This window comes from Pteropus medius, unplaced genomic scaffold, assembly GCF_902729225.1.
Source record: "Pteropus medius unplaced genomic scaffold, Ma_sr-lr_union100, whole genome shotgun sequence".
Lineage (NCBI taxonomy): Eukaryota > Metazoa > Chordata > Mammalia > Chiroptera > Pteropodidae > Pteropus > Pteropus medius.
In genome coordinates, this window is record NW_024351648.1 from 2,061,107 (window position 1) to 2,133,195 (window position 72,089).

The 72,089-nt window shown below is 43.0% G+C and overlaps 1 long non-coding RNA gene and 1 pseudogene across 1 annotated transcript; one reads left to right on the forward strand and one right to left on the reverse strand.

Moving 5' to 3' along the window:
- The first annotated feature begins 12,519 nt into the window (after positions 1–12,519).
- Positions 12,520–12,635, forward strand: LOC120587378 (uncharacterized; annotated as a pseudogene).
- A 704-nt stretch (positions 12,636–13,339) lies between these two features.
- Positions 13,340–44,604, reverse strand: LOC120587330 (uncharacterized). The gene is made up of 6 exons (XR_005648925.1): positions 44,356–44,604; positions 43,365–43,951; positions 42,273–42,427; positions 41,329–41,587; positions 24,451–24,573; positions 13,340–13,669 (listed from the first exon to the last, which is right to left on the reverse strand). It is a non-coding gene; the product is annotated as an uncharacterized LOC120587330 (long non-coding RNA).
- Between the last annotated feature and the right edge of the window lie 27,485 nt (positions 44,605–72,089).

The window sequence follows — 72,089 nt, forward strand, 5'->3', positions numbered from 1 at the left end:
TGCCACAAATGAAAGAACTTCCTCTGCCCCCTCAAACATCTGGACGCTGCCTGCCGGGCCTCAGATGCGAGTGGAAACATCTGGGAGTCGGTGCCGAGGCAGAGCTGGGTGGCATCTACGTATGATTTATGAAAAGTTGCTCAAGCCGAAGCATTTTCCAGAAACGTTTCGCCCGGCGTTATGTACGTCTACGGTAGACGTGAGATGTGCTCGTTTATTCGTTCTGACCCCCGTCATCTGTGAGCGCTGCGGACGACATGGGGAAAAGACAGTTTGGTGGCGAAGAGACGTGGCCGTGTCGCCAACCCAGCACGCCTTTCCCGGCCGATCGACGGCTGACTACTGAACTACAGCCTTTTTTCTGTTCTCTCCACGTGGGATAGCGACGGTCCCCACTCCGATTCTGGAAATCTGCACCCCATGGGTGCTGCCGGCCCCCACCAGGCCGGCCTCCCACTCCGTGTGACTGGCTTCCACTCGGGAGGCCAGGGAGGAAGATGGAAGCCGTGTGTAGGAGGCGGCCAAGCGCGGGCATTAGTCATTTTACCCAACGCTTATACTACGTTGTCTCCGCCGTCCCACATACTAAGAGTCCGCTGATCGGGCCGCCCCCTCATCCCCTGCAGAGAACTTGGAGCCACAGCCTTCGCCCCTCTGCCCAACCCCAGCCTGAGCGCAGAGGGGAGCGAGCTTCCTGTAACTGTTTATTTTGGAAACAGTTGAGGAAGATTCTGACCTCCAACTTTCCCATTATTCAGCGATTGCCGTAGGATCCTTCGTATGAACTGAAATATCTTGAATCGTGATTAGTAGGTTTATTATGATCTTTGTTGTCGTGAACATAGGACTTGGGGTAATGAGTATTTTTTTTTTCTTTTTCACACCATAGCTTTTCAGCCTTATTACCGATTATCAGAATGAGAATCCCCATATAGTGAAAGCTCACTGCATTATGAAGAACTGTACTGAGGGTTTTACACACATGCTTGGTAAAATTCTTGTCACAGACCTCTGAGGAACGCGGTATGATGTGTGTTTTATAGATAAGAAAGCACAGATGGAAAGAAAGGGAGAGAAAATGACTAGCCTATAGTCACTCAGAGACAAAGAGTGACAAATCCACATCTGACCAATTCTGAAGGCCAGGTTCTCAGCCACTTTGCTGGGCTGCAAGTTTATGTCTAGAATTGGGAGGACATCTTCCAGCTGAATTAATGCTTACGTTAGAAGGCAAAGCTGGGGGGTCTGCAGTGTGACCCCTCGACCCTAATGTAGAAATCGGGACTCAAATTCCCAGCCTCTTTTGCATTTCCCATGGTGCCGCCCGCATGAGGCACAGCCACCTGAGAATTTGGCTCAGACGCCTGTCGAGCATCCATTTTGTTGGCGCGAGTGGTGACGTAAGCCTCTGGCTTTGAGTGGCCACGTTGTGTCCTCAGTGCAGGCTTTGGCAGCTACCGGCAGGGGCGACAGAAGAGTCCTGAGACTCTTCACCTCATGCCAGTGACAACTGTCTGCTTACGCCACAGCTTTGTGGCCCTGGGTGGAGTATATAGTTTACACACACACACACACACACACACACACACACACACACACATATTTTTTTTTACAGAAATTAATAAGCATAGCAAGAAAATTTGCAAATACTTCAACTTTTTGATCTTTTCCTATCCCATTCAAACTCACTCATTTTATTCGTGTTCATATTCCTGATATAATGGTAAAAACTCTTTTCGATCCAATAACTTCATTTCCAAGGACTATATCTAAGGGGGAATAAGTTATACAGGCAGCCAAAATATATGCGCAAGGTTATTTATAATAGCAACAATTAGGCATAACCTACATGTCCAGGAATAGGGGAATTATTCATCTGTATTATGTAAAACTATAATAAATAATTATAATGACTATTATATAATTATTAAAATGAAAACTCTATATTTGATAGTGGGAAACATTTATGCAGTGAAAAAGCAGCATTCAAAACTGCGTGACAGTGATCCTGATCGTGTGTGCTTTTCATAACAAAATTCATATGTGTTAGTTAAAAAGACTGGAAAAAACAATGTCAAAATATTTGCAGTAGGAGAATTTTCAGTGACTTTTTTTCTTCCTCGTTTTCCCAGTTTTCTTTATTATTATATAATATATATATATATATTTTTTTAGATAATCGGAAAATCAGTAGATGTGACTTATAAACACTAAGACAAAACCAAACACTGTCCAGGCAACACCTCTTCATTTCTTAATCTGCTTTGAAGTCCGAGAGAATAGTTTGATCTCATGACCCAAAGTCCATTCAACTGAGGGACAGGGAAGAGGACCACGCTTACAGCAGTGGGACAAAACGGGGGGCTGGGGGTCACAGTGGAGTGTAGTCTAAGAAAAAAAAATTATTGCGAAGGAATTTGCTTCCTATTCTGAGAGAAGCTTCCAGAAGGTACCAGATTTCTCTTTGTCCTAAAGAAGGGCTATTTTAGGGTCAGCCAGAAATTACCTCTTGCGTTCATTCCCGACAGCCCCAGTCCTCAGCCATTCTTCCCTCCAGCAATTTCTACTCCCATCTCTGTGCAAAACCCCCTTGTTCTGTAAAGATGTTCATTTTTTTCTGGGCCTGTGTCGTTTGCTGTGTGTTCCCTCGTGACAGCCTTACATTTCCAAATGAAAAGTCTGGGAATTCGGGCTTACGGATATTTGCAGAGGATAGTTGAAATTTTTACCGTCCTAGAAAATTTGATACCCCTAAGTATCGTCCAGATTTAGTTTCAATAAGTTTATTTAATCTGATGGAGATGAAGTTGATGATGCCGATGGTGATGACAAACAATCCAGTTTCGTTATCTGTAAAATGAGGAAATAACATTTATCTCATGTGGTTTGGAGAGAGAAGATAGTGAAGTGATTGTATATAAAATCCATAACGATATCTGGCAAGGAGTAATTTTTACACACACAGGTTCTGTGGGACGGCGAGTGCGTAAAACAGTATTGGAAAGGAAGAAAGTCACGTGTGGCAAAGTGAACACAAGGCCCACGGACCCCGACGGGGCCAGCGTCACGCCTGGCAAACGGCATCACCGTTAGGAGCTAAGGTCAATCAATATCTCCCTGTTCTGACTCGTTTCACAAGAAGACAGATGAAATTGCCTAGGGCGTGGCACCGTCAAGTTCACTTGGCTGTCCAGACTTATGGGGCCCCGACCTCTGCTCTCGTCACCCACAAGGATTTTCTGTGTACCTATTCATTTTCTCGATCCTTAACTAACCAAGTTTCTGATTGTGCCTTATCCATCATCATGTCCCCAAAACCTAGTGTATGTCCACACTGTTTCACATGATTAAAAACAGGCTTCGACACTTAGTATAAATGATGGATTTTATTAATGTTACGTTTTTTAATTCCGCCGCCGCCCCCCAGGTCACCCACACAAAATATAACCTTTAGGGAAATTTTGGAAGAAAGGACACGTGTTACCCCATGCATTGAAAAGTATTAATACATCTGTGTTCGGACTTCTTTTTAATAAAAAAAATATATATATATAAAATCGTTGGGAACTAGCAATTAAAATTGCATCACTTACTGGAATTTTTACTCTGCCTTTTTGAAGAGACATTTTCATCTGTGCTCCTTAAGGAGAAGCTATAGAATCAGTTACTTTGACCTGCTAATAAAAACGGACTGCCAGCAATTTAAAGTCACTGATCCTTTTTGGGAGACAACATCGGACTTCCGGGCGACACCGAGGAAGTCGCAGCATCTCTCCGGGTCTGATTTCCTTTTTAACAAAGGGATGGGACAGACAAAGGTCCAGAATTCAAGCTAACCGAGCCCAGCAGACTCCTGAATATAGTCCTGCCCCATTCAGGAGGTGGCAGATGGCAGAGGGGTGAGGTGACACGTTAAGTAAAATGAGTCGACTGAGGTTCATTTTGCTGGATGCTTCTAGGTAAATTTCTAGATGCTTCCAAAACGGTGCCATCGATCTGAATTTTCCTGAACAACTCCGAGCCGAGCTTGAACTGCCTGTGGGGCGGACTTTTCCCAAGCAAAGTGGTTTCCAGCCCGTTCAGCTCAGCCCCGCAGATCACTGACTTCTCATATCAAACGGGGCTTCCCGCTGAGCCTCTTTACACCATTAAATTTCCTCAAACGCAAAGCCGGGCGAGTTCCTCCAGGTGTTCACATTCCTGCAGGGTGGGGGGAGTGTCGAGGCTTGTATTAGATCAATGCCACACTAGAGCGACACACAAAGAACCTTTTTCACGGTGTTGGACCCCTCTGGAGATCACTGTTTTGGAGGCAGCCTTGGCAGGGCCCACAAGGCCGGCTGTCACTTCGCTGTGACTGTGACCGCCCAACCGGGGAGGTCCCGGAGCTCTTGTGCTGGCAGTGGCCGCGCAGGCCCTGGGCGTGACCTTGATCCGCCCTGTGCAGCACAGGGAGCAAGGTCGTGGGTCGGGCTCACCCGCCGGGCGGACCCAGAACTTCTGTGGGTTCGGTCACCCCGTCAGGAGTCACAGCGTGAGGGATCGGCCACTCCCTCCAAGAGCCTTATTTAAAGGAAGAGAAAAGGACGGTCTGGCCAGAGCTACAGGTTGGAATGAGAGCGAGAGCCTGGGCTTCCCAGGGCCGGGCGAGGAAAGCCGGCAAGGTCACCCATCCAGTCACAGGTGGTGCATTTAATTTAAAAGGAGTGTTAACCTTGTTTATACAAAATAACGCCAATATGCAGAGACGCAGTAAATCCATTGTCGTTAAACAGCGGGGAGCCGCTGGCGCTGGCAGCCTGCCCACCGGGCGCCGGGGACTCGGCTGGCACAGAGCTGGCCGGCCAGGCCTGCGATCCTGCCCGCCTCGCAGGGGAGGCCCCGAGCTGTGCCCTCTGTGCCCTCCGCGTGACTCTTTGCATTCTTGTCAAATATATTTAGAACAAGAGGTGTCCACTTAAAGGGAAACGTTTGTTAATCACTTAAACGCAGGCGCTCGGCAGCCTTTATGAATCTGTGCGATGGCTTCCCGGCTAAGCGGCCACCGCCTACTGCAAGTCCCCTCGAACTGACCTGCGGTGAATGTCCCTAGCACCTTATTAATTTTCTATCCCAGCGGGCTTTCCTGAGTCAAAGCCAGCCTATCTGAACGCCGATGGAGATAAATAAATGATCCAGGCAGAGAGAGAAAGAGAGTGGTGTTTCTTTAAGCAAGGGACAGATTAAAGTTAAATTCCTGTTGACTGAGGCTCTGGTGTCGACAGCCTCCTTGTTTACCAGCAGCTGTCCCCGTTAACGACACTCTGATAAGCTGGAGGCTGCCCTGCCGCGGAGCGTGAAGCAGATAAAGGAGCCTCTGTTTACAGAATCCAGGCCTGGACTCGGGTCCTGGGAACTCCCCACTTTTAATAACCGGTGAGACTGAGCAGAAGAGGCAAACCTGGGCTGCAGAAGTTTTTACTGTCCACCTTTCACGTTCGCAGCATAGAAACGGCGGGCGTGCCAGCCAGCCCTCTGCCAGCTGAGTCGGGGACAGGGAAAGGCAGCTGGGGGGGCCAGGTGAGAAGGTCAGCGGTAGGTGACTTGAAGAATTCTCCCTTTTGTTTGAAAACCACTGATACTTCCCTGTGCCTGACAAGTCTCAATAAGTAATGACAGGGACACAGTTGTAACCGATTCAGCATTAGGGTTAACCATGTGACGATCGCTTTTAATGCTTGGGACAATCTCCCTCATGAGATTGTAACGTTGCAGGGGACCTCGTGTGGCTAACATTCCGACCTTACAGCCGAGAAGGCAGATCGATGCCCAGGAGGTTAAGGGTGTCACTTCAAGTCACTCAGCAAGTTCCCTGGCAGATGGGGGCTGGAACCAGCTCCCTGTCCACCGTTCTTTTCAAACGGAGAGAGATAAAAAATATCATGCATATTTTATAATATACCTATATAATGTATACACACATCAGGATAGGAAAAGGAAATTTAGAGACATGTATCGTTGTATATCTCTTTGTATGTATTTAAAGATATGTATCTTTTAAATTTCCTCTTCCTAGCCTAGTCTAGTTGTCACACAGCAGCCTTCTAGTGTGTTCCAAGCTGAGAGGAAGCCAAAGCCCTCTCTGGCTCAGGTCCCAGGCAGGTAGGTCCTTGGGCTTCCCTGAGGCCCACCTCCGCCCTGATTAGTTCATGAATAGGATCCATTTAAACATCAACAAACCTGGAATCCCATAATCCTTTTCATGCTCTAAACAGTCAAGCAGACAGGCATCCGATAAAGCGAAGGCAGACAACAAATTTATTTCTGCTTTTAGAAAGAGCAGACGGTGTGAAACAAATGATCTCACGTTCATTCATTCACATGGTCACCTAGAGGATGTCCCATATCTGACTCAAGAGATTTCAGAGAGGATGGATAAATAAATAAATAAATAAATGGCAATAGCGTAAGATGCTCATTTGACCCATGGGATTTCCTCAGGAAAGCACTATAAAGTACTATAAAGCATTTCCCAGTGGCTTACAATAACCCAAGGCTCCTCACTCACATTTCCAAACTGTAGGGGCTCCAGAATTTTCTCTCTATAGCAAGGTATTACAAAAATATTCTTTCTACAAAATTTAAATTTAGCTTATAATCTCTCTATGGCGTTTCGTTAACGGGTTGAATCGTCTTCCCCCAAACGCATGTGTTGAAGTCCTAACGGCCGGCACCTCAGGAGGGGACCTTATTCGAAGAATGGGTCTTCACAGAGATGATCGAGCTGGGGTGGGCCCTAATCCACCACGACTGGTGTCCTTAAGCAAAGAGAAAATTCAGACACAGAGGTATAGAGAGAAGAAAGAGATGTGAAGAGACGTGGGGAGTCGGGGGGCTTTTTCCCAAGGGCCAAGAAGAAAGGCCTCGAACAGATCCTTCTCTCAGAAGGAACCAGAGTGGCCAACACCTTGATTTTGGACTTCTCGCCTCCAGACCTGTGAGACAATTCATTTCTGTGGTCTGTGCCACCATTCGCGGTGCTGTGTGACAAAGGCCTAGAAAAGTAGTACACAGACTTGAAATATTCCCTAGAGTCGGTGCTTCAGAAACTTATAGAATCAACTTAAATGGCTTAAAATTATTCTTAAAGTGTTATATGCAGTCCGAAGGCAAACAGAACTAATATTTTTTAAACAGCTACTATGTCTTGGGCGGGGGAACTAGTGTATTTTAACCGATTTTACAGGTATCAACCGTGCCTTAAATAATGCAATTTCATCTAACTCAATAGAAGTGCATTTTGTGCCCTAAGAATATTTACGGTAAACCCGAGTAATTTAAACGAGTGCCCATAAAGAGGATTGAGCCTCGCTTCGCGCATTTCGTTAAATTACACGTCGCGTGAGATATTCTTCTCTGCTCCATGAGCTATGATACGTGGTGAATTTGTCTCCATCATTTTGCCCACATTTTTGGTATGCGATATAATCGGTAGTCGAAGGGTTTGTAGTACGTTTCGTCAAGGACAAAGATTATGAACAGATTATAAATAAGCAGAGAAGGTTTGTCAAGTAGGCGCTTCGTATAAGGTTCTAGAAGGCGAGGTGAGGAAGAGTTTAACTGACGAAAAAGGCCGTGAGCGAGTCAAGAAAGCGAACTGACATGACGCTTACGAACAACATCTCATCAGCCCAAAAGAAAACGAACTCGAGATGAGAGACCGTGATCCCTTGTGGCTGCGGTACCGGTCCCAGTTTACCTGCTGTCTCAGCTTAATTGTTAAGAGCGCTTTCACTCCCCGAATGTCCTGATTTAATTGAAAAAGTCCGCAGTCACTCTGCCTCCGAGCTTGTCAGCTTCAGCGCTGTGAGCATCTTAAGCCGGGAGCTGTCCCGTGCATCTCAGGGTATCTGGCCGTATCCCGGGCCTCTACTCACCAGATGCCATTGACGACGCCTTCATCCAGTCCTGACGACCCATAAGGGTCTCAGACATTTTTCCCCCAGTTGAGAACCACTGTTCCAGCCCAAGTAGACATAACATTTAGGAGAGAGTTTATACAGGAGTGATGATTAAACCGTGGCAAAGTGCCTCGAGAAGGTTAGCTGTCCACATCTGCGGATAAGGAACCTGAATCGGTTGACAAGAAGGGAGACGGTCTACATATAAAAGGATGAGAATGGTCAAGGGCAAGTTGAAAGGCACAGGCAGAGGAGAAGGCAGTAACCAGAAATAAATACCTGTGCATCGAACAAGTTCACCGGCCTGTTTACCAATCTGCCGCTATACGGACGCACCCTCAGGAATGTTTACACAATAATAAACTGCGAAAATGTCTTAATTCATGCGACCCTCAGTCCCTGACCTAGCGCACGAGAATTAGGCTGGTCCCACGGCTTAGCTTCTTTAGTATAAATAGAGAGGCAGAGGGTGACAGACAGACCCCTCGGTCTTCTCCTGAGAGGAGAAAGCTTGAGAACACAACGATGACCATATTAAGAGCCACACTTTATTCAGCGCCTCCTGCATCCCAGACCTTTTGCAGACATGATCGGTTTCACCCTGTCAAGACCTTGGCAAGGGTGGGGTTAATTCGCCTGGGGCTCAGTTTCCCAAACTCCAGAGTGAAGGGAGGTGGTGTCCCGCATCTGTTCAGTGTCGAGATTTAGCTACAACGAGACCCCGTCTCTTCTTGTCCCACAGCCCTGGGTGGCGAGACGGCAGTCAGAGAGACTCCCCCGTGAACCGAGAACACGGTCAACGTACGCATGTGGGAAAAAATGGTCATTCTTCACACCGGGACGCCGACGAAATGGAAGAGGCAGGTAAGGCTTGCTCTTCTTTACTTCAAATCAGCCTTTAATCGTCGTGGGGCTGCTTATTTATCAAAGCGAGGTGATCGTCACGTGGTTTCTTTCTTGGAGTTGTTGGGCGATTGTTTTGGATTAAGAGTTTCTAGACTGCTCGATGTTCGATTGATAGAAGCAGATAACGCTGTGGCTCTGAATATAACTGGCTGTGGCGGAATCCCTCAAAATGAAGACTTTGGCTCTGAACTTTTGTTTAAGACTGTCCCAGGTTGAGGGGGTGCCGTACCCAGAGGCAGGCCTTCTTCCCGTCAGATTTCATTCTGAGTTCTTTATCGATTCAGTACGTTCGGCTCACACATGAGGCAGGAAGGAAATTCCCTGCTTACGAGGAGACACCCATGAAGGTATGAGTGGTATCGGTTATCGCCATCACTGGCTTTTCTTGACTTTCTCCCTCACTCGGCCAGTCGGGGAAAGGCAAAGCCTCATAGCTGCAGGCTCGTGGCAAAGAACTTTCGTGTAAATGTAGCCACATGTGATTTGTGCTGAGGAGGATTAAGACCGTGGTGGAGAGAGACAGTTTGTATGCTTTTTGTCCGTCCACGTTGGACCCACGTGTTGTCTTCCATCTGTTTCATTGTATCAACCCCCAAAACCCGAAGGGAGGAGGTGTTTTCTAACCCCATCACCTAGGTGAAGAAAGGGAAAATCACGAGACATTAAACGACTCACCTGAGGTCACATGGCCAGGAAGGAAGGTTGAGACCAAGTCTACCTGGTCCCAGAGCCCACGTGCTTCCCACTAACACAAGTAACTCAAGGAAAACTCAGCTGTTTAACTTAGGAAAATGAGGAGCCCGCATTTCCAGCCTACCCCAGAGATGGCAGGGGAATCAAGGCTTTCAGGTTCCCAGGATGTGGCCGGCATCGGCACCCTGCAGCATCCTAAATGACACCCGCTCCCGGAAGAGCAGGACTTGAACATGACCTTGTTGTCTGTAAGGCTTAATGACCCTCCATTTTCATCCCTCGGGATGTAAGCACGACGCTAGACTGTGCCCTTAAACGATCACTCCCAGCATAGATGACACCGCGGAAAGTTCAGAGAGAAGCAGACGCGCTCACGGGGCTGTGACCACGGGCTTTTTCCTTTCGCCGACGCTCCCGTGTGTGCCATCTGCCTCAGAGGAGAGACATCCAGCTCTCCCAACGGGACACGGTCCCATTCCTGGGTGGGTCGCTTGTCCACGTGCAGCGCAGGAAGGACGCAGGAGGGCGAGCAGTGGGGGGACAGGAGGTGGACGGGTTTCATGGGCTGCCCTCCCGCTCCTCACCCTCTGTTCCTCTAGGGGCCCGGGCTCTGCCGTAGGTGGCCATAACGCAGACATCATCCATGGCGGCTGATCATTAGACCTCGCTAGGAGTAAAAACATTTCTGATAACGTCTTGTTATTTGTATACTTTCTAGAAGTTGTATATTTATTTTTTTCTTTTCTTAGTTGCTTAAGTTCACTTGTTGCCATTTATCTTGAAGCAAGACAAAATATTTTAAGATTTGGAATGACAAGCTGATATGGCCCAAATTCTTTTGCCTCGCCAAATCCTAATTTTTTATAAGGATGCTATTTGCAAATTTATTTTGGAAAGGCCAGTTGCCTCAGAAAGTCATTCTCAAGCTAAGTGGATTTATAGAGCCTATATTATTTTTAGGCTTTCTAATCTTTTCTCCAATTCCCTGTTGGTCATAACATACAAAAAAAAAAAAATAGGCGTGTCAAAGATATGCCAAAAATAAAAACTTAAGATTTCAAGCCTTTATAGATTGTTTCCCTGCTTGTTGATATTTTGAAAAAGTTTTAATTTGAGAAAGAAAAATAATTTTATCAGCACTGATATTTTAAGTTCATCGGGGACATTTTTTCATAAAGTGCTCAAATAACTTTTCATTTAGTCCCAAAATAAGTAAGTAAAATAAATAGATGATAACAATATTAGCATGTTTCTCAAGCATTCCCGATGTGTCAGACACTTGACGTATACTATCTCATTTATTCTCCTCAAAAAGGCAATTTTAATCGCCTACTTACACATTTTGAGAGCTGGAGTAACGAGTTAAAATTACACAGAGATGGTCGAGATTCGAATCCGGATCGTATGTCTCAAATCTTAAGTGCTGAGCTGTGGTCTTATGATCGGGGCTGCTGTGGGCGGTGCAGCCTGGAGCAAACCATCACAGGGTCAAGGTCACCGGACTGCTGCTTGTCTGGTTCACGTCCATCCGGGATAGAATTAGAATTGTGTTGTTTTTCGAGTAAATCTTTCTTGGAATATTAGATACACCGGCGATAAAATCGTATTCATTTCATTCTAGGTGGTTAGAATTAGAATTTCTTTTTTGAGACATGAATTGCAATGAAACATCGTATCGTAAGGCCAAAACTGATTCATTCATAACAAGGATTACACCACTCATCCACATCCAATTTAACATTTTTTTTTTAAATTTGGTCTACATAGAATCACAGAATTTGGAGTTTGTTTTTTTTTAAAAAAAAAAAAAGCTAGTGGATTCGTTCTGTTCATTCCAGTAGAATTGATCCAACCGATTAAGAATTTACTATTCTCTTTAGGAGATCTTCACCCACCAGATTTAAATTGGGCGATTTGTATCGTGATCTATATAGCCGGTTATTCTTCAAATACACACAAACTTACCATCTGCGATCGGATTTTCTCCATGTACATATCCACTCAACAGCTGTTTATTTCTACCCCAGAGAAAAATGATACCATTCATTAGGTACACGGTGTGTATGTCACGAGGTTCTCCAAGTTGTACCTTTCTATGGCTTCTGGCATGAGGCAAGCTCAGGTGAGATCTTTCCTAAGTGCAATCTTGTAAACGACTAGGAGAATTATCGGTTCCATCTCTAAACACCAGCTTGATAGTTTAGGCTTGCAGACACCAGCTGCTCCCTAAATACACGTTTGTTGAAATGGTGGGAGCCACCAGTAAATATTAGAATCTACTGTTTCCAAAATAGCTTCGGAATGTAACCCGTTTTTAGTCTAATAATAATTAAGTAGACTCTTGGACTCAATATCATGTTTGAAGAAATACTTAAGTAGTGATAACAGGTATCATAGACCCACAGCACAGCCCCACACTCTGATGTGCTCGTCTTTGATGGTACCATTTTTAAAGCCATTTAATCACTGAGGGCTCAGAAGTGTGCGTCGCTGGTCACCGACACTTCCCGAGCAGATCTAATTTCTGGCCCCAGGCCCCCTGCACACCTGGGAGTTCCTCCAGGACTTCCCAGGGCCCTCCTGCCGGCCCACCCCCAGGGGACGAGGAGGGACTATGCGCTTCCAAGTGGAAGGATGCTCTGGGAGGCTAGGGGACCGAAGGCCACGTGACAGAGAGGTGTCTACCCACTTGTCCCTGAGGACTTAGATCCAGGAGAGGTGAAAGCGCGGGCCTAAGAGAAGCCATGGACTGCAACTGCCCCCGTACTTACAGATGAGGAACTAAGGGCTCTGGGGACAGAGTCCATATCTATCTCTGGGCTTCTCATTCAGTACCTTCATTTATTACAGTGGCCCCCACATCGGGGTCCTCCTAGCTCTTAAGGATTCCCAGGACATGGTTCCACAGTGTAGCGGTCAGCACGTCTGCTTTACACGCAGAAGGTCCTGGGTTCGCACCCCAGTGGAACCACGGTCCATGGTCTACGGCCACGCCACCCTGAACACGCCCGGTGTCTCATCTCGGAAGCTAAGCAGGGTCGGGCCTGGTTAGTACTTGGACGGGAGACCACTTAGGAAGACCAGGTGCTGTAGTCATAAATAATAATAAATTTTTTTTTTTAATTTTAAAAAACAAGAATTCCCAGAGGGAGAAACGGAAGCCCTATAACCATTTCCTACATTTTGAAAAGCCTAAGAAACCCCACGTCTGTCATCAACTAAGCCACACGGTGTTCCTAGTGAATGCAGTGGGGTCTTTTTCAATTCATGAGATTCGTTGGGAGTCAGAAGCAGATCATGAAAGGGGTCCTTGATTTAAAAAAAAAAGTTGGAGACCCTCTCACCGGAGCATGCGGCATGCTCTGGCGAGCTGTGGGGGAGCACAGGCCTGCGTGCCCGTCATTTCCATCCTCACGCATGTGTGCCCGCTTCACAGCGTCAGCAGCCACTCAGCCGCCCCCTTCCAGAAGAAGGCACGCGTGCGACTGAGCCAGGAGCTCTCAGGTCTCATAACTGACCTTGTCAAAAATAAAAAGAAAGGGAGAGTCAACGAGAGAAAAAGCAGAGGGTCTAAGAATCATTCCGACACCCACTTGCTTCTCAAAGCTTTAGGACAGCTGCCCTAACCTGGTAATGCGCCGAGGTTCAGCTGTAAAGTAAGGAGATTTGTATGGGGCTGAGGAAAGGGGTCTCCCTACCTGGCAAAAGGGACGGGAAGAAGAAACAAGTGGTTCTTTTTCAAGAAGGCTGGATGTAAAGAGGAAGTCTCAGGACCTCCTCGTCAGCCAGGCTTCTATATTTCAGTGTGCTGATCCCCATCAGAGAGATGAATTGGGAAATGAGCACAGGGTCTGGCTGTTTGCTGATGGTTCTTCATCTACAGCATCAACAAATGTAGTCCCTTGTCATCAGCATGTGCTCTGAGCCAGGGACATAGCGGGGGCTGGGACCTCGCTCCCAGGGCCACCGGCTGTCCCGTGAAGCCTGCATTCGGTTGGCGTGGCGCTTCCCCTCGCAGATGGGCACAAACCGTCCTGCCAGGAAACACGATGTGCATCGTGTCAGCGGTTCGGGGGGTGGCTTCCTATTCCAGAATTCCAGCCGAGAATTGTGGATCCTCTAGTCCTATGCTGGAAAACAAAGAAAAAGCAGGACTATGCCAACTCTGCCTCCTTTTTTTTTTTAGGATTTATTCATGAGTAGGAAAAAAAGCACAACTTAGGCAGAAAATTGAGATTGAAAATAATTGATGCTTAGAACTTTAGTGTTGGAATTTAATTTTTTCGGATAACTTTTCTCAGTGCCAAAGAAATCCTTTTTTCAAAGGAAATATTCATAGCCTCAATATATAGCAAAAATTAACAGTCTGGGAGGCTTATGGAGGGGTGGCTGGTGGAAGGAACAGGATGCGTCCTCGCTCTCCCTCTAACAGGCTCAGAAGGACTCATTTTTAAGACCCTGCTTCCTGTGAAACTGAAAATGTCCCCTCAAGGACACCTATTTGTATTCTTACCAAGCATTTAATCCTGGCGTGAATAAAGGCATAGATAGGGAAACCTGTGGATATTCCATAGAAAGTTTGTTCTTGAGCCGAGTCAGGTGTCCCCGTGTGTGGTCCGTCTCCCCGTGAGCAGGCCCAGCTTATTGTTCCGTTTTAATGACCTAAATCAGGACCCTGATGTTGCCACGAACCCTAGGGATGCACAGCTGAAGCCCAGAAGCGGGTTGTGACCCAGAGGAGGGTCAACGCAGGACCTCATGGGATAAGGACCTGAACAGCCAGATGCCCGGTCACATGGCATGTCCCCCAACTCTGGGCTGTTCTTATCGCCCTGGACCAGTCTGTAGACCTTATGCCCCAAAGGTTGCCCAGTGAGCCCAGGGGCTGCAAGCAGCCCACAAATGTGCGTGGCTCGGCTCTCACAGTGTGTGACAGTGATGTGGTATGCTCGATATGTAAATAAACATACATACCAAATGGTATATGGTACCATATGATGTCTAAATAAAGCGTACATACCAAATGATATGTATATATAAAGCCGCGCATTTATAACGGATAAAAGAATGCCCTTTCTTAAGCTGGGACTTGAATATACCCCACTGCTTCAAAAATCATGTAATTTCGGTCTTTCAAACTGAACAAAGCCAAGAATGAGTCAGTCCCAAAGGAACTAGAACATTTGCAAGCTATAAAATCAGCATCAGCATCAGCATCAGCATCACCATCCTACGTAGATATATGTGTGTGCATATATATATATATATATATATATATGTACATTTTATAGTATATTATGTCCTTTTTGCTGTATATACCTATACGTATGACATATACATATGTATTCACATACACACACATACATATAGGTGTATATAACATACACATCTCTTACATATGATATAGGATACATGCATATATTATAAACACAAACAGGATTGACAGTTTGGCTATTTTTTAGAGTCACGATAATACATAATTTTCTAAGTCAACATGAAAGGCATATGTATTCTTAGTATAGCTTTGCCGTTAGACTTTCGATGGAAGTCCTTTGACCTACCTTCATCTGTGCTCCAGGTGTTGCTAATTTAATTGCCAGAAATGTAAATACAAATCAATGAAGTTTTCCAATTGTCATTTTATGAATTAGAGATACAATAAGCATTTCTTTCGCACATCTGTAATTATTTAATGATATCTACATAGAGGCTTTTAATTATATGGGAATAGAGATAATAATTTTAAAGGCCTATACTTAGCTGATAAAATATATATTGCTCCAGAAAAAAATTAGGATGTCTATTAAAAATGAATCATTTCTGCCAGTGAATGGCTCACATGACTTCTTTCAACAATTAAAACATAGACAGCCTTCAGTTTTTACATTTATCTGGGGGGGAAATTGCTGGTTTGTGGACTCGAAAAGATTTTTTCCCCTCTTGATTCATCCCCGCTAGAACTTATATTTCTTTTCTTATTCTTTTGGCACCAAATCTGTGCCTACTGAATCTGAAAAGACTAGTAGAAAGAAAAGTTGGAGCTGATATTGCATATGATGAAACTGAGCTTAGAAATTGGCGTCGTAGAATAGCGGAACCAATAACCTTAATATCCTTGTGTGTTTGTCGCATGTGTTTACCAGAAACCAAACTGCATCATTCTGCCGAAGGAGTCTTGTCACGTCTGGTCATCTCTTAACTATGTTGACATCCACGTCATTTTCAGGTGTATTCGCCAAAATTCGTAAAATCGAGACGAAACAGAAATCTAGTACTGAGGCATGCGATAACTTTTAACACAGCATTTCCTTCTGATATAACTTGTACTAAAATCACAATAAATAATTCAATAGAGGAGACCATTGTTTTTTAAAAGAAAAATGACTGAAAATTAAGAATTTAGTGTCCTCAGGTGAAGCTGGCAGCTCACTAAACTGCATTCAAGACATAATTGCAATGTCAATACCATAGTCTTACTATTTCTTTTTTTCTGAAAATTTAAAAAGGAAGCATTTATTTTTACAAAACCATTTACCCTTTTTTTGAGTTAATACAAAGAAATAATACTGAAATAACCTCATGAAACGGGAATATTTCTAGATTTGGGTTCATGGAATGGGGAATGGAGAAATTAAGGCTGGTCAATGAGATTAGTGTTTCAAAAATAAAGAGAAAGAGAGAGAGAGTCCAATTAGAAGTATCCTGGGGTTATTAGTGATAACAGTGCTCATATCCAATTAAGAAGAAAACCATTTTACCAGCTTAATGTGCCACCTCTGGCAGTATGAGTTTATTAGTTTTATCAGACTTGAGAACTGAAACTTGAAATGATACGTATGCTGGGTACCAAAGAGACACTGCTAAGACCGAGAGATAATTGGTGTAAAATGAGATGCCTCAAAAGTTGTTGATTAACAAGTACTGTGGATTGGGGGGAGGGGAAGAAATTGGTCATTTCAGACAGTGCTTGAAAGGAAGAGGCTCGCTGGACTGTGCGATGACATTCTGAAGGCAAGAAGTTACCATGACCTTCTTTGGTGTCCAAAAATGTAGTAATATGACACATTCATGGGAGATAAGACAGCCTTCCAGATCCATGATGCACCTTCTCTACGAAAACTCAAATGAATGAAAGCAATCGTTGCGCCATATGTCAGGTTCCTTGTCTTCCCTCACAGATTAAGGGATATAATAAGTAATGACTGGTATTAGTAATAAATAAGAAAACTTCTAGTGTTATGCCCAAGCTCTTCAAGATAGGCTCTATAACAGGTAAAACTTATTTTCGTTAATTAAATTTTATTCCTTTATGTTTCTAAGCAGTCACTTGAAGTTTTCAAAAAAAAAAATTATCTTTGCATTTCTATACCACCCATCTGAGCACCACGGAATGATTTAAGCGAACGAGCACCTGCAGGATGAAGCCTCCCACTTTGGCGGCGACGACATCGCTGTTGCTTTGCTTTGGTGGGCATCTCCCTGACTCATGAAGTTCTTGTCACACATTTCTGAAGCTGGCGAGGGAAGTCCTTCTTCGTGCAGACGTAGTGTTCCGGGTGCTTGTCCTTGGCAAAATATTCAGTGCATGGCCAGGAGTGCGTAATGGAAGCTGTGGGTGTGATGACCCCACGCGGAGCCCGGTGGCCCGATACGGTGTTTGAGGCCACATGTGAAAGCCTTCATGATACTAAGGAATGAACACAAGAGGCCAGGGACAAGGGCAGCCCATTCAGGGGGCCGGGGGATGGCATGCTCAGGTAAAGAAACACGGGCCACCTCAGCTAGATCGCGAGATCAAGGCAACGTTCTTCTTCATAGAAAAAGGTTAGGCTCATAAAGGAGAACTTGGTTTTGGTAGATACCTTATGAGGAAATTCGTAATCATGTCTGTTTCGTGTGAGTCTTTCAATTTCATAAAGGAGTGAATGTGCACGTGTTGGCGACATGGGTGTTTGTTTCCGCCGAGCAGAAAGCCAAGAGTTCTGGATAAAACTTAAGTTGGCACAGATCTCACGTGACTCTTCAAGAAAACTAAGTAAAAAATAAGATTAAAAAAACCATGAGGTTTTTAAAAGAGTGTATGCGTGTGTGTGTGTGTGTGTGTGCCCGTATTTCCCTATTGCTGCATAATAAATTCCCAAAAACTTAGTAGCTTAAAAAACACATTTCATAATCTCACAGTCTTTGAATAGAGAATCAGGGCACAGCTTAGCTGAGTCCTCTGCACCAGGATCTCTTACAGGCTGCAATCGAGGTGCCTGCTTGGGTTAAGATCTCATCTAAAGGTTCAGCTGGGGAAGGAGTTACCTCCAAGCTTTCTTACGTGGTTGTTAGTTGTCATCATTTGGTTTCTTGTAGGTTTTTGCACTGAAAGATTTTGTTCTTTAACTGGCTGTTGGCCAAAGGTTCTTTGCCATGCGGGTCTCATAAAGCGCCTTGCTTTCTGAAAGCCAGCAAGGAAGTGAGTCAGCTTGCAAGATGCAATCTGTAATCTTCGGTGATATAATCACAGAAGTGGTGCCCTGTCACCTTTGCTGCATTCTGATTGGTTAGAAGTGAGTCACAGGCCCACAGTCAAGAGCAGAGGTCTACCCAAGAGCGGATCATTTAGGGAAGTCACTGTATATAGTCTGCCTGCCACAGTGAGTCTGTGCTTGGAGGTGTTCAGATAATCTCAGTTATGCTGGCAAAGTTGTGGGGAAAAAATAATTTGTATTTTAACATCCCTCAGTTTTAAAGCATTTAATCTCTTTAGTTATAAAAATTGATCTGATTTGGTTATTCCCGTAATTATCAAAAAAACATTTAAATTGGTTAGGTGTTAAAAAGAATCCTCACACTGCCCCTTGTGGCTTGTATAATTAAATATTTAATTGAATTTAAAACATCTTAATAGGTAGCAGCCGATGTGTATATACTTCGAGTAACCACATTATTTACTTTTTTAGAATATAAAAATTATCTATTAAAACATGGCCTTCACTGCATTTCAACTTTTGCCTCATGATATAGATGTGAGCAATAGTAATTATGGGATATAAATGTTCTATCATTGGTAATAAATGGCAGTCACTCGAAAAATATCTGTCAACCTTTTCTAAGAACACGTTTGCAAGGCATGTGTATAATGAATCACAAGGAAGAGAACGCGATGACGAGAGACAAATTAGGCGGCAAACTTTTCGATGACTATCAATGTCCCATTTTACTAATATCTACAATATTTTCCCCATTTCGCCAATGATTTCGGGTTCCCACAGTGAAAGTCCATCCACACGAGGCCGTAATCTGTGGTTGGATGGCACATGACAACCAGAACTGTCCGCCTTCCCAGAATTGGCCTTTAACTGCCGTAATCGGCAGCTCAAAGTATTGGTTCAACTGACGGAAATACTCTTTTCTGGCCAGTTCAATTCTTCTCATTGAATTTTCCTCTCTTTTAGAAGATAAGAAAAGGGGGCAATAAATGAATGGCTTTTTAAAAGGGCTAAGCAGAAACCAAAACACCTGTGAATAAAATGAAATTTAATGGTAAAGCACAGACTGCCCAGCTTCATTCTCATTAAAGAAGAAACTATTTATGTACCTAGTAAAGTTTAAAAATAACTTAGCAGCCAGCAGCACCGACTTAAAGTTGGGGAGGGTAATGAATCTGCAAATCATTATTGATTAAGCTGTGAATCCAAGATCGTTTCTTAACCTAAGATTCCTTGACCCATATTTTTTTTTTCTTCTATTTTGTCCAAGGAATTCAATTAGTAGTCCTTGAACACTTATCTGATGCTTGGTACTCGAGGAAGGTGAAAAATACTCAGCTTCCATCTTTAGCCTGCTTGCCAGAGAACAGAGTTTCCTAAGCAACATCAAGGCACTCTGCCAACCAACACGCACACTTCCTCCTCAAGGTAGAGGTCAAGGTCATTCACTGACAGAACATCCCATCCTATGGCGTACGCACCTATAGTACGCGTAGGCCCTTAGCAGAATGGCTTGGCAAGTCTCCACGTGGAGAACAGCCTGCCTCCAGAAGGTGAAGGAGTAGGTATCATTTCCAGCTAAAGAGTATGTGTAGAATAAGTCAAATAGGACAGTGGCCACCTCTCCAAGTATAAAGAGGTTCACGTATAAAGAGATCCACGTCCACAAGCACCTCCTAGGACCTCTGGCGTCAGGAACGACGTGAAGACACGCCCCAGGGCCGCCTCAGCGTCTCGTGGACAACACATCCGGAGCGGGCCTGGAGTTTAAACTCTGGCCTCCTCACTGGGTCCCCAGCTCTGTGCCCTTGAACATGTTTTTAATCTGTTTCTTCGTCTATTAAAATAAAAGCTGGGACTAATATTTTACATGAATGTTGAGAAGAGTAAATGAGGTAACAATAGATAAAGAGCAAATCATACAGAAATCCTGCTTCACATTCATGATAAATGTCATGATAAATTCATGGCAGCTCAGTAAACATACTGAGAGTCCACATTAATTATTTCTTAAATCTTTTAGATAAAATTCAGCTGCAGGTATATGGGCTAGGAAAAATATTTTGGTTCTATGATCAAAATATTTCGTAATTTCATTCCCTGAATTAACTTTGTACACGTTACTTTCCTTTAAAATAAGGAAGCATAACAAGGGAGAGAGTCTGATTTTTCTTGTGCATTTTCGATATGTCTGACATTTTGGCTAAACTTACTTGTGGGCCAGGCACTGAGTCGTTTGTGGACCACATTATTTTATCTTTCAAGCAGCTGTCCATTGTCACTTCACAGATGAACAAAGTTCATCTGATTTAGAAAGACAAGGGACCTTACCCAAAGTCGCACAGTAAGTACATAATGGGTCTGCTAAACTCAGGCCTCATTCATTACCACCAGTAATAAATGTATTTACACTTAATAAAAGGGGGAAAAAGGAAAAGAAAACATTTCCTATAGCCCAGGATGGCCGCTTTTGTCACCCTGATAGACCTAAGTTATAGGCTTAATTAAAGATTTTTATAGGCATTTCTCTGAGAAATTTCATACTGACCTATACAGTTCAGGTGGCGTTATTCTCCCACGACATAAATAGGAAACAGAATCAAGTCATATCACTGACAAGAGCTGAAATTCAGACCTCAAAAGTTCTTTCCTTTCCATGATGTTTCTCATGGAAATAAAATATTAATAAAATTCTGTTTAAAGGACTGGCTTCTAATATGTCTCCATATAGTATTAAGTCTTCGACCATGTTTCAAGGGCTTCTATTTATATATTATATTCTTTCCCCACTTCAAATTCTTTGACTTTTTTCTAGCCCAACAAAATCCAAAGGACAGAGGCCTTCGCCTCCTTCTCTTCTGAATAGTCCTTTTAGTTCTAATGACTACTGCCATCCGACACATGCCCAGCCGCTCCCCCTGCCCAGTCATGCTTGTCCAGCTCCAGCTCCCCGAGGGCTCTGCAGCCACACTTGGGGGGTCCACAGAGCCCAGCCCCCTGGGACACCGAGGGACCACTAGAGACATCCTGCGAGGCCAACCAAGCACACTGACACATCTTCAGGAGTCACGGTCCACTTGATACACACCTTTAAAAATGCTTTCCCTGCCTTGTTTCAATTTCGGTTAAAATGAATTTCCTCAAAAACAAATCTTTCTTTCAAAAATGTATTTACACTTAATAAAGAGGGATGAAAGGAAAAGGAAACATTTCCTATATCCTGGGATGGCCGATTTTGTCACTCTCATAGACCTAAGGTATGGGCTTACATTAAAGATTTTTATAGGAATCTTTTTTCTAAATTACCTTCTTATACAATATTTTGAAAGCAATAACAGACAGTAAATCGAATCACCAGTACTATCAAATGCTCTAAAATGGAGAAAACAAGATTTTAAATCAGGTATTTCAGATTCAATTGCTTATTAACACTAAATACTTTTCTTGTTACTTATGGAAAATGATTAAGATTCTTTTAAGAAAAAAAAAGTGACCATAAATTTAAAACATAATACCTTACAGGATCAAATTTTGACCAAATAACAACTTTAGCATGCAGCCTTGGCAAAAGTGTATGGTGAGTTTTATGTCCGTTGAGTATATTATGGTTGGGATCGAGGGGGTTGGTAGTTGAGTACCATTTAATCAAAAATTCACTTTTTGAAGAAAATCAAAAGCGCTTCCAAACTCTGTCACCATTGAGTTCTTTCTAGAGCTTTACCTCTCGTGACAGTACAAACTTTTTTTTTTTAATCAGAAAGATTATTCACCAGGAAAACCTATCCAGTGAGGGATATAGTTAATGTGGTAGCCCCCTCCCCCCCCCTTTCCTGGCATCTATCTAAACATTTCACAGAGGAGGAAAGTCCTGCTCTATTTTTCAGCTGGACTCACAGCAATTCTGTCTCTAACCTGGGAAGAATGTGGTGGGGACCGAAAAGCCCCCCGTCCTATTGTTAGACTCCCCGGCACTGATCCTTGCTTTTAACATCATAATGAAGGATGCTCTTTAGTGGATTATCTTGAGAAGGGATTAACTCCTTCAAGTCTTCTAGGGGGCAAGGTGTTTTGAGCCCTAAATACACACCAATTGCCTGCTTAACTTTTCATCTTATTTTGAAAACTGCCCAGCTGGAATTCAAATTCTTTTCCATAGAGCTGAATTTTATTAGTAGCAAAGTTGGGGTTGGGGGCAGCAGATGCTTAAATATAAACGCTGTTCTTTTAATCTCGTGGGGCCAAATGTTTCAGATATTTTACTGTGACAGGCCCGTCAGGATAAGACTCAATCTCAACTTTGCTGTAAACTCTGCAAACGCTCGAATCCTTGCCGCGTCTCTCAGGCCCACGACCTCAGCCTTCGAGAGAGCCATATTTTTTTACCAGGACTCTACCTGTAAACTCCGTTTGTCTATGTGACCGTGGCGCTGTGGCTTTTCACATTATTATCCACCTTTTTTCAAGTCATACTCAAAGCAGAATTCGAACGCCTAGTAAACACACAAACACCTTGAAAAGAGGGCTAATTGCTCTATAATTTATAATCAAGCAGTTTCCTTAGCCTTTGCTTCTCTATCCTAATAACCATTTATTTCTCTCTGCCAATTACATTAACACTGAAGCTTTAACGTTTTTTTTCATATTCGTCTCACCCTTTCTCTAACCCCGTTTCTGTTATTAACTACCTCATTGTATGATCATACGACTCACTAGGAAAGGAGATAGTTCTAAATTTGTTCTTCTACTTTTCTGTTCATTTAAACTTTTTTCCTCAATAACTCTTCCTTTGTTCAACCCAAAGAATATTTTCACCACGGAAAACACTCATTTTATAGGCGTCCGTTAAATGTAGAAAATTCCTTTTAAATACATAGAGAGTAAATTTTTTTTTTTTCTTGGGACTTTGTCTTTCAGGCTGATTTATTTTTTTTAATCAAATAGCAAGACCACTCACCGGCAGCTTAAAAAAAGTAACATAAGTAAATTGTACAATGTCCTATTAAACGTGCAAAAACTTTAAACATGTACACAACAACAACAAAAAAGCAACAAAGGGATCTTGAGAAAATGAAGTTTCATCATCTTTTTTTGAAACCCAAAGAATCCAGGTGCACTTTCTTGAGAACAAAATGCAATGAACTCTTATTCTTTGTTTAATATATATAATAACTGTATTCTAGAGGCTACGCTTTAATTGTAAATAATCCTCCACATTCTTTCAATGTAAACTCTTTAAAGAGTCATGAATTTTATTTATACTCTCTCTGTCTTTGAGAGTCTTTTGTTTATTTGCTGTTTCGTTCTTTGTGAAATAACACTCCCAGAGGAAAATCCCCCCTCTCTGCTTGAGGAATTAGGCCAGAGACAAAAGCGGGGAATTCTTTAAGCCTTGTTTTGTGCTAAGAGAAATGTTTGACATTTCTGTGGAGAGGTGTTTAGTTTGGATTCATTAGGTCTCAGAGACTCTTTTCTGTCTCCTGGCCTTTCAGATTCTGTCACTGTTTTTTTCTCTGTTTGGTAGACTGCAGAGAATTCACCAGGCTATAATTAGGTTTCCTACATTGGACTAGCAAAAATCTAGTCGTTTTAAATGGGGAGATCAAGTACTCCCCTCGCTCAGCGGGCCCAGACCCAAACCCCACTTTCTGATACCCAACCGGGCAGCAAAAGCAAAGAGGAAAAAAGGCTTCCTCAGAACCTTCTGTCCTGACAGAGACAAACACCTCCAGAAGCATCTTTAAACAGTTACTTGACCATCGCGCTCACGTTCCCACCCAGGAAGGCCAGGCCGTTTGCTCATCTGGGCTTCATCTAGAAACACTAAAGAATTTTAACCTAACTTTTTAATACAAAAAGGAGCTTTTATAAAATAATTTTTATTTGACAACACCCTGGCTAGCCTCCATTCCCTCCCAAGATCATTTAAAAGACGGCTCTTCTCCGGCCTATAAACGGGACGTTCTTGACAGGGTGTCACAGCCTTCATCATTTGTCTTCTGATAAACAACAGAGGTAGACGTCGCTAGATTCTTAGTTTCGGCGTCTGAATGAGTCGAAGGTCAACTATGTGGTAATTCCCCGAATCCTAAAGCCAGAAGCGGAGGCTGGTTGTATTTTCGTCGTCTTCCTAGATGTGACAGTATAGACTAAACCACAGCGCTTTGCTCTCCACTTTCCACGGTCGTAGCAAAGCACGGAACACGTGGAGGCTTCACTCAAAAAACACTTCTGAGATCAGCGAGCACTAACCGTGCGGACTATATGGATCCATTTCCAACAAAACTCCAACCGATGTCCCAAACCTCCCAGTCTTCGCCCGAAGGCCTCTGGTTCTCCGCTTAAGAAACATGCCCAACGACGGGGCCCTGCGTTCCCCACTCACCACCCCTTGGACAGGGACAAAGTCCACAGGGTGCTCGTGGCCAAGCCCTCACCAGTGACACCTTTCCTGGGGCACAGGCTTTCTCTGGCGGGCTGACAACCACCCTGTGGCAGATCTGGCTGGAAAAGCGTGAACCAAAAACAAACGGCAAAAACACTGAAGAAAGTCCCAGCACCTGTGATTAAATAGAGGGAAAAAACAGATAAGAACATCTTTAACTAGTGGAGGGCGCCATTGTGAAGCCTGCTTCCCAACCCTCCTACCCACCCCCCAAAAAGTACCAATTTGTCTTCATTGAAATTGTGGAGAACCTGTCAGCCTTGTCCATTCGGCCCCAGTAACAGACGCATATAAAGCACTAACCCCTTCAGCTGACGATGTTCGGGAAAACTTACAGTGTGCACCACAATTGAATGTTCAATTCCCCACGTTTAAAATTAGTTCTAATCTTAATATCATTTAATGGAGGGAAAAAAAGACTATTTTCCCCCTTCTTTTTGAAACCCTGGATTGTAAATTGAACTGCTGTGAAGACCTAGAAGTGTCGTTTGTGCATCGAAATCCATTTTGTAGTTTCACGTAATTTAGAAAGCTTCAAGAGTAAATGTAAAGAAAAAGTCATGGTGAAAATCACTGATTCTTTAAAAATGGTAAAAGATAAGTCCATTAGTCTTTGATCACTGAAGAATAAGTAGGAAGGGGTAACAAGATAAGTATTTGTGAAAGGATATGACTATCAATAAATATAAGTAATTGTTTAGGACATTAGAAGAAATATTTAATAATCCAAGGATGAACCATGGGTTAAAATCGATGTTTCCTTTTCTAAAAGAAAGAACAAAATCATCTCTAAGCAGGAAGTGGGGTTGGAAGAAAAAGAAAAAAATGCCCAGGAATATAGCACATTCACGCATACGTGCTACAGTCACCCAAAAGCCTTTTTTTTTGAGTGGAGTACAGAAAAACTTGTCAGGCATGGGTTTTGCAAGAATGGAAAACATCGCCAGTCTCTATATCGGTAACAGTTGCGTGTTACCGATCAGTCCCTTCAGATAAAAATTGTCACCCTCAACAAGGAGTCCATGCTTTAGAGAAGGGCACCCATCTTTATCCACTGCACTGACCCCACGGTGTCAGGAGGGGCAGGCGAGGGGGCTGGTCTCAACTTCTCCGTGAGAGGGCGGGGGGAAAATATAGCAATGCTACTTTGAGCAGTAACATTGATGAATGAACTCGTGACAGGAAAACTCAACTTGTTGTTTTATTATATAGAATAAACTCGAGTTGACCAAATATTTAAATAATTGTACTCATCGTTGTCTCTCCTGTTAACCGTCTCAAAGGCAGGAAAGAGAAGTTAAGCTCTTCTTGAGTACCAAAAGAAGCAGAGTTCGCTTAAGATATATTTTGACATATTAATTATTCAACAGCGACTGGATTGGGTTATTCACTATTAAAACGCTCTTAAGCAGAAGACCAATGATAAGGATATGACGATGATGAAATTTTCTTTGCGAGTCTACATCCATTCATACCATATCAAATCAATTACTACAATTCCCATAGGACTTTTTCTCCCCTAAATCTCCCCAAATATAATATGTCCTAACGTGCAAAGAAAGCAATAGAGAACAATCTTCATCTTAACCCTGGAGCCGTTGACTCTCAGCATCTCAGAGTGAAGGTTCCGGGTCTTCATTAATTGTCATTCATTAGAACGAAATGTGTTTCTATATTTTAAATCTCGGGGTGAATATACTTCCTACGTCCTAAGCAAAAATAGCTACTATCCCTGTATAGCATTCTTGTTATTTATTCGTTACTGTGCAGATAATAACTTTAAACGAACACGATCCTACAACTTCTTAATAAAGACCAATTGCCTTCTTTGGCCATTTTAAAAAGTGGCAAATTTTTGTCGTCAGATGTGGGTTTGTAGTTTCGAAAAACTATAAAACAGCATTTCTTCAAAGAAACACACTCATGGACACAAACAGTATGGTGGTTACTGGAGGGAAGAGGTGAGGGGCTGAGGGGGAGAAAGGGGGTCAGGAGGAGACTAAACTTTGGGCGGCGAGCACACGATGCGATATACAGATGATGTATTATAATATTGTACGTGCACTGGAAACATATAATCTTATTAACCGATGTCGCCCCAATGAATTTAATTAAAAAAAAAATAAATACAAGATCATACCACGTAGAGTGTATTTTTCAGCGGTGGCTTTCCTTTCTCCCTTACTTGCAGATAAGGCAGGATGACTTCAGGCATTAAAGATGTAGTTATATCTCATGGATATTTGGTTCCCAAATTTTCTCCTCTCTGGGTGAGGCCTAAAATGCTCAGTCAGCTCCATACTGTAAGAAAATACAAAGATTTCCAAAAGGACTAGTGGAAGCAATAGGAGATGCATCTTTGGAGATGGCATTTTGTTGAACCGTTTCTAGAAACGCAAAGTTTCCCAGAAAATTAATAGAAGTACATACCGCTTTTTGACCGAACGAATTACATTTAGACCTTTCGCTGTTTTCTGTCTTACCATTCCCCGGGGTAGCAAGCATCAAAGCTAACGGCACCTTGCTAACAACTGCAAAACTACTTGTTTCTCACCATAAGAGCACGTTATTCTTCAAGATTTAAAACGCTTTTTAAAGACATTTTTTTTTTCTCCCACGTTTGCGTTAAATATAAAAATCGAGTGTTTTGCTTACAGCCGCTAACTGGGAGCTGTGGTACAGCCTTAACCAAATGAATTCCCAAAATAACGAGACAATTTTCTATATTTGATGTGAATTATAAAGGTTCCTCTGCAGATATTATTTTAAATGCGATTATCTCGCCTCCTCTTTTTTATTGTTACAAAATAAAGACTTTTTTTTTTCCCTTAGGTCGCCTGTCACTTTTGAAATGGGAAACATGATGAATTATGGCACATTTGCTTTGCTATGCTTTATCAAGCTCATTAGAGATGATGCATGATTTGAACTTTACAGAAAGAAAAAACGTACATGGCCACTCTCTTTCTTATCTTCTCTGTTTACTTCTGAAATCGTGCTGTTTTACTTGTTGCACAAACTGACCACCTATTAAGAAGAAAGAAATCATTTCAGTAAAACTCAGTTTTCCCCTTAGAATAGCTCGAAACCTGAGCTGTGAACTCTTGGAGTGACATTTCCAAACTTCTAGCTCAGAATTCTTCCTTTTTCCAGTATCATGCAGTACAAACAAACAGTGTCTTGCAAGTATATAGATTTGATGGAAAAGAGGTATTTTTAACTCAATTTCCCAGTGATAGAGCCTTATAATAAAAGCCTTCAATGAAAAAGCTTCAGTTTAATAAAATCTACTTTCATCCATAAATTTAAACAAATCGTATTCTCTTTTAGAATCATACGGTTTGTTGAATATTCATTTTTAAAGAAAAATTTAAGACTGAGTTTTAAACTGATTTATGCCAAATAAGTTTTAAATAAGTCTTGAAAGTGCAAAAAAATTATTACACAGATAAAAAGCCCCATCTTCTTACCTCTCTCTACAGTGCTTTGAAAATTTGATTTGCGCTAAAACCTAGCCAGATTCATCATGATGAAAGTCCTCTGGTAGAAAAATATTTCTCCAAGTTGAATTTAATACTTATCAGCCAGAACAATTCCTCTCTAATCCTTTAGATGTTAACTGCTATTGAGATGTAAAACACAAATGAATATTATTTTTAAAAGTCCAATACAAAGTCAGAATCAAAATCAGAAAGGTGACTACTTTGAAAGCAAATATACATGTAATTTGCATTTCATTTTCATTAATATATTTTCATTTCCGGCCCTTGTGATCAATGAGTTTCCTGGGCGATAGAAGGAACATGGAGGCCCTTAGATTAAAAATGATAGCAGTTTCCCAAATCGTGGAAAACTACCTGTTGTCCCTTTACGTTCTGCTTAGAAGAGTCTTCTAAGTGGCCCATGTGTCAGTCTTTACTTGCAAGGATGTCTTTATAAAGAATATCCTTACTTTCTTAGCATGGCCCGATGGAGATGACAGTAATGGAGGAAAGGTCGATCCTAACCCGATTACCATTTAATCAGTTAAAGAACCGAGGTACTCACAACGGAGGCGAGTCACGTGAAGGAGGGTGCAGGGGTCTCTGAATGCGCACGTCAGGGGCCCCCGACTCAGCACAGGATGTCAGGGGTGTCCCCAACCTGGTGCTAGATGGCGAGGCGTAGACCTCGCTCAGGGCGTCAGGGGGAACATCACGGAGGCCATATCTAGTGCATGATGTGGGGAGGGGACAGGGGTCTAGCTCAGGAGGTCAGGGGTCCTTCCTGAGGAAGGAATGTTAAGGTATCCTGAGGCCCCAGTCCAAACACCATCACAGAGGAGATGAGGTTTTCAGTGTATGAACAGGAGGGGGGACATATTCGGCTCATAACAGACTGGTTTGCATACACCAAGGCCGAGTTGCCCCTGAGAGTGTGCTAAGTCCTGTCTCACAGCGCAGAGTAAAAGAGAAAGACCTTCCACCAGCTTCGAGCCCTCTTGTCATCCTGGGTTGTCAGGCGCCACTGTTCAGCAGGCAGTGGGATAAAAGAATATGGAGGTCAAGGGAAAGGACTCTAGACAAATATGCAAGTTGAGAAGCCAGCGACGAGTATGTAAGAAGAGCCGAGGGCCGAAGGCGAGGCCCCTCTTTGTTTTCCATAATTTAGCATCGACCTGTACATCGTCTCAGATGGTTCTAACTCCTCTTACAGACAACTCTTACTCTGCCAGCTAAACCGTTAGATCCTCGAGGTCAGGAGAGTGTAACATAACGCTCTTCTCTCCAGTCGTTTAGCCAAAATAGAAGCCACCAATGAAGGGAACTGTCTAAAACCCAGCACCAAAACCCAAGGAGCCACGCAGCGTCGATTTAAGTATTCTCTTACACAAGTCCGTCGCTGGTGTCATTTTGTTGGATGAACTGCGTGAATTACTGTTCACTTCTTAAAATCGATGAGATCAGTGATTCCTTGTGGGGTATGCGGAGGGCAACGAGGGGGCTGCGGGTGACGTGAGAACTTCTCTCGGGTGTTGTGAGAACTTCTCTCGGGTGTTCTGGAATCCAGGTTCCCAAACGCCATGAGCTAATAAGTAGGTGCAAACTGTCCTTCCAAGACATGATGCGATCACCACGTTTTAGAAATTCCCTTTGGAAGTGTGAACTCTCACGAGTATAGAGCCTCTTCCTGTCCTCACCTCCCAGAGGGATGCAGCCTTCTGGCGTCGATGCTGAAAGGCACGTTTATTTGTGCTCATGAATAAAAAAAAAAAAAAAAAAAATTGTATTTATAAGGCCAGTTTCAAGTCCTAGTTATGTCTGGTTTTGTCAGTCATCCTGTTTGAATCTAAAGAAGTACTTTAACAGGTGCTATTGAACTGAAAGTGTCCCCCCACCCAAATTTATATGTTGAAATCTTGGAGATGAGGCCTTTGGGAGATAATTAGGTTTAGATGAGGTCAGGCGGGTGGGTCCTCATCATGAGATTGGTGCCTTTATAAGGAGAGACACCATAAAGGGGGCATTCTCTCTCTCTCTCTCTCTCTCTCTCTCTCTCTCTCTCTCTCTTTCTCTTCTCTCCTCTCTCTCTCCCCTCTCTCTCTCCCTCTCTCTCTCTCCTCCCTCCCCTCTTTCTCTCTTTCTTCTCTTTCTCTCTCTCTTTCCTCCCCTCCCTCTCTCTTCCTCTCTCTTTCCTCCTCCCTCCTGTCTCTCTCTCTGTGTCTCTCTCGAGACTAATGAAATATGTACGCCCTAGGCGAGACCAAAATCTCTGCGAAGCTCAGAAAATTTACATTAAGGTATAACTAGAGAAGTTGAATAGAATGTCTAAAAGAATGAAACTTTTAAAATATCCGATCATTCGGAGTGACTTAGAAAGCTTTAGGGCGCTGTGTATAAAGACTATATTTCATTTAACCACTTTCTATTTCTTTGTGTAGGAATTTTGGCTCACTTGGTAATGCGATGTAATTTTTTAAGATATTCTTCTACATCTTATTTGAGGAACTTTCGCATCTGATATAAATAGATAGATTTCTCCGGTTAAAACCAAATATGATGAGGGAGAATTCTGTTTTGTGCCAAGAACATCACAAGGTATTATACCTTCTCCGTTAAGAAAAGACACGTTTCCAAATTGGAAGCACTCGTGGTAAATTTTTGAAATCCGAAAGCCGATTTAACTTCTGGGTTCTCAGCGGGGCACCTGGTACATATCCTCGAAGCCTGTCTACATTGGTGTATCGGTATAACCGCGTCTTTAATAAATCTGCTTTGAAACACAGAGGAGGCATGCTGTTTAAAAGCTGGTGAAAGATGATTGCTAGCTTTGAAATAAAAAAGCCGAGTTTCATTTTAAAAAACAAGACCCTTCTCAGTTTGACTGAAACGCATTAAACAGGATAGAGAGACCATCTCTTGTAATTGTCAGCAGATTGGCAATCTGACATATAATTCTGGCAAACCTGTCCTTAATTGCTAAAATATGACTTCCTAGCAACTACAAGTATGTTCTGGCAATGTCAAGTTATCCCAAACCACATGACTTGACTTCTGCTTTAGAATTAAAATTGAAGATTTATCCCAGGTTGAAACTGTGCCTCGTGCATTCTGCGAGAACTCTGTAGACTGCAGACAGGAAAACGGGATATCGTTAAAGCATAGGAGTGCCCCAGGGGTCAATGTCAGATACGATCTAATTTAACATCTTTATTAAGGATCTCGAAGAGGGACTAAGGCACATATTAATGAAATGTGCAAATGATATTAAACTGGGAGCTGGTGTAACCACCAGTAAGGACAAAGAAATAATAGAAATGCACCAAAAGAGGTTAAAACTATGAGCAGAAAATTATTACATGAAAATCACCTTCCTGGGATTGATAGCTTTGGAGATGAGCACTGGGAGTCAGAAATCTCAAAGTTTGGGGGCCGCATCCAACAGGGACTCAGAGGAAGAAAAGGAGAGCAGCCTTCAGCCAGTATCTAATTTAGACACCACTGTAAACACTTTGCATTACATTATGTAAATTTATACAGTCTTTAAAATCTGAAAGATCACCAACTCTAAAATTTAGATACAAGCCAACTCAAATGTGGTAGCTGAGCTAAATACGACACACGCGGCTATTAGAAATGACTAGTGCATGGACAGTATGCAGAATCCATGAAATATCATTAAGTGAAAAAGGCAGAACGTAAGACATGTGCACGATAATAAAATATGACACGACACAACATAAAATAGGTGTTTGCTCACTAAACGATCTCCAGAGGTCTCCCCCCAGAAACCGCTTTTCAAGTATACGCTCATTTGGAAAAACAAATCAACGTGTCTTTTTTTAAAAAAAAGAAAAACAACAACAACAACAAAAAACACGGCGCAACAATTTAGAAGCCTCGAACTTTTCGTACGTATTTCCCCGTCCTTTCTCATTCCCCACCTAAGCAACAGTTGCATCAACTCTAAAAACGACATCGCCAAAGCTGGCACCAGAATGAGATGTCCTTGAGACAGCGTTTGACAGCCTCTTCGTCTTCAGGGAGGTGTCCCCTGACTGCCTGTGACTTCTCGTCACCGTGCTCTGTCTTTTTCATCTTCCACCATACGACAATCTTAGCCACCTAGTCATTGCGACGAAAAAATTTTCAACACGCAAATACCCCGAAAGGATGGTTTGCATTTTAGGGCTTCTGCCCTTTGCTTCATCCCTTAGAATTCCTCAGGGGACCGGCCTCCGCCGAGGGACCCAAAGTGTCGGCATGCGCGCAGTGTGGAACTGGCAAGGGGCCCCTTACATAACCAAATTTGACTTCTCTCCTCTTCCAGGAGGGGAAGCAGAGAAGGAAAAGTCACCGGTGCCCCAGACACACCGAAATGGAAACCACTGACCTAGCTAGGCGCTCACGGCATCGGCTCCTTCTAAACAGCAAGACGTTAGTAGCAAACCATCCAAAATGCAGATCTGAGCGCATCCAAATAATCGACGATGCTGAGGCTCTGAAGCAGTAGGAAAAATAGTTCTATTCGTGACTCGCACGGAGAACCTAGCCCACACCGCACAACCGTGGGGTTCACCGCCTCCGTATCAGAATGCCCCAGGCAGATTAGTGGGTGTCCACACAGTCACAGGAACGATACAGTGGCACACGAGGGAACATTATAAACACCAAATAAGGATTGCAGCCAACAGGGGAGAGACGCTGAAAACCCTCCCAGGACATCCTCGCCAGTGAGGAAGAGTTATTCTAAATATACTAGAAGCCATTACCGGGAAGATGGGAACAATATTTGAGGAGAAAACAAGTAGGCTAAATCTTACAAATTTCATTAGAATTTAGCCTGTTCACGGACCCGAGGTGCCTAAAGGTGAATTTAATAAAGATGAAAGATCCTTACTGAAAGGCAGTTTCATTAATGATTTCGAAATTACAACGAATTAGAAAAAGCTTCTCTCCGTGAGAGTAAGATTTCTTTTAGTTCCTTACCTAAGTTCATTTACAAAGGAAGGTTTCCATGTAACCTCCCAACTATATTAAGGCACAAATGACCTCCGCCCCACCCCAACTGGTTAGAAAAATGTTTTCAAAAAGTCATTTAGTTTCCTTAGACCTTTTAGCTTTACTTAATGCATAATTAGAATACACATCAGAAGATCAACTATAGAAATTTTTGGAAGACTTTCCATTTTGATAACATAGGACATTTTTTTCTCCTTAGAGAAAAATAAATTCAGCTTATCTGTGCCTTCTTCCACATGTATATGAAGTACAGATTGTTCATGTCCCAATATATGGGAAGATGTTTAGTGCCTGCCCTGTGCCAGCCCATCTTCTGGGCCGTAGAAATGCAGAAAAACAATCGGACTTACTCCCTACTCTTAAAAATTTCACCTTCAGATGAGAGAACTTAACCAATGAAGAGTTTTATACTGTAGGCTATATGCAAAGCAATAACATCAGTAGGTCTCCCAGGAATGCCACAAATAATAAAGTACTTGGTTTTCAAATATTAAGTTATAGGTTTATTAAGTGGAACGATGTGATTTTTTCCAAAGAACAAAATATTAACTCTCAAAGATTATCAGAAAAGCCTGTGTCAGATGTTATATTATTCACTGATATTTAGTTCTTTCTTCTGGGCACGTGGAAGGATTGTAATTCCTTGTCCCCTTGAACTTGGATGTGGCCGCGTGACCTGGCTTGGCCAATGACATGTGAGTGACAAGTGGAACCGCCCGGTGGCAGCTTGGAATCGCCAGCGCCCGGATTCTCTCCTGCCCTGGTCTGGCAGTGACCGAAGTACATGTTGAGAAGAAGATGCAATTCAGAGCTATCAGCTGGAGGATAGCACTCTGGAAGGTCACTCAGATCTGCCATAAACGTCGCAGGAGTCAGAATTAAACCTTCGTGTGAAAGTCACTGATACTTAGGGATGTTTATGACTGCAGCCTAACTTCGCCTGTCCTAACCGATGTACTCATTAAACTTAAGGACAGATAGGATGTCTTCATTATAAAGCCAGTGTTGCTCAAAAAGATAGATTAATTCTAAACGAGCTAATTGTTGGCCAATCCAGAAGCAGTTATTGCAAGGCCACAGGTGCTGAATAGTTTAACCAGCCATGTGTCAGGGTTTTCATTTTGTAGAATATCTCGAATTTATGACTTTCCCAGCTCACGACTATTCGTGACTAGTGACAGTAAAGGAATCTGCATAGAGCAGCTGGGTTTTGAGTGGACCTTCCTCGCCCCACCTCAAAGGGAGCCTGGAGGTCTGCAGTCGGACAAACCTGAAAAACACTTTTTAAGATGCTCTCATGAAGGCAAATCGGTTTTACTATCTTCACTGTCAGACACGTAAAAGAGATTTTGACAAGGAAAAAAAAATACAAGTGATCGGGAAACTGTTGTTAAAATTGACTATATAGTTATAATGATGGGTAAAATACAAATAAATATGTCTAATCACGGAATAGCTTATCATGGGAAATAAAAACGAACAGTCTTTTGCTTTGAAGATCATTCTCTTGTGTCTAATTTGGAGAGATACTTAACAAATAGTATAACAAAGGCTTTCTTTCTATTATAATAAGTAATTGATGTAGACTTAACCATTTTGCCTGACGGGTTTCAGAGCCAAAGAGTGACAGTCACTCACAGTGCCGTTATTGAAAAGCCGCAGTCTAGATGATTTGGTTCCCTTTAAAGACATTCGTGTGCTGCTTTAAATGAGGAAACACGCCGGCCATGGAAGAGCATTGTTACAGCTGTTTTCTTGAAGTACTTTGTGCAGAATTTCAAAACAACACTGGAGGTCTAGCATCTAAAACAGTTGAGAATGACCTTGAACTTGGATCAGGGAACTATTTTGCTGGTCTCGGGACTCGGTTCTCTTTTGCATCCAAAGTTCCTACCACTCAGGCACAAGAGCCAGTTTTCTCGATATAAAGCCAACTCGTTTCTTCCACTTGACAACCCCCAACGCTTCTCAATGGCCTGGTATATAAAGTCCAAATTTATTAGCCACTCTCCTGTCCAAACTATGCTCTGCTCTGATCATGTCAAGTGAGTCTCACTCCCCAGATTTATCAGGCTCTCTCGTTCTGTTATCTGAGACATTTTTCTTCTACTTCTCTCTCTCCGCTGGTGAACTCATCACTCCAAGCTTGCTCATATGACATCTCTTTGGTAAAGACGATGTCACTCATTTCTGTTGTGATACATGCTCTGAGTGCGTGTTTGTTTACACGACTACATCGTATGATATGTTTGCTGTATTTTATTGCAATTTTTTAATTACTTCTCCAAGTGGACCAACCTGACCTTTTCAGTGGCAAAGAATGTATTTTTCTTAACTTGACATCACATCCTCCCCTATCGAATAGCTCAAATGTCCGACATATAATTGTGGGGAAATATTTGTTGAATGAGCGAATGAATGAATGAATGAATGAGACCTGAACTGCACTGAGGATTTTACCGAGAACCCGCTGTGTGACCTTGGCCAGGTCATTTACCCTCTCTGTGCCCCAGATTCCTCAAGTGAGAAAGGGGGCTAATAATTGGTACCTGCCATAGAGGGATGCTGCGAGGATTAATGAAATAATTTTTGTAAAGCAGTTTGAGCTCCCTGGAAGAAAGGCGCTATGTAAGAACAAAGTGTTATTATAATTATTATGTAGCACCTTTCATCCGAGAATCTCGAAGCACTTCACAAAACATTAACTCATTAATCTTCCCCATGCTCCTGCGAGGAAATTCTATTATCTCCATTTTAGAAAAGGAGAAAATGCAGACAGCAAAAGGTTAAACGCCCAGCCTGCTGCATGCCAGTTCCGAGAGCAGGTCGCAGGCCTAGCCGAGAGACAGCCCTTCGAACCTGCAGCCTCGGGAACTTCCCCCTCGTCCCCGTACACAGAAAACCACTGAGCAGCTGGGGCTCCGTGGCAGGGAGCCAGCTGGAATGAGGGGACAGGTTAATGCCTTCCACAGAAGAAGGGGTGGGTTGGGGCCGCCAAGGTGATGACCACAATCCCTCCCTCAACTGTAACAGAGGAAAGAAAATGTGAGCCACGCCCTGCAGTCCACGGCTCACCCTCCTGCGCTGCGTTTGGCTCAGATCTTTTCATCAGCCCTCTTTGAACTTGACACCTTTCTGAGACGTCTGTCTCCCAGCCAGAAAATGTCTCATCACCTTTGAATACAAAGGTAGCAGTTTAGCGACCAAAGAAATAATCCTCAGTACACATTCAAAGGAGCTTTCTCCTCCTAATACTGTTTTTCCTGCCGAATCCCACGAATGTTAGCTGAGACAGGTGGTACTAATCCTTCTTCTGAAAGGGAAAAGGAAGAATTTTAGCCACTCTGTATATACGGCGGGCGGGGGGTGGGGGGGCGCGACGTAGTTTGGATAAAGATGCTGTTACATCAGGAACAGCTACCGAAATGGAACCATTTCTATTCATAGCGAACCAGGGAGAGGCAACATTTGTGCTTTTCCCACAAATGTTCAATTCATACCTCCCGGGGGCGGTGGGCAAGATTCCTGGCCCAGGGACGTGGGCAGACTTGGTGCAAACACACACAGCCCGTGCGTGTCCATATCCCAGAAAGATAGGATTGGGGGTGCGCGGGCCGGGTGAAGTCCGCGATCGCGGTCCCATGATGCGTCTTTCATAGCGTCCTTTCCAAGGGGAAGCATTGCGTTTCGTCTTGATTTGAAATTCAGAAGAGCATGGCTAGTTCGTGATAAGTTTCGTGCCGTCGCTCCCTGTGAGACTTCGAATGGAATGTCCCTCAACTTACTTCATACCTGTGACTTTTCTCTCAAAATCTAAGTATCCCACTCATCTTCTAGCTACTAAGAAAAAATAGGGGTCCTAAGTTGAGTTCGATGAAGAGAAGACAAAAGAAAAAAGGAACTAGTAGGATCTGTAACTTTTAACCTCAGCGTCCAGCACAGGTGAAGTAATTAACTATTTACTCGACAAAAGAACGCATCTTTGATTTTGAGATCCAGGCTTTCTTTCTCTGAAGTATTTTGTTACCTGTGAGATCTTGCTTTCTAGTTCGTATTTTGTGCCTCTTACTATTTAGAATTCTAAGCATCACTGGACCCTCCAATCGGAATGTCCGCTTCACCCAGTGATCCGGTATCACGATCCAGTCAGCATCGTGCAAGCACTTACTTAAAGAATGGACCCGTACAGGGTACCTTACTCCTCACCCAAAAAATTAGAACCACCTCAGGCGAATCAGGTCAAATGCATCCTAAGCGATTTTGCGTGAAGAGAGAGAGCCAAAGCAAAAACCGCTTCCATCTCTCCGTCCTGGATGCTGGGCCAGGCACTGTGCTGAGCCTTCCAGACTCCGAGTTCACACAGCAAGCAAGAAGACCAAACCATGCCGCCTGCTCCATGGAGAGGCCGCATCCACGCCATGGCTCAGTGGCCAGGCTGAGCATCTTCTCCACAAGTGGGGCTTTTCCCCACACGTCTCACCCCCCAGGGAAATAGTTGCTGTTGTCTCAGGCCCCCCCTTTGGTGTGCCCCTCGGTGGAGTCCTGGCCGGTGTTCCCAAACTCCACCAAAAAAATCTCATTTCCAACCAAGGCTCAGCAGAAGACCTGTTTTCCATTGTAGTTCACAAACTCCAAAAATGGAAATTAAAAGCGGGTACCAGAAAGAGGGAAGAAAGCACGAGCCCTCTGTGCTCAGACAGGAGGACCCAGTGGGGGCGAAGGGAAAAAAAACGCGTCGTTTTTAACTTTCGTATCGGTTTCTTACACGTGAAATTTACCCAACCAGAATGAACACGTCAAAATACAAAAGTCTCCTCGGCACAGACTGGGAGATTCGAAATGTCATTGAAAATTAAGATGTTTTTGAATGAAATGACTCTTCTGGTAAGTTATGTCTGAACATGACCACTGGAAGTTCCGAACTGACTGCAGGGAGATAAAGATGTAAATGAGCTCAGCCTGGAGCATCCCAGGCTGCCTGGTGTTCTAGAGAGAGTGATAGGAAGTCGATAGCTATAGTTTCATCCCAAGAAAATTAACCTGGCATTAAGCGCCAAAATTCCTATTAATGCCAAAAAGCGCCCCCAGATGTTTCTATGATTCAGTCATCTCCAAAAAGTGAGGTTTTACTTAGGGGAAAAAAAAAAAAACCCACAACTCCATAATGTTGCCCCTTTGCCAGACACGGTCAGATTAATTAGCGTGTTCTTCAACGCTGTGCTTTTGAGACTGACAACTTTCCTTCCCCAATTGATAAAACGGATAATTGCTTGACCATCCAGACCCTAAAGTGCTTCTGCATGCAACAGCTTTTACTGGCCTTTGAAATTCTCACCTCCATTTAGAGACCGTTTTAATTGGACCCTAGATCACTCCATCTCTCTCACACCTCCTGGTCCAGAAGCTCGCAGGGAGGCTGTACATCCGGGTTTCTGCAGCAGGATGCCTTGACGGCAGGTACCGGGAAGGGAAGGACGGCCCGCTGCCTCTTCTTGTCTTTCCGAGCTCAGGGTTAGCCTCGTGGTTTGTAGACACGTCTAGACAGCTGCTGTTGCTACGCAGTGAGGCCGGTGTCGCTACGTAGGATCAAACTTACGCCTGGAGGCACGTCAACCCCACACCCAGGCCCAAACGAGGCCGGGGAGGGAACGAGGTGCACACAGGGCCCTGGGGTGTCCTGCGTACAACGGAGCGTAGAGGTCGTGAGAGTTTTCATCTGTTGGCTGTCGTATCATCTCATAGAATCACTCGTTTGATCGTCTGTATTTCCTACTGAACTTTTCTAAGGCCAGAGAACGGACGGTTCCCTTCACCAACACATCCCTAGCATCGTAGGCACAGGAAATATTTTTTTGCATAGCAGATGTCAACCGGGTGACCTGGTTTTGTCTTCTGGATAGTAGTCATTCATTCCACAAACGCGTGCTAAGTCGCCCTCTGTGCGCCAGGCCCAGCATCAGCTTAAATGGCCCGTGAGTCCGCATGAGGTGGGCTAGACTGGTTCCAGGATATCCTGGCGGAGCAGAGGCTCCAGGCTTTCAGGTAGTGGCCTCGGCTTTGGGAGGCGGAGCAGGCAGACGTGGGGACCGTTAGCAACTAAGAAAGAGAAGTAGTGACCCGAGGACGAAGGAGCGAGCCAGGGACAGACAGCCAGGTGGTGCTCGGACCGTCTCTGCCTCTTCTCTGCTCTGGTTTTCTGCCGGATCTGAGTGCGGGAAGACAGTCACCAACAGGTGTGCCGGCCCCCGGGCGACGCGAGGCCCACAGATGTTCAAAGTTCTCGTTTGCAGCCACAAGCGAGAGCTGGCTCCGTGGGGAGGCTTCACAGCCCTAACAGCCGAGCCTGCCTCATTACCCACCGGGTCAGTGGCGAGCAGACAGCTCCTCCCGGCTCGTAACCCTTTGTTCGCCTTGGCCCCGAGGGCGAAGGCCCCCTTCTGTGGAGCCCCCCAGCCCTGAGACCGCGTGCCCTGGTGTCAGCCCTAGTCCATCTTTCATTAGTTCCGTGGCCTTGGGACAGCCCCTCCTCCGGGCCTCACTCCTTCATCCGTGCAGCTGCGAGAATGATTTTTCCTCTCTTCTGTGCGTTATAAGCTTTCCGAGGCTGCGAAGACCCATCGAGATCTAAAAAAAAAAGGGAAACGTAACAGGATGGCCGGGGGAGAGGATCACGTCAAGAAAATATTGTTTCTCCTTATTTTCTTCTCAAAATGCAGATGGTGATGCAATCGATGAGAGAGGTGATAAACGGTTAATACACAGATCCGAGGGGATGGCGTCGACTTATTCCTGCATTTATTCAGCGCATTATTAAGTGCTCGTTAGGTACCGGTTCCGTAATGTCTTAAACAGGCCCACCCTCTGCTGTTTCCTGTTTGCTCGACTGAGGCTTCACAGGGAATGCTGGTTATCAATAAAACCCCTGCATAAAGAGTGATACAGATGAGGAATTTGTAACTTCACTGAGAAAAGGGGGACCTTAGTGACCAGCTGTCATTTCCTCCTCTGCCGCATCCGCTTAGTCTGCGAGTCTGCCGCACGTGATCTTGAATGAAGTAAAGCGTGGAAGAGGGAACAAAGCTTTGTCTTTTGAAAGCCGCGGTCCCAAGACTGGCAGTTTCAGCATTACCTGAGATCTGATCAGAAATGCAGCTTCTCGGCCCAAACCTACTGAATCTGAAACTCGGGGTGGGGGTGTCGTGGGGGTGCTCAGTGACCTGTGCTCCGACAAGCCCTCCAGCTGGGTGTGATGGACCATGTTGTGATGCCTCCTGATGCCTCTAAGATGCTCTAAACAGAGAAGCTGACGCAGGGTGGAAAACTCAAATGCAGTGTGAGGCCACATCCCCAAAGAAGGGTGAAGAAGGGGTTTTAATTCCTCACCCTGTAACAAGGAAGGCTTTCATTATCTGGAAGTATTTTACGCACCACCTTAAATAGAATAGTTTTGATTTTCAAAGACTATCATGGCCATTATATTTTATGTCTTTAAATTCATATGGTACCGAAACCTCAGATAGTGTCTAATTGAGGATAGGGAAAATAACCATCCGAGAAGGAAATTTTTTGTTTGTTTTACGGTTTTTGTTTTGTCGTTGTCGTTGTTCTGTTTGGTTTGGGTTTTTGTGGCTCTCCTGAATACCAAAGTCCGTGATAGCCAAAAGCATTTCGATCTAAAGTGTCATGTTAATGTTATTAATAAGGAAACAGAAATTGAGGGAAATAGCTTAGAAATGATAAAAGCTTTATTATTTCTATGCTTTGTTCAATACTTACCTACAGCTTATGATATTCTAATTTTTATTGATCTATAAATGACCATCTCAATAAATGTGTCGGCCGTGGGAACATAAGTGACAAACAGAACTTTTCTTAACTTCTTAAGTACAAATTCCAATAACTAACAAACCCCCACAAACTCCAATCCAAGCCAATAAAAAGCGAGCTAAGTTCTCTGGAGTTTTTGCACTTTAAATGCAAGAAGATGACAAAGGCTCTTAAGGTGAAATGCTTTCTCTTTATGTTCACCTACTTGACCTTGAAATCGTACCCAGGACTAATTCTGGTTACAGAAGTCAGAATGTTAATTTAATTCATTATGACTTCTCGAAGCTTTCATCTTAAAGCTGTTGTGAAGTCTTTGAGGCACCCCACCCCCCAGTTAGTTTCAGTTATTTATTAGAAATTGTAGTGAGGATGACTTTTCATTATTATATCTATCTATCTATCTATCTATCTATCTATCTATCTATCTATCTATCTATCTGTATATATCGCGATCCATTAGTATGGGTCTTTACCTTATTATGTTCACATTCAAGAACTCTTCACTAAGTAGATGCACAGGCAAAATCGCCTGGTGTTCATACCTTGCATTCAACAGGTGCCAATGTGAAAATAGTGATGGCCACAAAGTAAACAGCTGGTGCTCAGCCCGCTTTTGTTGTTCCTTGATGCGACTCTGAACAGATATGTGCTATGTATACACTGACATCTAATCAGATGGGGTCTACATAAAACTGTCCTCCTTTCTCATGGCTCAATAATATTCCGCATCTTCATTCATCACATCTTCATTCGTCGAAGGGCACTTGGCTTGTCCCCACGTCCTGGTTCTGGTGAATAATACTGCAGTAAACATGAGAATGCAGATTACTCTTCAATATCCTGTTCAAAACAATTTAAAATTCTGATACATTTCTCAGCCCAAAGCAATAAATATGCCTTAGTACAACAATTTCACATTATGAGACTATAAAGTCATGAAAATTTAACAATAACCTCAATGCCAAAATGGAGGATTAATTGGCTAGTCTGCTAGGGCTTATCCATTGTATCTTTTTTTTCCCCACTACGTTCTATTAATTATTTCATCAGATTTTTATTGAGCCCCTATCATATGCCACATACTGTATCCTTAGGGTAGTATTTGTAGGTTATGAATGCAAATTTTTGCGAAAGTTTCTTAACTCATCCGCTACATTCATCAAAAATGTAGATTAACTACTAAATCGCTCTTTTGCAAACTGAGGGGCACAGCTTCCTATTGTGGATATCAATTTCGTGGTTTGCAACCAGCATTTACTTTTCAATGGAAAATACCAGTGTGCTCTGCAGGTAGTAAACGTTGCACTGGGAACTCTGGTTTCCGTCGTACACATCCACAACTGTGTGGCAGTGTGGACCGTGGGGATTACGGTGGGGCTCAGCGAACCCATTTTGAAAAATCCTCGCCGGGACTAAGGGTAGAGGATGTCTTTCATTTTTCTATCTCCAGCCGAGCAAATCACTGCTGCTATTGCTGGGTTGTTACCTCTAAACTTGAGAGAAAGTTCATAGTTTGTTGCTTCTGAAGACTGACTTTGAGAATTGCCAACGACGTCCTGAGATTCTTAGTATGATTGTCTATTCCTGCATCTGTCAACGCCTTATCGGACAGCGGGCTGTCCGCGTAGCATAATTCAGTGACTTTTTTTAAAGGAAAAAAATCTCTCATTAGTCAAGCATTCATTTATTCTTTTCCAAAACACCGTTCATCATGCGGACGTGTTCTTAGCACCTCAAATGTTAATTTTCTACTTACATGATACTGGATAGTCCTATGGGGAAAATATATTTGATGAAGAAGTCTGGGGGGAGGGGAAGTTCAAAAACAAATATTTTCAGTAGGATTTCTGTGAGGTCAATTTTGGAAAGTCACATGAGATAGGAAACTCCAGGTCAAACGTGAGATGTGTTGCTCCACCTCGTAATTATACCCCATTTCCATGAATCTAGGCCTTTAGTTGGCTAAATTATTTCTAGAAATGAGTCTTTGTAGAATGGCGATGGCTAGAGGTTTAAGGATTCAGACTCTCAGCTGTAACATGAATAAGTTCTGGCCAGCTAACATCCAGCATGTTAAAAAAGTAAGCAAACAAAGAAGAAGAATGTCTGAATTGTATAAAATCTTAACTCTGTGACAGAAAGAATAGGATGTAAGGATGGAAACTGTACCCATCTTTTTGACAAGGTATATCCAGTGGATTTTATCGTCACACTCATGTGTATGTCAGGTGGAGAGTGGCTTTGATGTCAGGAAAACTCTGCATCGATCGGAATTGGGGCCAGGGTGGAAGAGTATTTTGTAAATAATGAAGGAAACTACGGTTTCAAGAGGAAATCGGTGGTAGAAATAGGGCCATCGCCACCCCCCGGTATTAAAGCAGAACGTGAAAGCTTAAATAAAGGACAAGAAACTCACATCTCCTCTGGGTGATGTGACAGCCCCTCAGTGCTGGGTAGATTAAAAATCAACTTTGTTTTATCCTGTTCTTAGTTCTAAATTGTTTTTGGCCCAGAATGGAATCAAACAGTGTAGATGAAAAAAAGTTGCCCAATATTCAGTTCATTTGCAACTACTTACTTCTCCCTTGGAGAGAGAGCCTGGGCTTGCTCGGGCTGCTTAACGCGTAGCTTCAAGTTTCCTTTTGTCTCGACACTTTTTTTTTTTTTTTTTTTGAGAAATTTATGCCAGGCTCAAGCCAGAAGTATCCATGGATTACAAATGGTTGGATTTGAATCTATAGATGGAAAGAAAGTCCTGGCTTTTGAGTCGCATGGTCTGAGCCTTTCCCACTGTCGTGACTTCCTGCAACACCAAATTTGGAATTAAGAGTATGATTAGGTCGATGACAGAAACACCGTGGAAAGCGTAGTGATTCCTTCTGAAAGCTTGTAGCATTAGATACTGTAAGTGGCCTACAGAAGTGCAGAATTTTAAGGCTGTAAATAGACAGTTATTCCCAAAAACCCTTAAAAATGCCCTTGTTGATGCTCCCCCACCTCCTCTCCACACTGATTAAAACACAAAGAGAACCTGGAAGAGGAAACCAAAGAAAAATCTCCTTTATCTTATGTTCCTTTCCTTACCCACAGGTCTTCATTCAAAGCATTGAAATATTTGTTTGACAAGCCTTCCCCCATCCCATCCTCAGTTATGTAAAAACCGACCTGGAAGAGAGTAGAGATTTCGCATTTAATTTATCAATGAAAGTTTTCCATTACTCAGGCATTTCTGTTCATGAGTTCTGACTCATCGAATAAGCCGCGTTCCACACGGTGACTGTCGGGGGACTCTTGTTAGAACCGATTGCCCTTTTGATTAGCCACCTGATCTCACATTCACTGAAGTCCAAACAGTGGCACAAAGAATATCTGGTCACTTCAATCTCCAGGACATTATAAAACAGGCACTATATATATATACACGAGAGGCTGAACCGAAATGCCTTCTAAAACTAAAATTTATTTTGCTGTAAGGAACATGTTCTTCCTTAATCAAAGTCCTACTGATAACTCTCTCCCCTGGAATCTGACAGATATTGTCGACATGGGAAAAATGATCAACCGTTCACCTGAAATCATGCTCCGTGATCCTTTGTTCCCCAAGCAGCGCCAGCTCTCTCCAAAGTCAGTCTGAGACATGGAGGTGATTGTCACCAGATCTCGGTCTTGCGGTTACAACACACCAGGTGCACAGCCCCTGACCTTTCGAGGGGCCCGCCCAGGACTCTGATGAGTTAATATGTGCCACAGGACGGAGCATGTTGGGGTAATTTACTTATTAAAAACATTAAAAGCTTTGGCTCTTTGACGTCCACAGAAAAAGCAATCAAGTGCCTCCTGACCCTAGCTTATCAGATGACAGGTGTCACACTGTCAAGGCCTCGTCACTGACCATGTGAGGAAGGCCACAGTTTATAGGTGTTTACAACAGTTGAAGGTTCACACTGCCAAACCTGTGTCAACACAATGCAGGGCAACCGGTCTGGCGAGTGGGCCGAGGGCTGGACGAAGAGCTGAAGAGCCGTGACCACAAACCTTATCTAATTAAAGATCGTATCATTTATTTATTTACTTACTTACTTATTCATTCATTCATTCATTCATTCATCCATTTTACAATTTTTTTAACTCAAAACACACAAAGCAGAAGAAAGCAGTCTTCCCTTATACATTTCTCTACCTGCTAATCAATAATTGGGCGGCAATCACTTCAAATATTCAAGTACCACAGAGATGTCAGCTATGGTCACCCTCATGAGTGCCTGGAGGTCATATTCTCCACTTTCTGCGAAATCAGCAGACTATTTATTTTAGCCGTAGTGCTCTAAGAGAGAAGACTATATTACCTTATTCCCATGAAAAACGTAAGCAAGTTGCTGGACCAGTCGCGCAGGGCGTGCATGATTGAGAGAGGACTTCACAGTGTGTGTGTTTGTGTCAGCGCTTCGCAGGTTGTGTGTCTGTGAGTGCGCGCGTACACAGCATATGCACCTGGCTTTATCTAAAGGACGAGCAGTAGTGACAAAACATCTCCCAGAGAATTGCTCTCTGTCTGGAGTCAGTGAGTCTGGCTTTAACACTGAGAGGAGAAAACAAGATTTTTTGGTCACTGCAGACATCACCGTGTCTGAAGTGCATGTGAATACTCTGGTTGAGGTCAGGGGGATTTGCGTAGCTGAAATGTCTAATGTCCCATATTTGTATTTTCATCCGGAGCTTCATAGGCGGTTCTGAGGGTTTCTGCTTGAATGATGTATGCCTTAATAACTGAAAGCACCTGATTTGTGGGAGGCAGATACTCTCGATCGTTACGCTTTATCTTTCTTAGTTTTAATTTTAAAGGTTATCACTTGCTAACGAGATCTTTCGTATAAATGGTATATATCTAAGATCAAGACTTCAGGCTGATTGATATACAGCTAAATTCCACACTTCTGTGCTAAACCTAATGTCTGAAATAATTTCAATTTACATTTTCATTCAGTTTGCACTCTTAGGGAACAAACTCCAAAGTAAGCGATTTGTCATTTTAAGTTCAGGTTTTTGTATATACCCAATATTATGTAAATTCACTCAGTAAACTCAGATGATCAATGACAACTTGATTTCTTTATCTGCCATAGCTCATAACAAACCTTCGCAAGAACTTTCCTTTACTCATGCCCCGCCCCCCCCACCCCATACACACACCCGGCCAACTGAGTCACAGAGGGAAAAAAAGTGACCACATTAAGTAAGTTTCACAGTTTAAGCTGAAGTCGTAGCTTTCTGGGAACTATACTCAGTCTTCGGATTTCTCCCCTCCTTTCTGCTTCAGGCTACGTCTGCCTGCAGGGCAGTGGGAAGGCAGGGCATCGGGTCCACATAGTGACCCCGAACAGCTCTGGAGTCCCACGAGGACTGGCGGGTCTGGCCCCGTGCCCGGACAGGCAGGATGTCCCTCTGCACCTACTGCTGTGTCACCACGTGCATCTCTAGTCTAACTCTAGACCTCTCCTCGCTCACAGCCCAGCCCAATACACCACATCTCCCCGCGGAGGATTGTGGGGACTTCTAGGTCGGGCAGGCCTCATGCTGTGCAAGGAAGTAGTCTGTCTCAGGACGTCCGGCAAACGCAGATGCCGCCACGTGGCTCCAGCACCAACGGGGCCTTTTGGTGGCGTCACATTGGTAGCTCGGCACTGGCCGTGGCGGGAGCACTGGGAAGAGCAGTCACTATGTCACATCAGGGCTCTGCGTCCCACAGCGCTGGTCGTAAACGATGACCAGCACACCGCGGAAGTCGCAGAGTTCCTAACCAAATGACAAGTCCTGTTTTTAAATAAGTGAATTTAAGGCCACCCGGCCCTGATCCCGCTTCCTCTATATCCCCGACGAGATCATGTATAGCTCTTGATTTAGCATGTTATTTTTAAACCTCGCATGTGTTTCTTGGATGAAACTCTTAAGCCACAGCGAGATGAAATAACAAAATAAGATTAAATAGAGCCTCCGATGGAGAAGTTTCTCATTACATTTATAGTTGCTCATCTGCTCTGGCCTCGCTGATGGTGATCATGGAAATTCTATGCATCTCTTTCTCATTTGGTTTTAAAAAAACGTGAATGGCTGCTCAGCCTTAAGATGATGGCCAGAAACAGAGAAAAAAGAGGGAAGGAGACAGGAGGGGGAGGGCGTGTCACCAAGGTCCACAGGACACCTGGCACCCTGTGAGTTCAGATCTCCCTCCAAATCTATTTCTTCTTTTTATACTGTACTTAAAAATATAGTATAGAGAGAGAGATCCCTTAATACTCTTAAAATAAATATTAAGAGAGACATTAAGCGGACTTCTCGTCCTTACCTGGTTGAGATAAATGACAGATTCTGCGCTTAAGTTTTGGGAATAGGGAAGACGTCTTACATTTAATTAACTAGCCAAGCCCCTAAACTTCCCTTCTCTTAAGCTTCACAGTAAAACAAGTCTAAATTTAAACCTAGACCAAATCGGATAAATTCTCCATCTGGAGCCCAGTTCTGATAATCTGTCCTTTGGGGTGGCCTCCTTCTCTGTTGCCACATGAATTTATAAATTCATAATGCAGCCTTCTGTCTCTCTTAATGGAGAGACTTTTCATAAGAAAACAAAAGCCACGAATGTCTTTAAATACACCCACACTCCTGGACATATACGAGCGTTTCGTTGTCTAAGAAACAGACCAAACGCAGCGTGACCTCGGGAGAGAGGCAAAGGACGTTGACTCTGAAAATCCAAAACCAGTGGAGTTAGAGCTCACACTGACACGATCGTGTGTCAGACATCGCTCCACGCACTTTCTACGTATTAACACATTTAATCTTCCCAAGACCCTGAGAAGCAGGAGTGGTTATCATCCCTATTTAACCGTTGAGAAAACCAAGGCAGAGAGAGAGGTTAGGTAACCTTCTGGGAGGTCATGCAGGTTGAGTAATGGAGCTGGGATCCGCACCAAGCATCCTGGCTCTCAAACGTGTACCATACGACCACCCGCCTGCAGCGCAGCCACACAGTTGTGCTTCGTTTGCTTAATCATCTCCTTGAACTAAGGCAACCGGTGTTTCTGTGGGGTCCGGGGGCCACCCGCGTCGGCGGTGCCTTGCACTTGTTAGGAATGCAGACCTAATATGGTCCTCGGTGTCTCGGTTACACACTGACACCTGGGAGCCAGCGCCCGAGATACATCCATCCCTGTCTGACCCTGGAGGAGATGGTTCCCTCGAGGCCCTTTCTCATCGTCTTGCCAGACACCAACATCTCAATGAACAAGTTTTGCCAGAATCGCTGTCAAAAAAAAAGAACAGAATTGCTGGCTGGCCCTCGGGTCTGACTGAGTCGCGATGAAGGCGCCAAGGAATAGTGAAATGATCCAAAAGTCAGCAGCCGGGGACAGGTGAGGCCTTTGTCCCTTCAATCGACATACTGGAAAGTGGCTTCTTTCGATTGAAGGCTCATTTGAGGGTTTATTTTTTTATGTAAAACAGTAGAACTTGAATTTCTTACCGACATTCAATGTAAGTCCAACCAAATGGGCAAGAACACAACTTTGGATGTACCAGTTTGCACTTCTTGGACACAGGAATGTAGATACTGTCACAAGCACACCTTCGAGAGGACTTCCTCATCATCATGACACGCCCCACATTGAGATCCCTTTTGAAAAGCTTAACCAGAAAAAACTCAGACATTGTAGGGTGAAGCCTGAACCGTATTCAAAATACATGGCATCGAATGCACCACAATCCCCAGATATTGTGATGATAAAAATAATTAACATTTATAATGTCATTTTTTCATTTAGCGATAAAGTTTATCAAGGTCGCTTGCGTGTCAATCAGCACTCATTTACCGAGAGCCTACCGTGTGCTCGCCTTGCCCGTGACACTATGGGAGAAGTGTCCCATTTTCAATATGAGAATCCGTGTTCAGAGAGACAAGTCTCAACCCAAATTCTACAGATCTGTCAGTTCCGACCCAAGTCTTTCGACTTGAGGTTGGGAGACGTTCTCATTCTACACCGTCGCCGACACTGATCTTCATAACGATGTGGAGAAGCACTCGGACCTCCCCACCCCCAGTCTCCCCAGACTGGAGCTTTCCTCTCACTGGACCGGGTGACCCCTTTCCCTCCTGAACACCTCATATTTCACCTTTCCTCATATCTTCAGGACGTTCCCCCGACCCCCATCTCAACCGACCCTTTCCTCAAAATGCAGAAATGTCCACACACAGCCTGCGTTTTAAATAAAAATTTTATTTTACTACATTACACTGGGAACAAGTAAAATAGGCTCCTTTATCTGTTTCATAAAACTTGATTCCATTTTAGCTTATTTGAATCGCAATTTTCTTTTGTTTCTATAGAAACAACGAAATCAAATCCTAGCATTTAGTGTTCACACATATGAATTTTCAATTTATAAAATGGTCTTTCTCTATTGTTTTAATGTCTAGCAAATTCAAAAGTGCTGTTGAAATCAAGTTATTCATCATAAAATCTATAATAAAAAATACCTCCACTCCCCCAAGAAAAACAACGATAAAGAAAATTCAACTATAGTTTTAAATGTTCCCAAAACGATTGATGCCATGACGTAACAAAGTATTGTAAGAAAACACTTTACTTAGTCAACTTGGTTTTGTTTTTTAATGCTAGTTTCTTCTTTAATGGTGACTTTTACCTACCTGATTTGTTATTTCCCATGGCCTCTCAAAATGGAAATTACATGTATGCCCATCACGATGGAAACGTCCTTCAGTTAAAAGTCTGGGAAGATGTTTTAAGATGAGTTGTACCAATGGAGAATTCCACACAAAGAATATGGAAATTGAACTTAAGGAAATGTTTTGAGTGTGCGTTACACGTAACATGCCGTGTCGGGGTGGAGTAGAATGTGTCAAAACGACGCGAGTTAGCATCTCACTCTTGCCATTTAATTCTTTACCTGAAGTAGATGACTTCAGGTCAGTTATTGACCCGCCGTGTGCCTCAGCATTTTCATCTGTACAATGGGGGCAAAATCTGTTCCATAACGTTATTGCGTAGGAAAAAAAATGGGTTAATTGTAACAGTAATCACCGTTTATTGAGCACTCATGATCTCATATACGTCTCAGATCAACCCTTTGTAAGGGGTAATAAGACTTCCATTTTTCTGACAAGAAAGAGAAGATGCAGAGGGGTTAAGAACTTGTTCAAGCCAAATTGGAATTCAGATCCAAAGCTCTGATTCTGAACCCTGTGCTCTTAACTTGATGAGAGAGATGATAGGTGATGATGATGGATGGATGATGGATGGATGGATGGATGGATGGATGGATGAATAGATAAGATGTAGATGAAGATAGATACATAGACAGACAGATAGATGGTATAGGCAGGTAGGGTAGGTAGGTAGGTAGGTAGGTGTTGATAGATAGATGATAGATAGAAAGATAGATAAATAGATAGATAGATAGATAGATAGATAGATAGATAGATAGATAGATAGATAGATAGAATAGATAGATAGATTAAACCTTGAAGCAACTGTCTTTCTTCTTTTCCATTTCATAGAACATAGTAGACACTTTTCCAGATGATCAGAAATAACTTGAAAACACAGACTTTGATGACCACATCGTGTGCTAGTTCATGGATCATCTGAGGCTTACTGAATCCTCTGACAGCCATCCTTCTACACCGAGACTTTTCCGAGTCTAAATTTCTAATCATCTCCATAGGTGCATTCTTGCAAGTGAAATTAAAAACCAAAGGATATAGATATTTTAGGGATCAGATTATAAATCATGAGATTGGCCTCTGGGAATGTTGCCCTATTTTACTCTTCAAAGTTTGGGAATGTATTAATCGTACCATAGCCTCACCTGCACTGAGCATTATCATTTCATGTATCTTGATCCAGGCTTTTTATAACAATATAATACTGTTAGGACTGAGATAACACTCGCATTGCCTTTTAACAGAGCCTGATAGTGACTCGCCTGACATTTTCAGCATAACTAATCCCCCAAAAGACCACTTTTCTGATACAGCCACTGTCAGTCCAAATACCAACACATGCTGTCAGTAGCTATCAATAAATATCCCAAACTATGAGAAACTGCAGAGTGAAATGTCTCAGAGACCAAAGAAAATCCCACGAGAACCAGGAGACAACAAATAAATCTGACTTCTACACCTACAGCCAATTCATTTATTAATTCATTCATTTTAGTAATATGCAGGGTGATAAATTTGAAATAACATACATAAAGGGCTCCATTGATTATGAACAGAACATTGGGTACAGACAAGGTTGTCTTAATACATGAGAGGTTAAGAATGATCCCTTTTGATGTTAATTGGAAGAATTCTCTGTAGGGTAGGTGCACTCTTGACAAATGAGTTCTCAGTTAATTTCAGGGCATGGTAAGAGGGACCTTTAAGAGCCGGTTTTTCTCTCATTTATCAGTACTGTGCCCTATAATGCTATGTTTAAAAACTGCTTTTGCATATGATGACTTTTTAAAAAAAATAAATTCAGAGTGAGGTCAGGTCTATAACTGCTTTGTTTTCCCCTGGTAACTAGTTTACAAAAAAAAACCAAAAAAAACATTTATTATTATTTCTCTCTGGGTTGTTCTGAGAAACTCCTAATAATACACACCTCCGCTCACAACAGCACCTCTGTCCGTGAGGTCTTCTCAGCCACTCCCTGACTGAATTAGTCATGGTTTTCTCTCTGCTTCTACAGTTCTTTGTGTCTACCTCTATTATGTCATCTGTCGTGCGCAGTGGAATTATCTGGTACCACGTCGGTCACCCCGACTGAACTGTGAGCCCCCGAAGCCAAAGATCATAGTTGTATTCATCCCTAGCATGCAACACCGTGCCTGTGATCAGTGCCTACATGTGGAACAGATGGGTTGTTGAACAGGTGTGATGGTAGCGATCTTTCCCTCTGGGTCGTCCTAGCTTGCAGAAGTAATGGCTGAAAGTCCTAGCACCTATGTTGAGAACGTAAGACCAAGCATCACAGGGCGTCCCACAGACCCTTCATCCGTCTGTCTTATAAGCGTGAGCAGACATCGTGAGATAAAATTGACAGCTCACAAATAAAGTTGAGAATATCCTAGGGTCTAGAGGTCAAACAAGAGTGTAGAGACAAAGATAATGCTGAAGTTCTGAGGTTTTAACACCAGAAGTTTCTTTTCTGTGTACGAACAAAATTGCCAAAACCGAAAGGTAGGGATAGGAGAGGTGATTCACAGAGAAAATTGATGAGTTGTGACTTTTATATACTGAGTTTGAGGAAATCCAGACAAAGATAACGACCTTAGGGAAAAATGATGGTGGTCCAGCCGTTGGGGTGGTAGAGATAACTGGGGTCGCAAGAATGGAGGGGGGTTACCTTAAGACAGAGTTTTGGGAAAAGGGCAGATAATAAAGAACAGAATCCTGAGCTAGCCCTTGAAAGCCACAGAAAAGGAGTCATCAGAATTGCAAAGGAAACAGTAAGTGTGTGACAGAAGGCAAGTGACGGGGATTTCCGAAATGGCCAAAGAGAAGGGTCATTCACAAACCGTCACTGGATGTGACGCTTGGAAAGTCAGCATGTCTGGGAAGAACGCAGCTTCGGTACTTGGGGTCGAAGAGAACTAGGGATACGAAACAGCAGCATTCTTGAAAGAGAGTATTCCTTCAAGAATTTCGACTATGAAGGAAGAAAGAGACCAATACCTTAAAGGGATGGCAGGCTTGCTATTCCCCAAGAGTAGATTAAAAACGCGGTATTTTCGTTGGCTAAAGAATGTAACCTGTTAATATTCGATCAAATCTAATATTTACTAAATTCCTACATTTAACGTGTATAACAAATATCAAGTAAATAGTTACCAGTCCTGTTTGTGGCCTTTGCCTATATTTATTTTTGAGGCCACAGGCATCCTATGGAAAGTCTTAATATAAAATTAACTTTTAAAAAACAGCATGCTGCTATTTTGTAATTAAGAGACCACGGGACAAATGCTTTAACTCCTCAACGATTTTATTGTGGCCTTTGCATATAATTACACTTTTTCTCCTTCCTCTCTTTACTGATAAAAATCGGATGCTAAACTTGCCGAGATCAGCATTGCTTCCTACTTGGCACCCACTATTGTGTCAACTCGCCCAGTTAAATTCTGTAGAGTATGTACCTTCACAGTCTCGGAGTTCAGAGAGTTCTCAAGAGTCTATCCAGATTTCCTTATGTCTGTATTTGGACTGGCTCCTAGAATCATGACCACTAAATCACCTTCGTCATTACAGTTATTAATGGCCACTAATTTTTCTAGCATTAACTATGTGTCAAATATTTCATATACATTATTTCATTTATGTACATGAAACAACGCTATCCCCATTTCACAATGATAAAATCATCAGTCAGAGATCTCTAGTTGTCTCGCACAGATCACAGAGCTAGAAAGCAGAGGAATAGAGATTCAAACCCAGACTGTGTTTGCTCATAACGTTCAAACTTCCCCCAACTGAATCACTAACTTTGATAATATCATGGACACTACAATTTTAAAAGTATTTTTTAAATACTTTGCTCCTCATGATGACCTTTTTAAAATGGGTGTGATTATTTTCACTATTCTTATTCATCTTACCCACAGGAAGCAGCCTCAGAAACATGAGCTCGTCACTCAGCTAGTAATAGATCGTTAGCATTCAAGCCCAGATGCCCCGCTCAAATGCCAATCTTCCTGTTCTTTACATTACTTTACCGAGGAACGTAAAGCATAAAATCCAGCCTCTGCTAGAGCGACCAGATACCTGTATTACAACCATTTTGATTGAGTGGATTTTGTTTTGCTTTTAGTTATCAATCAAAAAAAATTTTTAAAAAATCTCCAACGGTTTCTCAAATCCGGTAATCCACATTAGCAATAGATCAACCTGACCACTCGAGACAAGGCTCTGGGGTCGATCATTTTTAGAACCAAAAGCAGAGCAAACCATTTCTAGTTGACTATTTTGAGGTTCTGAAATGTTCAGTCGTGTTCCCTCTGTTTGGTCTGCAGCCAGAAACAGAGGCATAAGGGCTCAAATACCAAGGAAAGGGTGTTCTCACAGCGTTGCTGGCTAGGACCAGCGTGGAAATATCGGAAGGCTGGCCTTCTGAGATTTTCATACCAACCCTACGAGAGCAAAATGCTTGCTAAAAAAAGGAAGAAAGGAAGAAAAGAAGGAAGGAAGGAAGAAATTTAAGTAGTTATCAGAAGCAAATTCTTGCTGTGAGCTCTTCTCAGCCCGAGTGACATTTACACACCCAGCCATCCCAAGATCACGTGTCCATGTACGTATGTCCTGTCTACTCATGCCTGAATGAGTAGGTGACCTTTTTGCCACCTTTCACTTTTCATTCCGAGGACATCTTAGAGTCCAGATATTCCACTTAGGCTAAGAGTACAGACCAGGCAGATAATGTTGCCCACAAACCTAGGTTATTATAGCGTCTTCCCAAAACTTCTTAAATTGTTGGCTAAAGGAGAATGGTGCCGTCTTCCGACGCCCATTTTATTTATTTCTTAGTGCCCCTATAAAAATTTCTGCCACATTTAGTTTTGACTGTGAGATTCATTTAGCTCTAATCATAACCATTCTATCCCATCCCACTGGTATTGAGGGTAAGGTCTGATCTTACAAAATCGAACTGTCTTTTCTTAACAATGATCGGCTGGTGAACTTCTACTGTTTAGCTATTAATTTTATTTCTATATTGATGATTTCATTCCTTTCTAGAGCATCTGTGTCCTACCTTCATAAACTCAGGCAGTGCAAGGAAAAGCTATAAGAGTCAAATAGAACCATTTCTAATAAGAGAGTCCATTTAAACCAGGAGTTAGAAAAAGAGCAGGCATCCTGCAGGATGATCAGAAAGCCCAGGTCTTAGACCAAAAGACACAGTGAATTTCTGGAGAAAGTTACTTAGAGATCAGAGGGGAACGAGCCCCCGAAGCACGTTCTGCTGAAGATCAATTCATAATCGCCACTCAGAAAGGGATCGGGTGGGTACACGACTTTGAGAAACACTGTGTTCAGCAGACTCCGCCAGCTGTTTTGCTTCTGGTAAAGACCTGAGCACAGAGCCGGTGTCTTTAAAAGATCGCTGTGTATATTCTTCACCGCGACCCTGTTCAGGGGGTAGAGAAGGTGTTCCTGCGTCACAGACGAGGACACTAAGTCAGACGGGTCTGAAGGTGGTCACCGGCTGCTCCTAAACAATGCGTGGACCAGTCCGTGACCTGACGAGCACGAATCTCAGCCTCGCGGCCATGCGTGTGTGTGTTGAAACTTCAGCGAATGGTCTCATCATGCAGAGATGGTTGAGAATCCCTGGAAGGCTTTCTCCCCACGACCACCTATTTTTAAGTAAAAGAGCTGAGACTTTGAATTCTGCCTCCTGACTCCCAAGTCCAGTGCTCCTTCTGCTCGAATGTGCCACCCACGAGTGATTCTCGGCTCCCGGTTGACTCCGGGTAAAAATCTGGAAATCGTCAGACGGGACTCACTGGTTCGTGGGTGCCCTTTCCCCGTCACAGTTCAAGGTGGAGTGGTAACCTCTCAGATAGCCTGATAAACAACGTGATTCTTTAGAAATAGGAGTCAATACATTAAATTACACGTCAGCTTCTTGTGAGACCACCTGGAGGCATATCTTATAAACACTGTAGAAGGTATTGTTAGATATGAATGCTTTCCTTCCATTATCGAATGGAGGTATTGTTCCATTTTGAATGTTTGGTAACCTGTCCTTAAAAATCTAAATTAAACTATGTTCTCAAATATAAAATAAGCCCTTTTCCTTGGCCTGTCTAAAAATCCTTGAAAACTTTCCGTTTTCACATCCAAAAGTGACTTTTCCAGATCTACTTGCCCGCCCTTTCATTCCGATTGGGAATGTTCCGGTTCAGCTCCCGTTTCTGCAATAAAACTGTTCACTTAAAAAAAATTGTCACCAATTATTAACCTCCTCTGCTGACAGATAGCAATTGGGCAGATTCCTGATTTAAATGCCGAGTTTGTCAAAGTGAAGCCCCTCAAACTCGAATTGACGGGAGGGATGTTTGTATTGTTTTTCCTAAACCAGTTCTGTGCTGTAGATGTTTCCATTCTCCATTCATCTAAGACCTCGTAGGCTTTGCTGGTGCCTCTGTCAGGAAGGAGAGTCTCCCAGGCCTTGACCAGGCAGAAAGCCCCTCACTTAGGCCACTCGACAGGGCAATGCCTTGCTCAGGTATTCCCAGAGCTTTGGAACAGAACAAACAAACAGGTAAACCTTGGGAAAATGCATCCCTTCGCTCTAAAACAGGCTAAAAAAAAAATCACTTAGCAAAAAGGAGTGAAGGACAACCCAAAGAGAAATTGGCTTGTGCTAGTTATTTACAAGTCAAACGCCTATTTTAGGGTACATCGTGCATATTTTGGTCATGCAGAAATATTCACCCAGTTGAACCCAGCGGCTCTTGGTACTAAGTACTAAGAAGGTGCTAAGTAAATACATTTTTTGGTACGTGTGTTAATTTGAAAACCACGCCATTTTATTTATAATACACCCTTTCAGGTTAGAAACCACCACTCCAGAAGTGGCCCACTAGTTGGATTGGGCAGTTTGCTGAGGGAAGGCGAAGCTTTATGGAGGAAAGTTTATGCTTTTTTTTTTTTTACTTAATTGACATGTATTATAAAATGTTATTTTAAGCGGGACTCTTCATACTGTCATGACCTCTAGTTACAGCAAGTTGTCCTAACTGGGAAGATGATCAGAATCAAGGATGGAGGTGGGGAAAGGAAACTGTCATACCCTGGGTACAATCACGGCCCCGCAGGTGAGGAAATCTAGTCACGTGGAGGTCACGTAACTTGCCGAAGGTCCCACCGCTACGAGTGTGTAGCACAGTCAGGATTAGAACTCAGGTCCCTCTGAACGAAAAACCACGCCCTCCCCTCCGCAACAGGCTGCCACAAGCAAGGGCACCGTCACACCGAACGTCAAGGGTACACGGCCCTCCAAGAATCCGTGGCGAACTTTTTGAATGTGTGTGTGAAATTCTGCTTTTAAAGTATTATATCAAAGTGAGTTTCATCATTTCCGATAGCTTGTGCTCGATTGGTTTTTTAGAGAAAATAAACAAATAGTCAAAATACAGACATAAAAATCCCCAGCTCCGAGCATCGCTCACTCACCCTTTTAAAAGCTCTGGACCGTGGCCTCGGGCTCAGAGAAAGTCCCATGTGAGTGTTTTTTCTCCTTCTCCCTGTGCTTGGCAATTGTCCCCCTTCAACTACCTGTCGTTTCTTTCGCCAGCCCCATCTCATTTTAAAATCTCATTTTCTGTGCAGGGTAACAAAACTAAAAAGTTAATGGATAGAGTTGGTATAAAGAAAATACATTATTTCAATAGTTGTATTGTTTTTCGTCCATTACATGTTTACAGGTTTTGTTGTTTACGTGGATATGTCTTTATAGAAGGCTCTATTCAAAACGAATTCCTTTAACACTTGGATCGTCGAGAAATTTACATCAACACTCTACTTGTTTTTCCACAGGAAGAAAATCTTTTTTCTAAAAGATATACCTGGATTGTTGTTAATACTCTTACTCTTTTTATCTTAAAAATCTATTAAAAGCTGTCACAGAGGATCATGTATATATAAAATTATCTTAAAGGCCGAATGTATGTCCTTAGTCTGTTAGTTACTGAAAGTCCAACAACTACTGTTGGAACATGTTTTTCTCAGTGTTTACTTTTGTTCGGCACCAAATCTCATGCCTAGAACAGTGTCTGATGCCTGGTACGCGCCTTAAAAATATGTGCCCGATGAGCAAATAAATGGCGTCTAGGATGCTGAGCTCAGTCATCTATGGATGTGTCACCTGGGTTTGCATATTTATGCTATTATCATTTAGACTAACTTAACTATTATAACTTAGATTAACTAAGTGAGGCTAATGAAAAGAGGAAAATTATTGGAAGAACAGAGAGAGCTCGTAGAACCCAAAAGCTGGGCACTTAGGATATAAAAGGATAGAAGACAGGAACCAGATTACCTCTGGGCACTCGGTAGCAGGAATTAATCATTTATTTTATAATACTTACAAATATTATGTTATAATAAGTATAAATATTAGATTTTTCTATACTATATTTGTAACTAATTATAAGAATTACATTATTTTATAATATTAGAAGTATCGTACTATCCGATCACCCCCAAACCCTTTGGGGTAGGTCTTCCGGTTGTCTCCACTTGGCAAATTAGACATGGGGGCCTCGGTGTTCAACTAAGTCTTGGCTGCATTGCCTGAGGCTTCAGGAAGTCAGCAGAGGCTCCAAGAGTGGAGAAAAAAACATTTTGCCAAGGGCGGGGGTGGGGGGAGGGCCGGGGTAGAAGCGGGGACTGTGACAGGAAAGCTTAGAGTTTTTCTACTACAGGGCAGTAGACTCATCCTGATGGTTATCAAATGGCAAAATGACCAGGAACTTTCCAGTTTTCCTTCTGAAGACTGGAAAACAGAGACCTATACATACGTATGTGTGCATATATTCATATATGTGTATGTATTCAGAAGTATGTGTATATTATATATCTTCTTTTTGGAAATATATATATGTGTATATTATATATGCACATATATCTTCTTTTCAAAAGCATGTGTTTGTTTGTTTGTTTGTTTGTTTATCAAAACGGGTTTTCAACCGCAGTTGCCCGCAACCTACTGAACTGTCTCGACCCGGTCAGCCTCCCCCTCACCCGCGAGTGGCTCACACGGCACAGCACAACCATGACACCAAAAACATGAATATAGACACAGCCTCTAGATGACATTTCCCCAGGCGTCCCCTGCACTTTCTGTAACTTCCCAACCTGTGGCCAGAGCGACTCGGCTTGTTGGCCGCCTTGAAACCCGAAGACTCCCCTTCCCTTTGGCAAGAGGACATGATGACGTAGTCTTTGATTTGATTTCGAGTCTACAGTGCCTTACCAAAATATTATTTTAACAGGCATGGAAAAATATTCAGCACAATGTCTCCCAGCCATTAGCCATTTTCTATGTTGAAATTCTAAAACCGTCAGTGGAGAGTAAATGCCTCAAAGGGAAGACCTGAGAATGATCATCTTTGTTTTCCTTCTGAGCCAGGACAGAGACGTGTGACACTTTGAGGCGCCAGTCTCCTAAAGCGATTCGAGCTACAACACTTCGATGCGAACTAAATATCAAACAATTCATTTTTTAACTATTGAATTATTAAGTCGTTGTAAAACTCTACCAGGATGCCTGCCCCTGGCAAATAATTACGTAACCGGTAGTCACAGATTTACACTTTGACTGGGCCAGCCATAGGTCAATGTCACATAGTAAGTGCTCAGCAAATACTTGTCGGATGAAAATAATGGACTAGAAAGTTTGTTCAAGAAGGTTTTAGACTTGGCTGCAAATTTCATGCAATGGTCCTTTCACAATCTAGATGCTACCAACGTTGAAAATTAAGTATCTCAAATGATATTTTTTTAACATCATGCAAGTTGAGGAAGAAAGACCATTGCCCATTGCAGTATAATACATCGAAAAACAGCATTGTTTGACATGGCCTGTCCCCTTTCACCACTGTGACCTCCCACCTTTACTGTAGTACTGTCAATTCTTAGGTGACACCTGCTTAGCTTGCAACCAACAGCTCGGTGTGTGCCATGAAGTAGCAGATGGCTCGAGGCGTGACGTGTTAACGGCAGTGATTACTTTATGAATAGTGACAGCTGATCGGGGACATAATAAAACAATAGTGGCTGCCATCCTGGGAAAGGTGCTAAATAGGGGTGACACGCGTAGTGAAGGCTATACCTCTCTCTTGAACCTCATTATCAATTCCAACGGGACACGAGACCAGCCAGGCAATGGCAGGTCCAGACACAGAGGCAAGAACTGGGCCAGCACAAAGACTTCCTTCCACTTTAATTGGAGCAGGGGAGATCATGCCGTTTCTGACCCGAAGCCATTGGGGTGCATGTTAATGCGTCTTCCCAATCTCGCTCCTGTTTGCCGTGCTCTGCGCTTGAGATCTGATGCTCACCACTTTTAAGAGATCTGGTTCCCGTCGCTCTTTGCCTTGAGCCAGGGTATAGAAATCACTAGGACAGAGTGTGAGGAAGTCAACTTTTGTGTCTGATGAAACGATATTTCTGAGCAAAGCTCCCTCCTTGATGCATACCTCCAGGAAGAGATGTTGTGAAGGGAATACAGATAGGGTTATTCATTCCACAAACTGGACACGGGGGAATAAAGCAGATAAGGTGCAAGTCTTTATCTTCAGAAAGTGTGAGAAAGACATATTCATAAGCAGTCGATAACAATCCAGAATGGTGGTCCGCCATGTTGAGTATAAAATTGGGGTTTGACTAAATGATGTGATCAATTTATATATAAATACATAACACCTTATATAACATATTTATAAGTACCAATGTATAAAAAATTATCTAATAATCATTCACTAGTCCGATGAGTTTATCCAGTCCTCATAATTCACCCCGGATTGTCAACACACCTTCTCAAAATCTTGAGCTTTTTACTATTCAGAGGAGCATGAGGTCATCCACATCTTCCGGTGGGTTTTTGTATAGAAAGTATTTTGTATAGAAAGCACTCTATACAAAATACTTTCTACTTCTTTTGACAAAGAGGGTGGAAAGAAACATTAGAACAGATTTAAAGGCAGAGGAGCAGAATAAATGGGCGTGTCATCTCCAAGTTCCACTGAGCTTATGACCCACAGGCCTCAAAGGGCCACCTCATGTCATGCTACATTAACAGGCATCTCTCCTGTACGTGTGATCTGCCACCAATGGCCTCTTTATAAGTCTCAGGACCAAAACCAAGTGATATTATTACACCGATTTCATCCTGCCCATGACGGTATCTTCCCAGAGAGACTATTCGAGAATTATGGCATTATGTCTGCCCTGGAGACATTCGAAGGTCCTGATATATTCCAGTGATTTTGCTTAACCCAGTAATTAGTTTATACAGTTTTATGGAGATTTTTACTGCTTTAGAGATGACAGTATTTTTCCTCAAAATTAGTTCTGATGGTCAGACATTTCACTTCATGGTTTACGAAAGAGCTGGTATATTGGGTAAAAGATCTTCATTTAAGAATATGGAAAAAAATCTCTTTCACTAAATGAATGCCGTTTTGTACATTCTCACTTTCTTGTTAATTTTTTTAACCTATATCCTGTATGGGATTGTTTATCAGGACAAAGAAAAGGCAATTTAGGCAAATGGCTAACTCTTTTTAAGAATAACAGGAATTTTAAATATAAAATGCAGAAAAATGATTTAATAATCTCCAAGGTTTTGAAAATGTTCCACCTGGGTGTGTAACAAGTAACAACCCTCCCCCCCACACACACACACACACACATGGGCCTGTTAGTTTAGTGAACAAGATATGTATTGAGCACCTTCTATGTCCCCGGCACTGTCCTAGGCACTGAGGCATAACCGGGAGGACAAAATAAATTCTCTTCTCTCTTGAAATGTACATTCTAGAGGAGGAAAGAGAAAATAAATGGATGAACAAAGAGAAGTAAATACTTACAAATAGAGGAGGAAGAACGATGTAGAGGTCAGAGAGAGCCTCGGGAGTGGAGACACATAAGAGATCATGCAAAACTTGGGAGGTAGAATGTTCCAGAAAGAGGGACTAGCATGGGCGAAGACACTGACCTGAGACAGAGCTGACGAGTCCCGGGCCTTGTATTCACAGCATCGTGAGCGAATACCTCAGGGTCGCCTTGGAACCTGGATTTCATTGATTCATTGACATTCAAAAACGAGGTTGGTTTCTAAGCAGGTGTCACGGAGCTCCCGTGTCATTTCAGCTATGTACAGAGGTGTGTGGAAAATTCTCAGGCCCAGCAGTGAAAAATAGAATTTAAAAAAAATTTTTTTTTTTAAATTTCTAAGCTTCAGGTAGATTAATCTGTGTATCGGTCACTTCCAAATACGTGGCGGATTGCAGTCTAAGATCCGAGTGTAGAGAACATGATGCTTCAATATTGAATTTTAGGAAGCAGCTTCACAATCATTCACTTTTGTTCTTTTTCGATTAATTTTCAACTTCAGAAGGAGAACATGAATACTTTCTCTTAAAAAAAAAAACCACATACTGTTGTCATCAGTCATGTCTCCTTCCCTTACTTCTCTGAGATAGAACCACTGCCGATACTTGTCCTTGCAGAATTTATGGGACGGTCTTACATACATTTAAATGAACCCATGGAAAACATATAATATTGTTGAGACTGTTGTCTTATGTAAATGCCATCATCATGTGGGGCTTATTCTGAAACCTGATCCTTTTCTCTTAACGTTTGTTGAGAGCTAGCCCGGTGGCTACAGATAGTCTTAACTCATTCCTCTTAACCGCTCTCGAGTGTTCTACCCCACCATGCATTTATCCGTTCCTTCCAGATGGACGGGTAGATCATTTCTAAGTTTCTACTGCCGCAAACAACGCTTTTAATGAACGTACTTATACTTGCTTCCTCGCGCACACCAGCAAATGTTTCTCTAATGGAGCCGCCTTACCTGGTCACCTTAACCTTTCCCATCTTCTTCCTGCTCCTCCTCCTTCGCCAAAGCAAAAAAAACAAACAATTCTGAAAAGGATACCGCTTGGGGTCCTCGACGCCCAATTCTTACCTGGGGTCAGACCGGACATGTTTCCTAAGGACCACTGGTCACCATCTAGCAAAAAGCGGTTCCGAGATCAGAGGCCACCGCCCTGTCACCTCTGACTTCCACTCTGAGTTGAAGATGGCCCTACAGGAAAACATGTGGTGGAGAGTAGTTTCGCCCTGCGAGCCAACAAGAAAATCGGCCCTTGGCGGTGACTTGCAAAGGGATTTTGTGAGCCATGAGCAGAACAGCATGGGTTCCAACGAGGCGTGGAGTTCAGAGCTGTAATAGAAAACATTTATTTGGCTACGACTAAACATCCCAACACATGTTAGCATTTGTTGCCAACATGCTTCCTAATTAAGAGCAACATAAAATCATAGGAAATCCTGTATCCTGTCTTCATGCACTTTTCATGTATCTCCAGGTCCCTGGCCTTATTTCTCAAGTAGAGCTACCACCAAAAAAAAAAAAAAAAAAAAAAAGAAGCGTTTTCAAAAGTCCTGTTTTGCCAGCCGTGAACTATGGTGTCATTACCGAGATTAATTACAGAACTCACCACTGAGCATATTCGCTTCTAAAACAAATGCCGCTATTAAAAATTAAATTAAAAAGAAGAAAGCTAACAAGCATCCCCCAAATGAAAGAACAACACCATTTCCTTGGTAAGTTGTACTCTGTGACCGATGTAAAAACTTCAAATCTTTTTTTTAAATGCTTTCTCTCCAGGATTGTCTGGACTGCTGACCATGTTTGTATATTTTAGTGTGTTGAACAGTTTTCAAGATAAAGGACAGACTGGGATCTGGTTTTCCTCTTAGGCCCTTCTTAAATCCATGCTGATTTCATCTGAAAATATTTAGAGATGCACCTGTGAGTCCTACGCCATCACTCCCTCTTTACACAGACGTAGGTGATCACCACACAGGTAACAATATATACTTCTAATTAAGGCTAAAATGTTTATGAGTTACTCTTAGAAACCCCACATGTATCAGTTTCGACATAGTCTTTGACCTCATATCTGCAAACAAATGGCTTCCCTTCCTACCGTGAGGAAGAAGCTAAATTTTAAATAGAGATAGATGATAGATAGATAGATAGATAGATAGATAGATAGATAGATAGATAGATGATAAATAATAGAAAGATAGATATGATCGATAAAAGACAGATGATAGCTAGATAGATAATAGATGATAGATAGATAGATAGATGATAGATAGACAGATAGATAGATAGATAGATGATAGGACAGGAAGAAACCAACCACTCTGGCACATTATACATTAAGTTTCTTTCTCTAATTTTATATTTTTCCCCATGTACTGAAATGGGCTATGAAATGACACAAAAGAAAGAAAACAGGAGTCTGAAAAGTTATCTTAAAACATTTTCCATAGGACTTTTTAATGATTTTCAGAATTATTAATTTTTTTTTTTTTTTTTTCGCATGAAACCACATGCTCCCGCCGCCCCTTTCCTGAGCAAGGCTTTGCATTCCGCGTCGCTTTCCCCCTTCCAAATCTATTTATTGCTTGTTGTTCTTGGCCCGTTCTCACTTTCCATTTTTCATGATTAGTTCTTTATGATCGTGTGTTTCCTTTTCTTCTCCCCGCCGTGGCTGCCGGCCCAGTTCTCCCTGGGCCCTCAAACTTCCCTTCGCTAATGAAACCAGAGCCGCCTCTCTCCCTGGCTTTTGCCATCCAGCTGTTTCCTTTTTAAAATATAAACTCATCTTTATTCAGTGACTTTCCTGGGCAAACCTGACTCCTTTCACAGAAGAGTCGATAATCAGATGAGGGATTAAAACGGGTGTAAAAGATAGGCCTATCTGGAAAGCTTGGGAGTGAGCGGAAGGAGGGTAAACAGAAACTAAGTTCGTTTTTGAAACATTCTGGAAAAAAAAAAACACAGAACAAAAAACTTTGTCCTTACTGTCGGAATCATTCGGTGACGCCTCACGGCAAGTTGGTCTTGAGTTTATTCTCTCGGAGGTCTACCCACGCCTCACGGCATCTTAAACCTCCCACCAAGTCTCCTTCTGATCTTCAGGCCTCTGTGAAAGCCGCAGAACTAAGCACAACCCCGAAGCGTGTATGATTCGCTGGCGAAAAGGTGCCAACTTGAGCAGCAGCCTGCCAAGTCGAGTCCATTTACTGTAATGCTTTGACTGTGCCAGTAGGCTTTAATCCGCGCTCAATCTCAGGCGTGCCCTTGACATCATGGAAATTATTGACACAGCTCATGTCATCAGATGAACCCTGCTAACTATTTCAGAGAAGGTTCCCCCCGAACAGAACCACCTGGGCACTTCATACACTTTCAGATCCCCCAAATATTCCAGGAAAGGGCACGAGCCCACAGCTCTACTCCTGCAACGAAAAGGTGGCTAATGCGTTCTCTGTGTCGTAACTGATAAGACCTCACGTGACTGGCAGTGCGTGTTCTACCCAAGCAGCAGCTGAGCGTATTGTACGAAAGGCCTAGTTGATTAGATAAAGTGGTTTATTTAATAGTTCAAACAGCTCTGAGTATTCAAAATAGAAAAGCTCTCTTTTAAAGCTGAGAACCCCTTGTCTAAGAGTATTTTTTTCTGATATAAAATTTCCAGTGGAATCGTTTTTTTCCCCACCAGAAATAGAAGACGAACGAAAACGTAAAGGAAACCAAACAGAAATGAAACCAAACAGAAAGTGTTTCTCACGTGAGATAATCTCACCTGAGGACAATTATCAGGGGAGACAAAACTCGGCATCTCCGTTGGAAAGAAATGAGATTATAATACCTGATACAGTCACAAAACACTTTCGTAGACATGTATAATCTCGCTTGAACTCTACAGGAACCACATAAGGTAAAGAGATACAAAGTTAGGGGTTTTCATGACGAGTCCCCACATTTTCTAAGACAACTGGAAGGCGGCTGTGATTCTGGGTGCTGACACCCTGTCGCATCTCTTCTGTAAGGGTTTCTCAGAAGATTCTCTTGTCATAGAAGACACCTTGAGGCAGGAGTTGTTCTCGGCTACCATATTTTATTCTCCCGTCAGCCCTGGTAAAAATAATTTCAGAATCCCTCCGAATCAGAAAGGGCCACACTCATCTCCTCTCCTCTCCTCATCCGCGGTTTCAGACCCAGCGTCTGTGAGCCTCGGACGGTCTATAGGGCATGTGTCCTGCCAGACAAGGGAGGCAGGAAAACCTCCAGGCCAAAGCGTGAGACTTGCTCGGTCGTGGTATTAATACCCGGCCCTCCATGCCGGCCGAAGTCTTGGCTCCGGGTTCTTCCTGACCCTGATTTCCTGCGTGGCCCCTCCATAGCCCCCGTGTCTGTAGTCTGATGGCGCCCAGGCTCTGACTCACAACAAACCCAATCAACCCTTGTCCCTGAGACAGATCACGATGTCTGGTTTCTGTCCCTCTGACTCCCAGAGATATACTGGCCTGAGGTTCGCGTTGGCCCTGCCTGCTCACAGGTCTAGCCAACCTTGCCATCAGGCCAGAAGCTGGACAAAACAAGAAGCCCAGGGATTGTAAACTCACAGGGGTTATGTTCACAGCTCATGCTCTGAGAAGCCAGGCATGTCGGAAAAAGTTATTTCAGGAGACTGCTAACCTCTCTATTTCCATCCCTAACGTTGACCACTGTTAAGTCCAACACAACAAAAGTACAGCAAGGCCCCTAAAACTCTGTCCCCGTCTCCCTCCTCCAAGGAACTTATCAGGGGAAAAGGAGTCGATAAACATATATTTCTCAACCGCCTCTGTGTTATCAATAGAATTGTATAATTCTGTTTTTATTTTGAGAATAATCTTAAAAGCACGAATGTGTCATTTAAAGTTGATCTCCTTAAAATTAAAAAAAAAAAAATGTCACTCCTGATTCTGATTGTTGCCCAATTGTACAGTTTTACTGGCAACAAAGGAAAAAAACAATTGAGAAAGACTTGATTTGTGAACGCAAAGGGTTTCGCCTAAAGGCAGTTGAACTTGAGCTTCAAGACGTCTCTTGTTCACGTGGCCTTTCCAAGGCCCTTGGGGTGGGGATGGGGAGCTCTAGAGGCCTTTGTTTTCACTATCTTTTTCGTAAAGCCCCCTGAAAATTGTATGCTATTCAAGCCCCACAAAACCTGGATACACCCCAGTAAATAAATTGTGGACTTATGCCAAGCAAAGGTCAAAGGACGTCCCAGTATGTTGTGTGGACTGAAGCTTTGCTGTTGCTCAAGTAGAGGAAAGTACCAGAAGAATCGCTATGAATGTCCCATAGACACGTAGGCATTCTAAGATCAAACCATCTTCAGCATACCACGAGTGGCAACTTACTGTTAGCAAAGCCGTCATCCACCACGTTAAAATCGATGTCATTAATTTGAATGTTGTGTTTGTCATCTCGTTTGAATTCGATCTGTAAACTCGTTTTTGGTTTGTAGTCGCTTCAGAGCCATCAACTTGAGGAGCGTGCCTACTTTCGAGTGTGCCTATGCCTGAGTAACATCAGAAGGTGAAGTAATTTAAATTTAGAGAAGGGAGAGAGGGAGCTGAGTCGAGGAACCCCTGTGACAATAACTGTGTAGCCTAAGGACCCGAGATTCCCAAGCCACCCCTAACTCTAATATTTCAAATCTAGCCTAACCTATTGCTTCAGTGATACAGTACGTGACCCTTCTTACGCAGGAGCATTTATTTATTCAACAAATATTTCTGATCATGTTATGTGCATGGCACTGTGCTTGAGTCTGAGAGATTTGGTTCACCATTTGCTATATTAGCTTCCAAGATGGCTGGGGGCGAGGACGTAACATTCTCACAGTGAAAACACACAAACCAAAGTAAGAATAATGTGTGTAATTGTTACAAACGTTTATGGCATGTCAGACAATACGTGAAGGCTGGAAAGGTGCTCAAAATTATGCTATTTTTTTAAGATTAAAATAATTTGGGGACTTTTTTTTTTTGCTACCTTAGTGCTGGAAGATGTTTCGTCTTCCATATTCCAATAGACATGATCGTCAACCAACTCCCTCCGTAGTTGAACTTCAGAGTTCCTCTGGGGAAAACAACTCATTTTTAATATTGGGCTAAGCAAAACATAACTAAGAAGGCAGATTTCCAGGGAGAGGATCATGTGGAATATGCCCAGGCCAATCGATGCAATTCTGCCCCTTCTACTCTCTGAGTTGGCCTCGCCATCTCTCTCTTTCACAGATAATCATGAAATTGCCTGTAATTAAATAATTTTAGGTGAGCGGCAGCAGGACCATCCCCCTGAGCCTAGATTTTTACATCCACCATCATTTTTGATGCTCATAATCTTTCACCTCTTCATCCGCTTCAAACTTGAGCAGATCTGAGGGCGTTTGTCTTCGATCTGGGAAGAAGGCGACACTTTTTTGGGTATCCACAACAACATCTGGGCTCGACGGCTGATTTCGGCTTCCTTGACCATCTCCGTCCCTTAAGGAAGCAGCCCAGAAATGAAAGAAAGTTTGGCAATGATAGATTCATAGATGTTTAGAACTCAACAGGGCCTGAGAGAGAGGTCGCCTTGTCCACCTAGGCAAAAAAAAGGTCGCGAAGATTGAAAGCATCGCTCTGTCCACTTCGAGAAAAACCTTGATAGGCCCTCCATAGCTAAATGTTGATTTCTAAATTCGATTTTCCAAATAATGATTGAATCCCGTCTTCGTATACGGCGTTAAACTAACAACTATATCATTCGAGGAAACAGACTTCTTATTCGTAGGCTGCTTGTTTCTGAAAGAACAAGAACTTACATTCCAAAGTTACAGACCGACTTCCAGAATACAATCCTCGATTCTCACCTATGTCAGTGAGGAGACGGATATGCAAAAGGAAAATCGCCTTGGATTAAAACACCCTGCGATTTGAAACTCGACTCTTAGAAGAAGTACCCTTGGCTTAGACAGTCATATTATTTATTGCCCTGTCCATCCACGGTTTCAGAATTATCGACTGTCTTCTACCTGATAAACCAAGGGTTTCAATTCATACGAAAGAGAAGAAACGGCCACCAAGAGCTGGTTATGTGCCGCTCGGTTCTCCCCAGCGCTTTGCTTTCCTGGCTTGTTTCTGTCTCACTAATCTCTGTTCCACCCCTGTCGTCCTGTACCCAGGAGCAAGAGCATACATAGCACAATCTCCTGGGAGCGCCATGAATGAGGGAAGGGAAACCGATTTTTTTTTTTAAATGAAGAGTACAAGTAACAGTGCCAGGAGATCCGAACATAAATTAAAATGCAAATGAGAGTCCCTCATTATTCCTTTTTTAAGGATACCACTCCACTTAAAATGTAGATTTAGATGTAAATTTTATATATATATGGATAGCGTACGTATGCGTGTATTCCATGCCTTCCTCCAAGAAGGTCAGACTGCTCTCCCGTGTGAGTTCAAAACTATGAAATGGCAGCGCAGCAGGGAACATAGTACAGGCTACAGAGGCACCTAAAAGCAGAGTCAGAAAGAGAAAGAGATTCACATCTGTCTCAACCACTTAGCGGCTGTACGATCTGGGGTCACACCCTCCCCTTATCTGCTTCCCAAGTTGTCAAGACAGAACGACGTGCGGAAGTGAAGCATCGTGTTGGTATATGGTAGTTACTCAATAAATGGCAGACCGCGTATTAATACTGTCACAGATTGTTTCGTGTTATTGTTAGTATATGGGGGGCGGAGGCATAAGTGATTCACTAAGTTAGGCCCTGTGTAGACCAACTCAGAATAGACCTTTGCAATGTGCAACAGGTAGGCCGTTTTGTCTGCATGATACTATACAATTGTTTGAATGACTTTTTCCTGAACAGACTCTTTCCTGAGGCCTGTATTATCATTTCCCCAAGTTTGCCTGCCTCCCACAAGCGCTCCTACACACACACACACACACACACACACACATTACCATTTAATTGCCTAGTTGTTTTAGCTTCCTGGAGAGACTGTCACAGAGCTAAATATAGCTCCATCCTTCCCAACTCACAAGCCTTTAAAGGAGCTAAATTGCCTTGCTTTTTCCTCCCTCCCCAGACTTGATCTTAAGCTTTAGAAAAGAGAGAGACCGAGGGCCTTCTCTGACAGAAAGTTCAGCCATTGACACGTTGTCCATTGCTCGAGAGGTTTTGTGTGCTGGTACTTAATCCTTGTTTCAGTTACAACCCTCATAGGGAAATTCGAGTCCCGTACACGAAGTCTTCATTTATTTCTGAGCCAACATAATTCTAGGATTACCTCTTAGAAAATTGGGAGAGCAGACCTCTGCTCAGTTCCCAGGCAGACGGTATTGAATTCGGGAGGAGGCATGTAGGATGCCATTTTGGTGACAAGGTTAGGGGTAGGTATTGTGGTTAAACCCATTAGCAACAACATGACATTCATTAAGCGAACCCAGAATGTGAACCGAGACACCTCCCTCTCCCCCGCCCCGTCGCCCCTCCTCCCGCTGCCAGGCCCTGCGACACAGGAGACGCCTCACCCAGAAGAGGCCTCTCTGCAGTAAAGCACCGACGGCTCCATGCCAAGTAGCTCCAAAGCCAGAACACACCGCAGAGGACACGTGCCATCCTCCAAAAACCCACCAGTGGTCCGAGTTCACACGCTGTCTGTCTCTCTTATTTCTTGGGCGATCTTTATGGCTCAGAAAGTATTTCTCTGTGTTAACGCAAACACAAACTATGCAAGCATCGTTCAAGAATTTAAAGATTCTATTAATCCGATGTTTTAATGGTCACTGAGAAAAGGAAACAGCAGAGCCTTTGTCTCCCAGATGACCACAGGCTTCTAAAAAGTGGCCCCCAGTATTGGCGTTTGCATCTCAAATTGCAGGCATCTAGCCCTGGGCCCAGTGGAACAGAAGTGTAACTAATTCTCAGACATCGAAATGGGAAGAGAAGGGATATAAACTGGGTAAACTCGAAGCTGGCTGCCTGGGTCCACACCGAAGGAGCTTTTCTCCCATACCTGGTAGATAGATAGCTTTAAAATAATGGTTAACGAATACACATTTCAAGACTAAGGGAGCTAACTGGGTTTGCAAACGGTGAGACCACACACACACACACACGCACGCACAATGCTGAACAACAACACGCAATCAAAAGCGAAAGAAAAAAAATTGTGCAATACTGAGAAAGAAATAAAAATCAATATCATTTCAATGATAGTGTTCTATGCACTTACTGTTTTCGAGGCATCGAGAATCCGGGCCCAGAAAAAGAAGTAAACTTTAGCCACTGTCTCCTAAACACTTATATTCTACTAGAAAAGAATAAATCGGGTGTAGAAATATAGGCAGATACAACCAAAAATAGCTACTTTGGGGGCGGGGGGGTGCCATTTGAGTCACGCCTTAAGAACGGGGGGAAAAAAATTGACCTTGAAAAGAGGGTTGAACATTCTGGCTGAAGAAAGGATGAGCTGACGTATGGAGTAAGGAGATAGAAAGAATTTACAGGAAACTGCACAAGATCATAGAATAAGTATAGAACGTTTCCGAGTTTGGTAGATGAGAAAACAAACAAACAAAAAAATTGTGGCTATTTTGAAAAAAAAAAAATAGCTGACACTTGATTCAGGAGATCATGACTTACTGATAGTTTCTGAACCTGGAAATATTACGATCAGAGATGACGCTAGTGAAGAAAAATACAGTAGTAGGCAAAGAATATTGTTCATTCAGCAGACATTAACCGAACATATGCGCTCAGCCCCGGGCCCGTTTTTGTAGTTGAGAGGCAAAGCTCGTTGTACATGAGCTGTAAATAAAAGAAGCAGATAAAGAAGTAAAAGAAGCAAGATCTGTAAGACTTGAAAACTTACAGGATGGAAGCAGAGATCAAAACACGGTGGGCTCCACGTTTTGGGGCCAAAGATAATGGGAGACTGCGGTGGGTTTATGAGCTGGTTGAAGCGGCAGCCGGGGCAGGTTCAGGGGACGAGGGGGAACCCCCGTTGGCACAGGTGTTGGCACATACTTGATTTATGCGGGACCGTCCTGGAGGGAGGTACGAACCAGTATCTGGAAGAGATGGGAGGAAGCTGGCGGGGGAGAGAGAAAGAGCGAAAGAAATATTCTTAAGAAGAAAGAGGGAAAGCCAGCTTGAAAGGAGAATTCGATGTGTCTTAAATGCTCTAGAAGACTGAATGTTACATTTTTAAACCATCTCCGATGAAAATTGAAAAGTCTGGAAATGACTCCATCCAGACAAGGTCAAAATGGCCCTTAGCCCATTCCAGTCGATATGATCCTGGGAATAGCCCAGGATTTGTAAAGTGGTTGTTTGTTGTGGAGTTTGTTTTTTTTTTTTCCTCCCTCTTCCCTCCCAGGAGGAGCTACCAAATTATGGTCGCCTTTTTAAAGAGGCGCTACATAAATGACTGACAACAGCAAACGGTGTATTTCCCCATCATCCAACCACTCGCTGCTCGGAGGTTACAAGTATCACACACACTGCACGTGCATCTTGCCCACTGTGCCTAGATTTGTAAATAAGCCCAGTAGATGTTCCCTTTCTCTCTCTCTGTCTCTGTCTCTGTCTCTGTCTCTCTCTC